This window comes from Diprion similis, chromosome 8 (assembly GCF_021155765.1).
Source record: "Diprion similis isolate iyDipSimi1 chromosome 8, iyDipSimi1.1, whole genome shotgun sequence".
NCBI classification, from domain to species: domain Eukaryota; kingdom Metazoa; phylum Arthropoda; class Insecta; order Hymenoptera; family Diprionidae; genus Diprion; species Diprion similis.
Genome location: NC_060112.1, coordinates 11,929,289 through 11,994,181, shown reverse-complemented (window position 1 = coordinate 11,994,181; position 64,893 = coordinate 11,929,289). Strand labels below are relative to the sequence as shown.

At 39.7% G+C, this 64,893-nt stretch overlaps 2 protein-coding genes across 2 annotated transcripts; one reads left to right on the top strand and one right to left on the bottom strand.

Annotated features, from left to right (window-relative positions):
* The first annotated feature begins 24,596 nt into the window (after positions 1-24,596).
* LOC124408554 (insulin-like growth factor-binding protein complex acid labile subunit) lies at positions 24,597-29,074 on the top strand. The gene is made up of 6 exons (XM_046885560.1): positions 24,597-25,207; positions 25,504-25,807; positions 26,413-26,641; positions 26,747-27,342; positions 27,417-27,822; positions 28,034-29,074. The coding sequence occupies exons 1-6, from the start codon at positions 25,004-25,006 to the stop codon at positions 28,677-28,679; spliced, it is 2,385 nt and encodes a 794-aa protein (XP_046741516.1). The 5' UTR covers positions 24,597-25,003; the 3' UTR covers positions 28,680-29,074.
* A 2,031-nt stretch (positions 29,075-31,105) lies between these two features.
* LOC124408555 (protein windpipe) lies at positions 31,106-53,479 on the bottom strand. Its single transcript, XM_046885561.1, has 3 exons — positions 53,226-53,479; positions 41,492-41,538; positions 31,106-33,370 (listed from the first exon to the last, which is right to left on the bottom strand). Coding segments are annotated over exons 2-3 (2,067 nt in total). The 5' UTR covers positions 41,494-41,538; positions 53,226-53,479; the 3' UTR covers positions 31,106-31,305.
* Positions 53,480-64,893: the final 11,414 nt, after the last annotated feature.

Here is a 64,893-nt window from a genome sequence, read left to right as displayed (position 1 = left end):
ATCACGGATGCGTTCGTCCTAAATGTTACCTCATTCCATCTTGTATAGATCTCTATAATAAATTGTGTACAATTAGTGGTAAAAATTCAGCGTAATGTTGAACGGGAATATCAGCATCTTCGGAACTCTATGATATGAATATCGGGAAGATCATTCGTAAGTAGTTGAATTGAAGTTTAAGGTGGCGGTTGGTTCTCTTGATCAACACGCCGAGTCTAATAGCATGCAAACTATCGGCGGCCGGGTGTTTCGCTTGTCCTCTGATATCTCCTCCATTCGGTTAAGATAACACCTCCGGACGCTGTCAGCACGTGTAGAACCTAACTCAAGCCGTACAATAGGCAATTGAATTGCGTATCGTCTAGGCAGAACTTGGTTCCAACCTGTTCACAGAAAGCGCTTTGAAATCAACAGGCAATTAGCGTACGCAAGTTGTTTGTAAAAAATTTTCACGGCGCGCAAGGAGGCGGCATTTTAACCCCAACTAATGCAAAAGGAAAAAAAAAAAAAGAAAACGAAAACGAAAAAAATATTTGTAAACAATCGTACCGGTGCTTTTGTTCAAATTTATCGGGATGAAAGGTTTGTTTACTTGTATTTTTGGATTTAGGGTCGCGAGAGGAAAGGATCAGTATACTTCCTTCGCTATTCATTTATCAGGATTCGGCTCGTACGTGGAAGTCTCTTAGCGTGGTGAAAATTAGGGATTGTTGCTAATCGGATAAGAAGAGTTCGCCGATACCGTGCGGGAGTAGAATATGACGTCTCCCCGTTGAGGTTGAAATTTGTGTAAAGCTCCTGGACGGTGTTCGAATCGATGAAACAGGGTTTGAACGGAGTTCAGGCTTCTGTATTTTCTAGTCGTCGAAATATGGGTAATTCGGCTTACCCTGAATAAGCTGCCGCGGTCTGTACAATCATCCCCGGGAAATAACAAGGAGGGAGACACGAGGATAATAACGATAATGACGATGTAGCCGAAGTAGCGAAAAGTTGAGAAAGTTTTTTGAAAAGCCGGTTCAGATGCGGAGAGCCGTTCCCCGCTGATCGAGAGATCACAGAGGCAAGAACGAATCCTTCGATATAAAGGATAGCGCTGGTTTGCCGTATATAGGTATAATGCTCGTTTCAGAATTCCGAGTAAGCAGGAATAACACAAAGATGAGAGGATATGATTGTCCTTTATGGTACACACGCAGAGAGGGATGGAGTCGAAGAGGGGCGAGAGTGGTCCTGGATTTAATGAGGATAGGCGGATTTGTCCAATTAAAACGTCTTACAAGGATCCAGGGCTTCCTTTCATACACAAAACATTGAGTCTAACTTACCTTAATACTGTGCTGAACCTCTTATCTTCTTCTAGGATATCGCGCGATGAAGCAAATTCAGCGTATAGACGCCACGCCAGGTGCGAATTGCGAGACAGAGGAACCACTAGACGAGTCTTTGTCCTGATTTTTCGAAGGCCCATATTCATTCGAGAAAGTAAAAAATTGAGAGTCGAAAAAGAAATTACAAATCAGAGAAACAATAGCTCTAAATGCTTTTTGAAATAACGAGGAATTAACCAAGAGAAGTAAAGTTATTGGAAATCATTGCAACGGATCACTTGAAATCACGCGAAGAAATTGCGCGACGAGCTTTGGCCAATTATGGAAATCGTTGGAAATCTTCCTCTAGATATCAAATGGTTTTAATTTTTTAACATTCTATTGATATGTATCATACGTTTTCCTGGTTTACCTAGTGATTTTTATTAACTTCCAAACAATTGCAGTGACATGCTTACAAAACTCAACAAACGTTGGAAATCAGGGATAGCACGAGGGATCAATGAAAATCACTGAAATCAATGATCCTTACCTGCCGAAACCAAAATGAGTAAGAAGTGGGGATGCATACAGGGTTTCATCGAGGGAGTTTTTAGGCCTGTGCATATTAGGGCTTAATTATTCAATTTGGTACCAGTGGAGAATTTCTCTGCGTAAGGAAATCCACCCCATAGTGAACGTCGCCAAGGGTAGAAAGCAGGCTTATCGCAAGAGGCGAGGAGCGGCTGCAAGGGGTTTCAGTTTGAGACTGGGAAAAGAGAGGGATAGGGAAAGAAAGCCTTATAAAAATATAAAAGTCAGCAGCCCAAGGATCATCTCTTTATCTGATCTCAATTTGTCATCCAACGTTTGGTTTAATTTAACAACCTCTGCACCTCACGGAATATCATCGTGAATTATTTCCATTCTAAGTACGCCGATGTATAATGCCAACTTAATCCCAACCTCATAGCTCGCCAGTAATTACTCGTATATATTTCGATTCTTGTTAAAGAGGCTTATTTCACGAATATCAATGACGTCATTCATTGTCGGATACAGACCTTAAATATTCCCGAAGAGCTAGGAGCTTGGTGGAATCTGTCTGTTACTTGGAATTCATTTTCATCAATGGCAAGAGCTATTTTTTATATTTTTTATATTCTTTCCGGAAGACTATGCACAAATTTAGATTTACCGTAATACACGTGTTAAAACAGTGTGTAATGAATTTTGAATCTAAAAAACCGCTTTTATCCTCCCGACAAACTATTATTTCTAGATTTTGGTGGAAATAGAGAATGTCGGAAGGCGAGTGGCCAAGAAATAGTTGTGACATCGGCGAGAGGGCAGAGAGACAGAGGAGTTTACTGCCAGATAGAGCTACACGTGGTTCCAAAGGAGCATTGTGGAGCTCCGGTATTCAGAGGGTGTTCTTATCTCCCTATCCGGTGGCTGTCAGCAAAGTTGGTGAATACAGAAAGCTGCGCTACGCTATCTGCCAGCTAGGATATACCGAACTATTCTATTCCATACGGACACCGGACGCTCCTAGACAGACAATGTACTTACGTCCCTTATACCAACCGAATGTTCCAAGAGTCGCCAGCTGAACGTGCGTTGCAAGCCCCTAAGAATCTGTCGCAAGTGTAGAGCCATCTCTAATATCTATTATTATCAACGTCATGCTTTTCGACGGTGGAGACTTCGGTCTCGAATACAGTTTCACTGCAGGAATTTATTGAATTCGAATATGAAGATATGCAAAATGAGCAGCTTTATAAGGTGATACTAGATGGAATTTTTCGGAATCCAAAATCACACGATTTTATTGTCTGAAAATAAGTCGAAATTTTCAGGTTGAACAGTTGAGAGACTGGAACCAAGTCTCAATCGACCAGTAAACGTCGCACAGCGTAATACAAGATGTAAACAAGGATGACACCTTGTAGGTGAACCTTCTCAGTTCGGTGCCGGATCAGTGAACTACCATATCTCTGTCGCGATTATTTTTGTTTTGCTCAAGCTTGTACCGGTAATGGTAAGACTCGGTAGATCAGTCTTAAGCCAACCGCGAAACGGTTCGGTCGTCGAAAGTAAGTTTGTGTCGTGTGTGTGTGTGAAGTACTAACTCCTCGAGGATTCGTGACGTAACAAGAAACGGTGATGCTTTTGCAGTGTGTTACAATATTTAACAATAATCACGATTTTTATTCATGCAAGCTCTGATAATTTAATCCAAGTAGTATTTTTTTCAAATTTAATACTTGAATAGAAATTTCGTTGTTAATCCACTTCGCACGTGTTAAGATGGTTATAAGATTTGATTTTGGTAATGGCAAGTTACTCTTGGTCGTTGAGTTGAAAACTTGTGAGCCGGGATATGGAGGAAAAAAGAGAGAAATGCCCGGCTGAAAAGTTGGCGAATTTGAAGTCGAGGTAAGAAAAACGGTCGGCGGGAGCTTAAGGCCTCGCAAATTAGCCACGGGATTGGCTTCATAATCTTTGTAGATCGGGGGACGGCGGCTCCGGTTGTCGACTACGGAGGCGGCGAATAAGGGAGGGAAGAACGCTGGCTGCCGATCGTATAAATGAACTCCGCCTCGTCTTATTCTTTAATCCTACCCCGAGATACGCTATACTAAAAATTACGACTCGAGGCTAAAGTCTCCAAAGGCCACGGGCGATTGAAATTAATGAGCCATAAGAGAAGATTTCCTTCGGCCGTTGCGGGGATGAACTTACCAAACGACGAGGAGACTAGAAGTCGCCCCAATAACTGCAGTAATTAATTTATCGCCGTTTACTTTTACGCTTCTGGCTGAGTGCGCGGATATTCTATTCCTCCGGGACTTAAGTCACGCTGGATTTCATTTTTGCCACCGCATCGCGGCACCTGTGAATACTTGATGACGAATTCCAGGACTTCAACGTGTTTTTCAAAGGTATGAAAACTTGCTTTTATATTAATTGTGACAGATGTATGCTGAGTCTTATCCAGGATTGTATGGAAACATATTTTTCAATGGTTTCGAATGAAATCACCGATTTCTGTCAAATTCTCATTCGAGGGCGAAATAAAAGACGAAAAACTATTCATTTCCTGAGCGAAATCTTTACTAGCTTCACATGAAATATTGCAACCAAGAAAATACATTTTTCAGTAAATCAAATCTACTGTCTAATTTTAAAATACAAAACCAAAAACGTGTATTTATTGGAAATAGTGTGGAAGAGTTTAGTATTGTCATCCTGTTTTTATCGATTGCGAAAAATCATGTTCAATTATATTTCCTAACAAGTCTAACAAGTAGGTATGAAATTTGACATTTTTCAAATCCCATAATTAGTGTTGATTACTCAAAAATCGACATTTTCTAGTAATTTATCACATTATTCAAATACTAGAATTATAAACGGAGCTTGGGTATCGACGCTTCGTTTTCAATCGATTCAAAGTTGCTAAAAGTATAGCCGATTTGTTCAATTTCATTCTACAACGGCTCATTTTACTCAACAGCTTATTTTAAACAATTTCAATATAATTTTCCATCCACTGTCAAAAATATTAAGTTTCTTCCACTTCACAGAACAGTGACCAGACATACCTTATTGTTGTTGTTAGAATAATGAATTTTTTTTAGTAATTACAACCAAATTACAATCAAAACAAACTAAAATTTCAGTCAAATTTTCTGCCAAAGTACGGATACGGTAGTTATAAAAAATTTGACATTTCCGAGGTTTTCTCCGTGCAACGCGCAAGTCGACGACGAGTGTTAAAGGATCAAATACGAAGGGAAAAGAATTTGGAAAAGATTCGAGCTCCGACAAATAAAGGTTAATTGATCTATAGCAGGTCGTGCGGCGATGTTATAAGAGTCATCGCTAAGCGGGTAAGCGCCTACTTAATCGCGTGGGTTTCACATTGGCCAAGATCTATCGAGGAAACTAAGCAGGGAAGATTAGGACACTTAGCTTTGGGGTAGTGCCCGGAAGAAGTGGCAAAAGGGCGAGAGGCGTGAGGCCCTCGGGCAGTACCGGCAACCGTAAATAAAAGAAATCCTTGTAATGGCTTCCGCTAAGGACAACAACTTAGCCCCCCTCCCTTTCCCTCGGCCCAAGGATCGTCCGCTGGGTTGCGTTATTAAGCTTCCGAACCGTAACCTGTATCTATACCCAGTTAATTCCTTAACCCTTATAGACTGGGAGAAAATTTAGGGACCCCAGAGTTCCCTAAGACGCCGAGCGTCGCGGCGCTACCGCGGTAAGAAGGGCTGGCGGGAGGAAGGAACGAAGGGTACAGCAGGTGCTCTCAGGATCTCAGCATCTTACGCCCGAACGATACATAATTTATGGTGTAACCGGGGCTTAAGATAGCATTAAGATCGCCTATTCTCTCCGCTAGTTATTACGTCCTAACGAAAATACTTCCAAAGATTTATATACGTATAACGTATATAGTAGTTCGGACGGCTTAATTTATATGCAAGTTCCGATCGTCTTAAGGCGATTTTCACCCTAATCCGATCCAAAAATCGAGACGAGTAACCTCCGGGCTATTTGTTGTACGGGTATTTTTAATATAAAACTTAAAATTAGTCAGATTAATTGCTTTGGTCAAGCCGCGAGTTTGTTGATTTGTGACAATACAAGCTGTGGAATTTTCCAAATTTTCTTCACTTTTAAATATATATCTGAAATCGTTTCGGGTGAAAATCGATTTTATATAGATTTTGCTGAAGATCAGGTTATCTAAATAACGGAAAATTGAGGTTAATCTGATTTTGAAGATTCTTTTTCAAAAAGTACCGCGAGAGAAAAGTTTTCCATGAAAATTCATACTCAGATTTATTCCTACAGCAGTGAGGCAGAAATAAACTTTTCACCAACAAATATATATAATGACGAAAAAATTCAAAAAGGCAGACCACTGCGGATTATATCTAACCCATAAGCCACACGAAATTCCATCAAGTGATTTGATTGAGATCCTTGTGGATGGAGGAGGCATCAAATTGCGGTTAGGAATCGTGCGATCTGGCCACTGTCAAGCTAAGCTCGTTCCGATATACCTCAAATACCTCATATCTTATATCTATACGTAACACATATACCCACGTACATGTGTAGAAAAGAAATATCTGAGGAAAAGCGGACGTGGTATTGATTAGGGGGCTCTCCAGGGGGGATCAACGAAAATACTATACGTCTTAAGCCCTTCAGGGGACGATATATACGCTACCTATGGCTTTTAGCTTTCTTACGGTTCGTCAAACAGAATCCTTTTTGTCTCGGGACGCAGCCGTAGTTACGTATGTGACGATAGACTTGGACAAGCGCCTAGCCAGAGAGATACCGAGAACGACAGCTGCTGTAAGAATGACCAAAAATAATCGATTATTTTTCAAACTCGCCAAATCCATCGACGAGATTATTTTTCCACACAATCAGTTTTTCTTTTTTAATTCCCATTAACGATGCAATTTAATATCAATTTATGTGATTGAAATGTCAATTGTTATCATTGTCTTACTTACTAAGTACCTATACGATATAATAAGTGAAAGATAAATGAATATTTTCACTTGAAATTGAAAAATATTTTTAATGAAACTATAAATTGTAAAAAAAAAAAAAAAATTTCCGCTATTGAGACTACATACTCAACGTTTTCCATGCAGTTTTCTAGTTGTTCGAAGTTGAATACGCCTGTGAGAATTGGGTATCGATATTTTGCAAACCTTTTTTTTTCAACCAACTACAATTTCCAGTGATTTGAAATTCAAAAAAGTGTATTTTGAAAATGGCTGCAGTTACAATAAGTATTTTGATAATAGAAGTGCATTTTTGCAATTCGGTGAATGCAAAGATGAAAAACGTAGTAAAGGTCAGTAAAAAAGTGACCTACACTAGACAAGGCGAGCCTCGTAATATTTATTGCGTATATGCAAACCAATGTACATGTATTACATTGCATACATAACGAAGGCGACCAAGTTTTTATCTAATACTTCCTATATCACATCATTCGTAACTCACGTGGCATTTTGGCCCCGTAAGATATTGCGAACATAATTCTTACCGAGGTTTCTGAACGCAGGCTCTCTTTGGAACGTCGCGCATGTTTATTCAACGCTGTGGGATTTAAGCGAGAAGAGTAGGCCGCATCTCATTTAACTCTGGAGGATGAGTGTCTGAAAGATTTTTAGGCAATGCGTCTAAGATTAAGACGTGGACACTTCCTTATAAACGCCTCCTCGCTTTACTACTAGGCGTCGAAACTTACAGTGCATTCTCTCCTCCTCGTGAAGATAAATTTTCAACTTCTGACTATGTCGCCAAACTCCGGCAGTATGGAAGGATTTTTGTCTTTGCTAGGCTTCAACGCTAAAGTCTCTTCTCAGCGTGCACATAAAGAACATATTTTTTACACTCGATCCTCTACAAATTTTCTTTCCTTTTATTTATGGGGTGACAAGACGTATCAAATTTTTGCCCGAGACTTTTTTGAACGGATATAAAAATCGGGGGAAACACTTTGACGTGTTACAAAAGTTATCCCAAAATAAAACAACATTTTCTCTTTAATCTATCTGTCAATGACCAATTGATGATCAGAACATTCTTATTTCAGAATCAATTGATCGTAGTAAACTACAAGTTTATTGAGCTTATCAAGCCTATCATTCAATAAACATCACAAAACTTGCAGTTTTCCGGGAAGAAACAAACGGCTTTAGACTGACCATGAGCCAGCCCTTGAACTCCCCGTTCTCACATTGTAGGTTCCAAGTTCATAGAGAAAAAGAAGAATAATTTCCAATTCGAATTATGAACTACGAATGTAGATTCATGATTAACGATTTAAAAGATTTTTTTTTTATTTTAAACCAATATGATGGATCCACCATTACAAATTTCGGAAATCTTACCTTGGATTTGTTATCGGTGACTTAGAAACCCTCCGCTTACCAATTTTTTTTTTTTTTTTTTCCAATTTATTGAATATGCCAAATTTAAATGCAGCAAACGTGACCTTAGATTCGTAATTAGCAAGGCAAAAATTTTACGGTATAAATTTTTATTCACATCCATTCATCCATTCTCAATACGTAATCATTTTTATTTGATTTTTCGGAATTTTGTTATTCCGATGATAGAAAAAACAGTGAACCAATCATAGCCAAAATATAATCAGTTCTAAGTTTATAAAAAGCCGCGTTGATTGAGACCAAAATCATTGAAATTCGGTACTTAACTCGCTCTCAAGGATCGTCAGAAAAAAAAATTGATCACATACGTGAATACATACACACAAACACGCAGACATCCATCTGATGATGACCGGAAGTGATTCTCCAAAGTTCAAAACGTAGAAATCTAGTAAAACCTCATCATTTCATTTTCTGGGTGGTTCCAATACTTCCTGTTTCCTCTGAAAACAGAGAAACGAGATATTAAAAGAAAAAAGGAACATTTTCGAAATGTGTAAATTTCGTTAGTGTTTTTCCCTCTTAATTCAAATTCAGGTTTTTTTTTTCACCCATTAAATAAGGCTGCGTGACTTTCGGTGAATCCGAAAACCGAATCGCGGACATTTAACTTAACCCGGAAGACGCTGCCTTTGGTCGTATTCTGTGGAAACTGTTTGACAGAGAGAAAGAGCGAGAGAGACGAAGAGTATAGTATATTAATACGGAGCGTCTTGGCTGGGTGGTTTGCGATAAAGCAAAGAGCCCGGGCTAAATACTTACATAAATCTGTATTGCCTTGCGCCGGTATCGGGCAGCTTATACCAACACCCACGCGACTCGTTCTCACCTACGTGCAGGAGTCGCGATGCTTCTGCACCCCTTCGACGCTGCCCAACACCGGCCGACTTCTTTTGGCTTTCAGGGGGGCGAAAAAGCCGCCAGGATCTGAGAGGATTCCGGCTCTATAAAGTCGAGCCTAGATTGTACGAGAGAAATTTTAATTTCCTTTTCTCGAGATCCCACTTTGACATCAGAAACTGAACATCGTTCAAAGTCAATCCTTTATGTTAAGGTTAACCGGTTCTGAAACACGTTTGAATGCTTTTTTTCGTTCGATTAAAATTTTACAGGAATGCAATCGATTTGTTACTAAGTATCTACATCTAAAAATCTAAAACTTGCCATTCAAGAAATAAATTATCTCGAAAAGGTATTTTTTGGGTTCAGTATTGTTGGTTTGATGCACGAACGAAATATTTTTATCATCATTGACTGATTGATTATACCAGAAGGATTTCACCCTCATGATCGTCGAGATTCTATAATTATTGTGATAACTTTTTTCGACCGCTGAGAATTTATTGTACTTATAAAAATAATTGCTTCCTGCCTGCTTGACATTGACTGTATACAGTAAGTTTTTTGCAGGCTGTATTGCTGGTTAAAAAGCTCGTTATTAAAGTTTATTATATCTAATTTTCAATCTGATGATTATAAACCATCGTATTGTGCAATATTTTCGTATTTCCGATTAACATTTTCATGCCTAGAACCGTCTTCTACAATTTTTTTTCAATTTCTCTCGGAATAATACTCGTGTTTTTTTTTCCGGTGGAGTAAAAATTATTCCAAGGGAGGCCTGTGGATATATTCGCAAAGGGTTTCACGACGTTTACCTTTCATTGCTTATACTCGCTGGAAGAAATCTGCGTTAGAAAATATACGGTGGGAAGGAGTCGCTGGGCTGATATGTAATATACAGAAGACCATAAATATCGAAACACAGCTCGTCGACATTTCTGTAGGGAAGTTGGAGGGTGGCAGCTGGGTAGGGTGAAACTCAATTGATAACAGATAAAAGCCTGCATCTTTCTGCCCCGATTTATAAACACGAGAACCTCAACCCAAGTTACCAACATTTATTCGATCACGTTAAATTCAAACATTCAGCGTTTCTATACAATATCCTTAAAGAGAACAGATATTTTTTATCTCAAGTCAATCAAGATAACTATTTTTTAAATTTCGTATACTTTTGCTTGAACTCAAAATGCAAAAAAGTTTATTTGGTGTCTTCAAATGCATTCACAATCATTTTCTACCCCTCTTATTGATTATTATATTTAGAAAAATTATTTGTAACTCTTATTTTTCAAGGAAGTGAATATCTACTTCACCGATTTGTCTAACCTGACTCACCCTGATCTCCTTAACCTTAGAACGACACGCTTTATTTTTTTTCTTCAGTTACAATTCGCAAGGTTTTTACGAGCTCTCTGTTTTCTAGCCTTCGTAACTCGGCTTAAAATTATCAGAGTTTCATTTCTATTTTTTCTAAATTTATAAAATTAACGAAGAACAATTAGATTGCGTTAATTAATTTTGTCACAAAGAAATTATGTGCCTAATGCAGAATACTAATTAGAAGCGAGAAAAATCTTGCGTGAGGTGAAAATTGATCGTCAGAACTTGAAAAATGATGTGGATCATGATCGATACCTACACACTTTGAAAAATTTCGTTTCTCATACATGTAATAGAATATTATAATATACCGACTATTATTAAAATAACAGTATAAATATTGTTAAATTCTCAAAAAGCTTACAGCCATACAAAACTAATTTTCATTGTCCATCCCGAGAAGTATATTTTATTTTCTAAAAACTGAAAATTTTCTTAGGACTTCGTCTTATTGTTAGCCGATGAAAAGCTTTGCGATTTCGGAGGCGTCAAGGCCGCGGTTCCTTCGGCCTTCGAAGAGGTTGTTTCGCTGGCGGGACGTCTTCGCCGGCGCCTGGAGGCGGCGCTGCAGGGATAGAGGTTTGCTCTCGGAGCGGGAGCAATAAATCTAGCAAGTATATCTGAGCTCATGAATGTTATTAAGATACAACCCCCCCGCGAAGCAGGGGTGGCGGGCAGAGCGAACGAGCGAGCGAAGCGAACGAGCCGCGGAGGGAGAAGCAGAAACGGTTATGAAGAAATACCGCCGCCGGTAATCCCGCCATAGATCACCTGCGACCGCCGGGCGCTGCGTATCCGCGCCTTCTTACACCCGGTGTCTTAATACTGGAGGCTTAACCCGTACCCGTCCGCCTAGATGTAGATATCTTGCACATTTACTTCTCGCGCCCTGAAGACTCCCAACTTTTTAACTTACGAGAAAAGCGGGCAAGGGAAGCTGCTGCGAACGCCTTAAAAATTAAACGTCGAGCTTTTTCGATATCGTGACGTTTTGGGGTCTGGAAAATCATCGCGATTATTTTTGGAAGAACGTCTCCTTGTGTTTGTCCAATCATTTTCGTCCGACGATATCTCGAGAACGAATCAGCGGATTTGGGTGATTTTCTTGTCTTTGAAGTGGCCGAATCGGTACAGCAGGTTTCGAGTTGTTTGAATAACAAGATAACAGACGTTCAAGATGCATTCGTTTTTATTATGCAATCGCGCCAAATTGCGAAACTGACAAATCGTAACTTGATTGAACTACCAAAGATTGTATTATAGTATGTTATTTCAGGATTATCAGGATTAGACATCACGGACTATCGCAAAAGTAGCTTAATCATCAAAATTCTTTCATAGACGTTATAGAATTTCGAGAATTCTAAGAATGAACAGATTTTTACGGGAGTCTTACAAATTTCATAGGATTTCGCTGGACTAATTAATACGGGATTTAACGGTAATTAGAAGATTTTTGAAGGACTTCTTAGTGAGATTTAATGGAATTTTAATGGGATTCCAATGGACTTCGCAAGATTGTATGCAGAAATCGTTGAAATCGATGTAGCAAATGTGTGATAATTGCTAGAAAATTATTATTCTCAATTCTTCTCTACGCTGAGAAAAAAATGTTTTGCTCCAAAACTATAATATTTATATTTCATATCTATGTTTGCACTTTACCATAAAGCCGTTAGCACCTTCAGAAAATATTTCTTTCAACATTGTCGTAAGTCATTTTTCAACCATAGAATTCATAGTTTTCCAAATCAATTGAATTACGAACATAATAATTCTAAACAGAAAAAAAAAAACAAACAAAAAATCCGTTACTGCATAAAAACTGTAGTAAACATGTTTTGCCAACCACTCAAGATAAATTGAATAAGCTTCGCACAACGATCAAATGCAATGTTTGCACTCAATGTTGGTTTCAAGAATTTTATATTCATCAGAGTTCATTATAACTTCTTTGCAAATTAGGATGAATCTGAGGGAAGAGGATTATAAGTAATACCATGAAAGCAGAAGGAAGAAAAAGAAGGGTTTGATGCTTACGCACGTCGTCTTATCGCCGTAAAAGCGAAAAGGCGCAACCCAAAGTCTAGAAGCTCGGAGGGTAAAGTTGGGGGAAAGGAGAAGCCGAGGTGAACGAGGGGGAATATCTTTGGGCAATGCATGCTCCTCCTCAAACAGGTCACAGTGGCGGGCAAATACTTCGGGAAGTCCCGACGCCCCAGCGGGATCTGAGTAACTCTGTTAGCCCCGTAAATGTATCGGTGCCGCGGTGCCAAGATTCGGGAGGCTGAGGAAGAGAGCAAACGAAGAGAGTCCGGCCGACCGTTCCAGATTGGCGTTATCAACCTAAGACTCGTTTCATCATCGAACTATGCCACTCAATTAATTAATTGGGGTTCCCGGTATCAAATGGACCTCAACCGACATCAAAGCTTCCAGTCTTAACTCACCCCACCAAGAACCATGCATCTATGAAAGTGTCCTGCCAATTAATAAGGGATCCATGCCCACCTGTGTTTGCCTCGAACCTGACGTCTTATCCTAATAATAAGTCAATAATAATGTCACATTTCTGCTAGTATATGTATATATATATATATCCACGTATACGCATCTTCTCTTTCGTATTTACAGGCACACAAGCCTCCTGTACCTTCGCATTTTCCCTTGGGACGATCCTGTCCTATTCTGCAGGGGCAGAAACGCCAGGATTATGGGACGCGTGTCGGTTGCTGCTGAGTCGGAGAAAAGGATTTGCATACTCCTCCGACTCAATAAGCTTGCTGAAGAATAATTAAAGAATAACTGGCATTCGACGATTGGTCTGTTATTAATATATTGGCATGCTCTCTGAATATTCTAACTCACCGTAATAATGCTTGCAAGAATCTTCTTTCGCGAAGAGTTTACATGCTCCCGATCAGTTAAAAACGAACTTTACGAAGTCCAGATCATCGTGGATGTCATGGATTGGTTCCGTTAGTCTGTCGATCATGTATTGTTTCGGAAAACGATTCGTGTAACTGAAACTGAGACCGGATTTACCCTGCATTAGTCAAAACTACGTGGCGGGAGATTCATCGCGAAGTTTTTCGCACTGACGATTAAGAAGCAAAAGGAAAGAAGTTGGAGCCTTGTGAAAGCTAGTGGAATACAGGAGGTGTACTATATATCACGGCACAAAGGTTGGGCAGTTGTTATTTAGAGGGAGTGGCTTTTTCAGGAGTCGAGCTGCTGCTACGGTTCGAGATAGCATAGAGAGACGCATGTATTCGTAAGCTTGAAGGGTGGTTTATGTATTATGGGTAAGATATCCGATGATTTAGCTCCCAGACCTCGGGGAGTCGAGTCTTATCTCGCGGCGGTGCGGTAACCGAGGTGTAATCTTTTATTAATTCTGTGACTTACGAAATTTATCGTAGCTTTTGTTTACCGGGAATACCGTCTTAAATCTCCTCAACTACCCAGCGTCTTTGCATTATCTGACCAGACGCCTCCGCGATCTGCCTACTGCTGCCACGTCGACCACCACCACCACGACTTTGGATTCTACTCCTCCGCAAAGACCTTTTCAACCGCGACAAAATTCATTCACTGACGAAGACGGCCAGCTTAGGTAAGTCATTTGTATTTTATACTTGCTATAATCTATTGCGCAGCAAATGCGGACGTCCCATTCCACGCAGTTCTACCTCAGCCATCTGTTTTCCGGTTAATTTGATCCTTTACCGACGAGTAGGACCCGCAATCTTAATCTAAAGTTAGGAAAAGAGAAAAAACCGCGCGAAAAAGCTACTGCAATATTGATCTGATCAATGGTGGTTAACAAGAATGGAACAATATCCTTACTATAGTGATAAATGCGAATATGAGCAGATTCGAACAACACAAGCTGAGATATCATCAATTTGAGAAAAGGTTCTGTAATTAGAACGTTGAAAATCTTTGAACTTTGTATTTTTTATTAAAAAAACTTGCGTTATAGTATAGTTATAACTTCCTGAATTTTTTCTCCTTCTCTGACTTTCGGTCCCCTTAAGTCATCACAGTAGTTTTCACGGGTCAAGAGTATACTATTCACGTCGTTTCTATTCGTCAGTAAACCCCGTTTCCATTGAGCTAAAAATTTCAAGTAAGATAAATTAATCTGTGAAAAAATCGCCGGCAGATCGAAGGTTTGAATTTCCGGTCCAGATGTTCGCCGTTTTTCGTAGGTCCTAAAGGATGCAGCACGTATAATGCTATAGGTGTATGCATGGGTCTGGAATTTCCAGGCATGCGAGGCGACCGGCGCGAATTCTATAACGACCAAGAATGGCTCTATATTATTATTAGAGTCCCTTAAGTCTAAGAGCCTTAAATCTGCGATAAGTTATGGGCCCCTCCCCCGAACTCCATGCCTTATACCATTTCCCTATAATATCTTAGTCTACGCGGAGGCGCCTCTCCGGCCTTTATCTCGCATACATTACTACACGCCCACGCGCGAGACGAGGGGGCTGGGGGGAGGGGGTGTAAGAAGGGGGAGCAGGGGGTAATTGAAAATAACTGGCACCCTTAAACCAAACCCCTAACCAAGATAAACCACCCCAGGATCATCTCGCGTGCCGGTGTCTTCTTATTTTTCGTCCCGCGTATACAAAATATTTTTCCTCCAATTTTTCCTCCCTCCCAAGTCGCAGGGTGACGTTGACGCTAATCTCAAACGTGGTGTATAATGTACGCCATGCTCTGATTTCGGCTGGTTGTCTTAATTAATGGAAAGACAAACGAAAAGTTTTCCCCACACTCTTTCTCTCTCTCTCTCTCTCTCTCTCTCTCTTTCTTCTTCTAATCTTCTAAATAAGCAGATTTTAAGAGCGTATAGATATAAGAACTTCTACAGATACCCGTATTACGGAATACGCCTATGTTTGTTCAGGATTTTACCTTTCTCGTATACGTATATATAAATTTCAAAAGATCGTACGAATACTTTTTGAAAATAAATATTTTATGTTTGTTTTTTGATGACGTTGAATATTGTAAAACTAATAATAGATTCTAATAGATACACATAATTAGTGTTGTTGAAAAGATAAAAATTACCTACTAAATAGACATTGTATATTTTTTTCGTTTTATATTCACTTCGATGTTCTGAAATGTCCTAAATTTAAATACAAGATTAAATAAGAAATTTACAAAATTTAACGCTATTCTTCATAGTCATTGAAAATTCTCAAGTTTCTGATGTTTTATTGAATAATAATTATTAATTAATCCCTAGTACTTGAAATCATCCGTATCGATTGTCGATTTAAGTTCAAGTTGCCAGTCGAAATTCTCAACATTATAATTTTATTCTTGAAAAATTCTATGTGTGAATGCATCTGCAGCATATCGGACGCGTATTCCGAACGTCTTTTGCAAATGTATGCGAGTGTGTAGCTATATAGCATGGTTCGAGACGGTATAGCGAAGCTGTCGAGGGGCCCGGAAGTGCGATCTAACCAGCTATAAATCTGGCCGGAAATCCCAGAGGACCGCTTTATTATAGATTTCTACGTTACCGGCGACGCGCAGCTCTTGCAGGGTTAAGGAAGTGAAGAGTTGAAACCGCGCTAACAAATCGGTTGATTTTCAAATTTCGAATAAATTTTGTCGAAGAAAATCTTCAACGTGTATCAAAACTTTATAAATTTCTATACCTACCTATACACACTTAGTTACAAAATTTATTTTACACTTAATGAAATTTTTTTTCTATAACATTTCCATGACGGAGACATGTGTAGATGCATAAACAGGCTCCTCCGCCTCTTACCGTCAAACAAATCGGCGGCTCTGAAGCGGAACGCGGGCACCATCCTCTCGATTACTCGATTACTCGGCTACTCGATTAGTCTCGGTAGGTACTCGTTTGCAGGGACACGTCGACCACAATTTAACGTCGTTATAACGAACCTCCGTCGAGCAGCATTGATGCGGCGTTCTCGTTTACGCGCCAGCTCGACTATAGGTACGTTGGTAATGTTCGTTATACCTTCCACTTCCGGTTTTACGTCAGGCCAGAAATTTTCGCCCAACTCTCTACAGGTTCACTAATTATTATGCCGCGGTGGATGGAGAAGCTATTCTAACGCAGTTCACGTTGCCATTTTTTATTTTGTTTTTATTTCTTGACTTCATCTTTTTTCTGTTTGCAAATTTCGTGAAATGATTATCGCGTCATTGCGCTGCAGAATTATTTTTTTCTGCAGAACACTCAACGATGCAGCGGTATTAATACATCATGGTGATCGGAGGTAATCAATGGCGTTTCAGATATTGCAAAAAAAAAAAAATTTATATATTGCCTATATCTGAAGATGAGTAAAACCAAAAGAATTCGATCAATTAATATTCAACGAAACATCAATTTCACGCTATTTCAGAAGCTCATAGTTTACTGATAAATGTATACGCACCGAAAAACATTCGTATAATCAAAATTTCAGTTTTTTTCTTCTAAATATTCTTTACGCCTATATGGTTGTAAAATACAGAATTAATTCATTTCTAGCAGCGATTAACGACTAAAAATTGTTATTCCTGACGTTAAAAGTGTACCTGCATGACCTAATAAAAAGCTGTCAAAAATTCGCTCAAACGTGAAATAATGTGCACGAAATTCTTGCTTTTCCCTCACGATTACCAGCGGAGAGAAACCTGAAAATTTCACCACCGCAGACTACACGTTCTGTTTTTTTTCTCTTTCTTCCTTTTTTTTTTCTCTCTTGCGGAGACAGGGCGGCCCAGATCAAAATCGGCTGACAATAAGAGAGAAAGGAGAACTCGTGAAGCTTGCGGAGTGAATCTGTTAAGAGACGCGAATGACGTCCGCGCGTCGCTGACAGACGTAAAGATTACATTTGAAGAAGTTGTAAGTAGCGAGGAGAGAACCGCGGCTGCTTATCAAGGCAATAAAAAGCATCGACTAGGATTGGCATTTCGCCGCTTGGAAATACGCCATCCTTAGGCTCCTTATACGCTCTTTAGGATCGTAGGTACAGCTGTACCAGATAGGACTGAAATATACACTCATCCGTTAGGCATTACGAGGTAATGCCTCGATACAACCTGTAAACGGGTCGCGTCTTGGTCGTCCGCAGAGTCAAATCGTGAAATATTGCCCTGATACGACTTAAATGCGAATCTAACATTCACTTGCACAGTTCCCCTTACTTGCCGCGATCAAATGGAAAAGCTCAGTGAAAAAGAGAATAACTCTTGCAGTTAAAAAATGTAATTCACTTTTCTTGGGACGAGAGAAGTTTCTAGTTGTGATTACTGTAGTCCTTGTGAGTATAATCTAGTTCCATTTTTTTTACAGCAATTGAAAAATTATTGTTCTTCGTACGAAATGAAAATCAGTTTTGTAACTGTAACTAGAATATTTAGTTTCTTTGATTACGGTCACTGTGAATATGTATTTTTTTTCTATCATAAATTAATGTTAGAGCCTTGTTGTCGTTGAAAAAAATGTTTAGGATTGGTAACCATGGTTAAATTTATTAGTAATTTGCGCTACATGTTTTTATAATTTGAACAATATTTTAATCGTTTTGTTGTAACGATATAACCCATCTTATTTTAATTTTGGAGTAACTATAAGAAATGAAATTATTCTCAGTATGTGCAGCGTACGAAAGTTTCTTATCTGACTAGATCAGTTAATTCTTCTCTAATAATTCGTTAATAAAATTTTTTAAAAGGCCAATTTCGATGTGAAGATGAGTATAAATGGAGAAAAAAGTACACACGTGCATTAAAGAACTTTATCGAATTTTGAGTAAATAATTTTTCAATTAAGAAATAAATGATTTTATTACTGATTAATCCCAAAGCTAAATTGTTGTAATACGTTTTGTTGCTAATTTTTTTCTGAATGACGAATGAATGACGTTTCTTTCCCCAAATTTGCTACATTAGTCAAATCTTTTCTTCGTGCGTATATTTCTCTAGTATTCAAAAAGTTTTCTTTCTCAAGACCAGATTTCACGAATACTCGAATCATATTCTCGCTTCGTCTGTTCAGAGAGCCGAGAAAGGGCATAAGGTCGTAAACAAAGAAGCCCAATTTCTTTAGAATTCATCACCACCCCTGGAGATGAAATTGTACGAAGATCAAGCTCGAACGAATAAACTGAATACGTGGTGCGAGTATTATTTGATTTATTTGTTATTTTTTTTCCTGTGGCTTAATTCTGCTACTGTAACACCTGAAGCTGGAATGCGAGGAGACTTAGCGTAGAATTTGAATGCGGATTTGTCCCGTCTGAGAGCGGGAGAACCGGGTGACGATTAGACAATGCGCGCGATGCTGAGACGCGGGCGTCGCGACGCCAGCCGCGGGGGATGACGGGGGAGGTCGAGGGACCCACCAGATGTGCGAAACCTGATCTTGTTAAGGGAGCACTGAACCACAAACAACCGACATCCATTCAAATTTCAACCAGATATCTCCGCGCGATTGCTTAGCCTTGTTTCGCACCGTTACAATATCGATCTCGGGATCTATGATCTATCCCCTCTATCGATAGCTCCAGTAACTCGTCGCGATTGATCACTCAGGATAAAACCTGCTCTGAAAGGAATGTTTGGTTAAAATTACTATTTTTCAACTAGAACCTTCAGTGGGATTTCTTGACTGTAATTCAATAGTCACGTCTTATCAACCAAAATAAAAAATAGTCAACTTGACTACGCAGAATGGTCGAGTGAATCATTTTCAGAGTTAAAATTCCTACGATATTTGAATCCTCTTATGTCCGATATTCTTTCCCTTAGCGTTAGATTTTGTAAAAGCTTGAAATTTTTATATTTCACGAATAAAAACGTTAAAATTCTTGTAGTCATTTGGTACAATTAGGAATAAAATTGAATTTCGATTTTGTATGAGGTGAAAAAGACAGAGGATTTTTATCGTTATACTTTTTACCGCCGCAGTTTTCTTTTATTTTCAATTTCAGTTTCAAATCCATGCGTTGTTCAGAATATGCAATAAATAACAGGAAGAGAGAAAAGAGAAAGGGAGAAATGCGCTTATTCAACGCGTGCCAAATACGAGCTAAGCGAAGCGGCGTACATCCGTAGCCATGATTTATAAACATGCCAGACCAATTACGAGTGCACGTTTGAAAAGATGTCACTCGGTTAAGGGGAGCGAAAATGACAAAAGCTCCGCGGAGCAGCTCCGTAGAGATAAGCCACCCTTTAAATGATACTTTTTAATGCAGGGGTTGGGAATCGAAGAAAAAAACCTACCGCATCAAGAGAGGGAAAGAGAGAGAAAGGGAAGAAAGGAGGAAAAGAACTGTGGAGTGTCGATGGGACCAGGGCGCAAGATTTTGCTATCAAGCATTAATATCTGCCAAGTAAAAGTATTCTCTGTGTAATGTATGTCTTTACTTGTATTCACTTAGTTTGAACATGCAGTAGATAAATACATGAGCATGTTAGCCATGAATAAGAACGAAGCTCCTTGGCACAGAATTAAAAAATTATCGACCATCCTCAATGAACAAATTAATTAAAACCTGTATACCTATTTTCTAATCGATCTAATAGTTTTTGATATTTTCTCTAATATTTAATTTTCTATTTTGTTCTAACGTGATTCAATTTCGTTGATTTCGTCGAATTGTAAGTATCATAAAAGTATTGGGATCTAGGATTGAAAAAGCAGGCCTGAGCGTTAAATTAACAATAGATCTTGTTGGTTTCAAATTGCATTCTTGTTATTTTTCATATGATATCGAAGTATCAACTTACGGTGGAAATTTTTTCATAACTTAGTGATCCTACGTTGATAATCTCTCTTTTATATTGAATTGATCCGTTATTACAAGAGAATTGTTTCTATGCGTCAGATTTTTCTTCATTCTTCGTAACTTTCCAGAGCTTTGGTAACCGGTACGAATCGCTAAACCTGTTGATAAATTCGTTCCGGTAGTCGATGATTGTTCCTGGATCCCTAAAACAAAGAAAAAAAAGAAGAAGGGTTGAAAATCCTGAACTCATTCGAGCCAACTCTGTGGAAATCCCTCGTAATAAGCTCGATGCTTTATTTTTAAATGACACGTTCGCGTTTCCTCATTAAACTATACCAACACGCCGTGTAATTTGGAGGTGGGTTGAAACTCAGGGTGCAAGATGCACAGTTAGGTAAGATTTAATTGCTCAATTAATTGCGGGCCGCATAATCTCCGAGGTAGAAATGTACGCGGTATAATATTATCTACAGCGTTTGCGTGCTTGAGCGCGACTCGCGAGCGGCGGAGTTTTCGCATCCATCTCGCCGAGGTTTCGCGATTGGCGCTAGATATAGAAAGCTAGGGAAACAGAGAGAGAGGGGAAGAGAAACTCCACGAGAAAAATTTAATTTCTTATTATTGTTAATAGGAAATTTTACCGAAATGAGTATCGTTCTACAATGTCGATACTATACACTTTCTCGTTGTAGCAATACTGAAAATCTGTTTTTTTAGGGAACCAGAATTTGTTACAGTTAAATAAGACCGTGAACGACAACTCGACATGAATTTATTTTGACACCAGAATCAAACTACCGCAAGATGGAAGAAAATAATTCGTCCGATTAGCAAATATCATTATTAATATAAAGACAGCAAAGAATTTTTTTTGCTACAGTTAGATTTTGAAAATTTAACCAGCGAGCTTGCTACATTAGGAAGCCCACTTGGCGGTGTTGTAGCAGGAAAAATTCTTGCTTCGACAGCTAATTTAAACCTAAAAATTGATAAACCCATTTCAATTTTCTTTACCGTGAACTGGACTTTTCGATAACAGTAAAAAATGAAAATTATTTATAAAGTTATAAAGATTGCACAGTAACGATAACTCTAAATTGTTCTCAACGCGCTACAGAAGCTTTTCAGTAATCCTTTACGCGGGGAAATTTTCCCCCTACAAACGAGATCGAAAAATAAAACTACAGAAATCCAGCATTTATGTATCGAAGGAAGAGGGCTTAAATTCACACATCGGGGATGCGAGCGAGGCAAAAATAAAGCAGCATAGCAAAGGGTGGCAAAGGGGTGCAGACGCGTCAAGAGTAGCGACGTCCCGGAGAAATCTTTAAAACGAAAGAAGACAGATAACCGAAGGTAAGGTACCCCGGGTGCCGGGGGCGGCCATCTCGGTAGCTGAACTGAATTCACCGCCCCCGCATCCAGCCGCCTCCTCCACCTTGTCGTCTGCGAACTGGCGGGTGGGGGTAAGAGGGGGTGGAGGTCGGTGCTCGGGGGTGGCACTCGACTCGAACCTGATCAATACTTGAAACACCGCGAGGTATCGTCCCGTCATTTCCGGTGTAACGGGGTCGGGCGGAAATGAAGGCGTTAAAAATATACAGCACACGCGTATACATGGCGATACTCGATCCGGAGCCACCGAAACTTGTTCGTACCTACACCGAACGACTCCAGACAGACCGACGAAAAGCGGCTCGCCCCTTATAACCGCGACACTCCGCCGAAGATAGCGTCGCGGTCTTCTTGTAGTACATTATGTACGTCTATCCAGCGCGAGAGAGAGAAAGAGAAATTGAGAGAGAGTGGGAGGGGGAGGGGGAGGGGGAGGGGGAGGCTGAACGGTACTCGGGTACGTCTTTATCACGCAGCTCGATGTACGAGTTGATCGACTTTTAATTACGCCCATCTCTTTCCGCCCCAGCGCGGCGGGATGAGGCCGCACCTTGCCTCGTCTTGTGGGATGAAATAACCGAGAGGTAGCGAATGACGTTCGCTGCGCAGATGAAAACACCGAAACCTTTGGGCGCTGGGAGGCATTTGGACACTCGTCACTGAGCGTGGCTCTTGACCCCGTCGTAATCGCTCTGTCAACGACCCGCAATTGGCGCTGGACCACGGCTCGCTGACCTTCAATCTCTACGGTCGAGTTGATAAAATCGTGAGATTGTCTATTCACGACACACGTGCCGCGGTGCGTTTTCATATATGCAGCACTTCACGTTGGTTTCAATTTGTGGAATCAACTGCACTTCGAATCGTTGAGTAATTGCGAAAGTACAGGGCTAACTGACAGGGAAAGCTCGATTTCGGCTCACCCGGGAGTCGAAAGGGAATAATCAACGTTTTTAGGCTTGCCTTTTTAAGCTATGGCTGCACTTGGTCGAAATTTCTGAATATAGACATTCGAGGTTATTTGATATTGTGTGGAGTCTTTTGATCTGGTTTGAAATAATTTTAGAATTTGATAATACATTCTGCAGCAGAATATTGTTGTTAGTGAGCAAGTAATTTGTCATCTTTTTTCGGGAATATGAACTTCCTCTCGAACCACCAACCTTCGGTCAAAACACAATAACTTCGGAAATTGTCTTGCTTCTGACAAGGTTCAGAGAACACTACAAACCGTTTAACAATCAACACGTGTTTTGTAAGGACCGCTTATTTCTAAAATACTACATTATGCCTTAGAATTGTTTCAGGAAAGACGATTCTCTTGATACCGAAGCGGCTCCGTTGGGTACAAAAAGGGTCTTCACACTCCGGAACCGCTGCATCCGTTGGAGAGGCGTGACGTCGCGTGTGACTGGAGAATATTGGATTTACGAGATCACGGAAGGGGTTGGTTGGTATCAACAGGTAGAGACGGTTCCCTCCCTGGGTTTCGCCCTCCCGGTTCGTGGATAAGCTGCGGGCTAAGCGCCGGCGCCAGCTAAGCCACTAGCACCAACAGAGGGTGTGACCCGAGTGCACGATTGGTCCGAAATGGGGGAGGGAAAAAAAATCAACGGCGAGAGCAAAGCTCCCTCGTTTTTCCAGGTTCGTGGAAAACTCAGAAGCAGGCACTGGCGAACTGCTATTGAGGTACGTTTTGCGACCAGTCAGGACCACTGAAGGGTTGGTATTAGTCATTCGTAAACGAATCAGTGAATCTGTAACGCGTGAACGTTTTTAACAGTACTTGAAAGATTATTAGCAATATTTGCCAAAAAATGAACAAGATCTTCCGGATGGATCTAATTAGTACTTAATGATACCGAGGTTTTACAAATCCTTCGTTTTGCGATAAAGCCACGATTAAATCAAGGCTACGACTCTACTTGAAATGCTTGAAGTGATAACGTACCGTATTACTCACGGAGATCACATAACTTCAAATGATTTGGCGATACTTCGCAAGATTCCGAATAAATTCACCTGGTCTCAAACAAATTGGGTATTACATACTTTCGAGTGTGATTGAAAAAATGTTTACCAAACGTGCACGAGACTTGAAAAAAGATGATCGGTATACCATTTAACTTGCCGTATCGTACTTTAAACATTGTCATCTGTCAGTTATTTGCACATTGAATGCACGGACTGCTCAACTTGTGAACTTGCGAAACGAAGCAAGTGACTTCAGCGGAGAGTCGTTATGACAAAATAAGGCACACACGGTATGGAGCAAAAGGAGGAGCTATCGGGGGTCAATTGGGATCTGCAGTGGGCTGGGAGGAGGACTGGGGGAGAAATGGGGGGAAATATCCGCGTGGGTCAGCCAAGAGAAGCTTATATAAGCTAGAGAGGTCGCTCAATATCGGCTTTGGGATACTTGAGATATTTATCTAACGTCTTATATTTTTCAACGAAGAGGTGGAAGATGGTGGTTATAGGTTCCGTGGTACGTCTCACACTGTCTTCGGCACTGCGTCGCTGTGACCGCGTACCTGTCGTGTGTACACATCTACACGTGTGCATACAGAACCCGCGTGCTCATAATTACACATCACATGTTCACGAGAGTCGGGTCATTGCCTTCCTAAATTCTCAATGGCGTATTGAACTGCCTAGATAAGTCGTGTAAATTGTCCTTCTCGGCGGAGCTTTAACCTGGGCGTTTTCATCCCTGTCCATAATCCGGCCTTGACTAAATTGGAAAGTGCCTTCGAAATCCATCGGTTGATACGTTTCCCGGGTTCTTGGCGTGTGAGTAAAGAACCCGAAGTCGCGAATGCGACACCTTGTGCCGAATTCAAATTCCGATCAACGGCAGAACGGTAATTATGAAAAACAACCTGACACATATTTCAGTCGAACTACACACCGCTCGGCTATCTTGGTGAGATATCTGAGCGAGTGAGCCATCGTGCGCGCCACTTATCAAGCACTGCGATAAGTCGCAGAGGCACATGTAACGTAACCGCTCCCTTGATATTTGAGCAGATCAGACTAAGCGTCGTGGTGGTGTTGTCAGAGTTTTCGTTTCTGCGTTAAATATATGAACCAGTTGAAACATTTTGGGGCATGTTGAAACAACCACTCTGAAAAAATGTCCCTCGCTTTTCAACGATGACGTTATCACCAAGGTGCACCGGATTGTTATCGGACGATTACTGAATATCAAGTGTCAAAGAGCACTAGGTGCTGCTATGTGCATCATTTTTCGGACTGACCAACGGTGTAATTCAGTTTCAAAATGGTGAGATATCAACGTTTCACAAATGGATCGAAGAGCCCGAGTGTTACTTGGTGTGTGTTCATATTTTTCCTCGCCTCGTTTCGACTCGTGGTTCACGCTGGCTGCCCTGAAAGGTGTCTCTGCTTCTTGGACCAGAACCCTAGTCGCGTAGCATGCGAAAAAAGAGGCTTGCGAGAGTTTCCTGATAGAATCAGTGATTTGGTGAGTGTGAATCACTTATGAATCATTGTTCCAAACAGGGATTCAGGTTTCTTCAGGTTTAACGAATCCGAAGTACTTTTTTAACGATCTTGGAATGGTGAATTAACAACACTTTGCCACGTCTTAAACGACAATTCATATCATTTAAGGCGATGTATGTATATTATCAAGCCTCTCTCAATCAGCGTCAAATCGTTAATCGATGATTACGGTAGAACTCGATCCTTGCGGTTGCTCGGACTTGGAAATGAAGAATATTATCGCGCATTCAGATATATTTGTTTACATGTATACAGGTACAACATTTGGACTTATCCGGAAACATTTTGCAAGAGATACCGGATACTTTGACGCTTCTCAGCCAACTAGAGTATCTAAATTTGGCCAGAAATCGGTTGACCGATTTGCCGGATAAACTTTACGGGTTGGATAAGCTGCAGAAACTTGATCTGTCTGGTAATGCTTTTACCTCCATATCTGGGCTGACATCGATAAGCCATCTGACGAGCCTGAAGATCTTGTTCTTCGGAGGAAATCCAATATCTAGTCTGGACGGGTTAATGAGCCAGTCGTTGCATGTCTTGGACTGCAGTTACTGCGGTGAGTTAAGAATTCACGAGAAATTCCCGATGCTTCAACTCTGACTCTGAAGTAGCTACGGGCACGTAGTACAACTTGCAAGTCGTGATACCTACATGTGTAGCGCTTATTTTCCACCTGATTCATTCACGCGTGATAAGATTCGTTAGACTTAAGTTTACGTATGACTGTTTAATCAGAGCAGCACCACTACTGATAAGCGATACCAGCTTTTCGAACGCCATCATATCCACCTTTTTATTATTCTTTTATGCTTATTACGCTGCCTTGCTTTGATAAAGTTACACACCAGCCATGGACAATACTCTATTGATTCAACCTTTAGCTCTGTTATCTGGGTCAGCCACGCCCACGTTGGAATTTTCAATCGAACTGCAGCCCTTTAATACGGGAATTTCTTTTTCGCGGGAGGAATGAAACACACTCCGACTTTAGAATTCACTTGAAGCCTGATTCATCACCGGTTTGTGTCAATGATTGCGAAAGCTTTTATCCTCTCAAAAACAGTATAACTGTATATTCATCCGCGATTATGAACGACAAATGAATGCAACAGTTTGTGATATTTTAGATATGAAATTTCTCAAGTTTCGTTATTTTTTCAGGAATTAAAGCGTTTGCTAATACGACTGTGAGTAAAATGACACAACTGAGAAGTCTGAGTCTCATGGGAAATCCTTTGAGAACGGTGGATAAACCCGTGAGCGAATCACTGAAATGGTTGGACATGTCGGACTGTCAAATAAACTACCTGTATCCAGATTCCCTCTTGAGTTTACCGAATCTGGAGGAACTGCGACTGTCGAATAACCCGATGCTAGTCTTCAGCACAAGGTATCCACTCAAAGTAAAAAAAAAAACAAAAAAAAAAACAGATGTTCATTCAATTTCTAAGAACATTTTATTCTTTCAACTAATCTGTCTACTTAAATTCAACAGATTCAACACTCTGACGCATAATAAATTGAAAAGATTAGAAGCTACAAGGTGCAATTTGGATCGACCTGGGCTTCACGGTTTCCCTCAACTAACCGTCGCGAAGTTGGGCGAAAACTTGATCAGGTTTCTACCGGATCAAATATTTGCAAAAAACACCGAATTACGACAAATATGGCTAGCAGCAAATGTTTTCGATCAAATTAACAAGAACGCGTTTGCTGGGCTAGTGAAATTGGAAATTCTGGACTTGTCTTTAAATTCACTGCACAATGTCCACTGGGCAGCGTTCAGAGAGAATATAAATTTGCGTTTGTTGAACCTGTCTCACAATAGTTTACTTCAGTTTCCAAACTTCACGAGTTCAACGACCATCTTGGATCTGTCTGACAATTTATTGGACGATTTTACCAGCGACGTATTGCTCACCATGCCAAAACTCAAGATTCTCTACTTGAGCAACAATCGGGTAGACAAAATTCCTGATCACCTTGAATCGCAGTCCCTCACTACTCTGTACCTTCGGCAAAACAGGGTCATCCAATTAACTAATCAAACTTTTCATCTGCTACCGGCTCTGGAAGGTATCGATCTGTCAGGTGAGTCAACTTTCATCCAAGGTTCAAACCAAGCACCGCCAGGTCATATTTCACCAAAAAATATTCATTTTTAGGAAACCTACTGACGGTTGCACCGACACCCTCGGTGTTCGAAGGTAATCCATCCTTGCAGAAGATCCTAATATCTGAAAATCCGTGGCGATGCGATTGCGAGCAAATCCATGGTAGTTACGAATTTCTGATCGAAATGAAAGCTAACCCGCAGAAACTGGTTTGTAAAAATCTCGACAACATGTCCTACTCCACATGGGAAGAAGCCTGCGACGAAAGGAATGTCGGTTTTGAGCCAAAGGACAAAACGTGGGGCATGATTCTAATCAGTCTATTGACCATGGTTATAGTATTCGGCAGTGTCGTGTCTCTGCGGCACGCGATGAAAATGAAGAGACAGGCTCACTTGGAACGCCAAGAGCTGGAAAGAGCCGAAGCCAGGGAAAGACTAAGGCTTCTACAACGACGGTAAGTGTTTTATCAGCCGTCAGCACATCCTCGTCGGTAAAAAGCTAAGGTGCCTGCGCATAAGTCACGACCCTTCTCTCATTATCAATCTAATCCGAGAACCGCTCTTTCGCTCTCTCGCTCCCCCCCCCCCCCCCCCCCCCCCGGCGCTTCATCAACCCATCTCCGATGACCTCTCAATTAAATTCGTCCCTGCACGAAATTTTCCCAGAAACCGAATCGAGGAAGAGAATTTAATGGAGCAGTCGTCGGAGCCGAGGATCAACCCTCTGGAACTGATCTGTCCACCGAGCTACGAGGAAGCCGTTCACATGCCAAGACTGGCACACTCGATGGACGCCTTGGACTCTATATCGATGGAAAGCGTCCCGACGCACATACTCGGATCGGTGGATAACCTGCGGTCGAAAAAGCGGCGGTCAAGGAGACCAAGGAAGAGAGCGGTCAGTGACGAGAACTTGGCGAGGAGGGAAGAGCGGCGTGAAAGCAGGCGACGGCGGATCAGCCTCGAGAGGAATCGGTCCACCAACGACCTCGGGGACTCGGCCCAGTCCCCACTCGATTCCACTAACGAGCTCGCGTCATCGAGGAACTTGCAGCAACGGCGTCCTCGTCCCAGGAGCAACTCGGACGACGACGCCGGCTCCAGGACTCGGCCACGACCTCTGACCCCAGCCGCCCGACACAAGAAGCGACGGAGCAACGCCAGGAACGGACATTCGTCCGACGATGAGGACTCGGACGTCCACGACGGAGTCCTGCCGACTAAGTTAGCGACGAACGGTATCGTCATCCAGACCCTGACCAGGGAACCGAGGAGCGGTTACAGACCGACTGATCAGGAGAGCGACTTCTAGAACGACCGATGGAGACGGTCCCCTTTCGGAATTGGAAGCTCCGTCGGTAACTTGGTAAAACAGAGAACTATTCGAGGCTCGTCGATAACGCTGGAAACTATCGGACTTGCGTGCTGACAAAACGCGGTCACTTTGATCATCTGCGGTCTCATGTGCTTTTCGTCACGTATCTTTGACGCAATGGTCTTTCGGAGCGCAGACTAAACTCCTCGAGTAATGTGTCGGGTCGCAGTGATCCTCTCGACAGTTCTTACGTTGTGCAAAATTTTAGGATGCACTGCCGTGAAAGTGCTCTGATGATATGCAGGCGATGTGGAGTTGATGGGTACCGACATTTTCGTGTGACCATGTATCGGACCTGCAGTCACTTAATCGGAGTAATGTTGTTACAGGTTTGTTGTACCTACCGATACCACCTGAGCCACTGACAGTGAATTATTGTCATCGTAACACGAGGATAAAATATGATCATACTTCATCATGTTAGTTAAGATTGTTTTTACTTATTAAAGACTGATTGTGAACAACGTCTGATGAAACTGAATTTTTTTATTTTTCAAAACTGGTTCCTGGAGTTGAACTGCACTCGTGACGGCAATCAGACGTCGTGTTTCTCAGTGACAAGTAAACTCGAAAATACATTTCCCTCAAATGTTATCGGCTGGTAGATCAGGATAATGAATCAGACGTTATCGACTTCAACGGTAAGTGGAGTCTGAATTGAGTGAAAAGAACATATCTATATCAGCATGTGGTTCAGGTGTTCAAAGTTCAGCGATAAGTAAAATAAGGTGAGTAACGTAAAACAAACAAAAAGTCGGAATGAAGGTATAGCGCATAAGGAGGGGCGGGGAAAACACTGAGGAAGATACATGGCCATGACACTAAAATAACAATGCAAATTGTACGTTATACACATATGTGTGCTCATTCCATTTTCAGTCTGGTTGAGTGAGTTGCAGCTGTATTGCAGCATGGAATATTTAACTAAAACGCGTGAACGTTTTCGTTATTACTACTCTAAAGTGACACAATTCCGGCATTCCATACCCGATTCCGGCATGATTCTAGATTTAAAAATTTTCTCACGTCTTTCGTAGCGTTTTGTTTGTTTATCTGAACTATTTGACTGGTCTGGGGATCTATCGTTTGACGGTTTGTCAATGTATTGGCTGTCAGTCACGACGGGTGTGGATTTATACATGTTACAGGAGAGTAAGTAACGAGTAAAACTCACTACATAACTACACATAATATATTTATTATGTCGAATAGTAAGACATCTCGCCGGATGCATATAAGAACAGTGTACTCGTATGGGATAAACATTTACAATTATTTGGCTTAGAAGACGCGTACATTTTTATACATATATTTACGGGTATAACCATGTCTACGTATTTATGCATATATATACTAAATATTTTTATATTTATATTTTATTATAATATTTAACAATATATTAAAATATTGTATGTACCAATGAACTAATTATTATGCGTGATGTGATGTATTTTAATTATGTTACATTATATATTTGTTTTTGAATCTTAACACGTGGTAAGGCAACTAGATATTTAAATGCTAAGTGAGCCGCGTTTCAATATTTTAGTTACGAAATAAATAACAAACCTGCAATGTCCATAAACGTTTCACCAGGTACGTTGGTATAAACTTATGACCCTGAACAATATATTTATGACAACTCACCAAATATTCGCTTATATTGTATAGTTACGACTAATTACGTTAAATCGTTTACATATCATACAATATAGTGTAACATATAATCTAGTGATCTAGATTCTAGGTATATTAATTAACAGTAGTCTATCACGACGTATATTCTTCAATCCGGAAATTACTTTTCGATAATAGACGGCGCTTCAATAGATCCCTAACTATGTATATGTATATATACTTGGTAAACTGAACATCGTTTTCAAACTTCATGCGCTCAGTCGAATTCGAGCCCCGACAATACTTACGCTTGTTCTAAGAGGCTATAAAGGATTTTTACTGCAGGCAGACATTATCATTGCAGCGTGCAGTCGATTTGTCTTACAGTTATGTTTTCCATTTTCACTTAAAAATTTTGCTCTTCTATTAGCGCCACAAACTTTTCCATATTATCCTCATGGCATTCCCTATTCAAGTTTCTATTCACACTTACACATCGCATGTATTCTTTCGTGTCCTTTATTCGTAAGGGAGGCTCAAACATCTATATGAAACTGCAGAGGCAAGGAAATGCAGAGAACTGCAATGCACACGTCAACTGTCGATAGTTATGAATATTAAAACGGTATACAAGTAAACGGTAAAACTATACAACTTGATATACCTATGAATCGTTCACCTCGTCTTATACGGTACTCTCGCAAGTTTCACATGACCAAGGGATGCGTAAAAAATGACGCACAGGGTCGAGGACATGACGTGAAAAATAGTGGATCACGGAGTGGCCGAAAACTCGATCTATAGGAACACGACGCGTGGTAACACCGGTCTATAAATAATCGTGTTTAAGAATGATAAGAGAAGAAGCAAGAGGAAGAATGGTTGGTTTTCGAAGGTACTCGATATACACGAATTCGTACATTGAATATTGAAGGTCAATTCTACCCTACGGCGTTTTGACTATGTTAACACCTGGTTTCGTCCGTGTTATCAGGACCGGCGTCTTGGGAACGCTGTCAGGATTCTCCTGAAGAGTGATCTTCACTCTCTGGGTGTTTGGGCTAAGCGGCGGACTCTGCTTCCCGTCATCGACGAGAATCGATGGGCTATTCGGCGGCGTCACCGTCCTCGGGGCGAAAGAGGACAGCGGCTTGTGGGTTTTGACCTCCTGGATGCCGTTCGTATCGTCCTGAGGTGGCACCGACTTCCTGGGCGGCTTGACCGGGTCCGAGTCCACCGGTGACGGGGCGTACTTGACGCCTTCGTCGACGGTCGGCGTGTTGGACTCTGGCCACCGCTTTACTTCCGAGGGTTCAGCGTCTCGACCCTGACCTGACCCGACCAGTGGAACGCTCTCCGTGGTACCATTCGAGGCGATCTTCGGTTGGTTGCCATTTGTGCCTTCGAGAAGGGCCTTCTGCATGTCCTTGAACTCGGTACCTCGCTCCGGATCACTGCTCGGCTTCTTCTTGCAAAAGCTGCTCTTGTACGCCGCGAAGCCAACCAGCGCGGCCAGCACTCCGAGCAAGGCTGCCAGCACCACGTAGGACCCCATGCTCTTCTTCGTCGGACTGGTCGACGCCGAGTCCTTTTCCGTCGGCGTGTTCTCGTCTTCGATCGTCTCTTGGACCTTTTCGGACTTAGTTCCGACATTGGAAGTGGAGACGTTGGTGGACGTCGCGACTGTCTCCTGGACCTCCACCTTCTTCGTGGAAACTTCCACTTCGTCCGTGTTACCGAGGATGTCTCCCTTATCCATTACCGACGAGATTCCCGTCGTAGTGTTAACAATCGACTCTTTGGATAGAGAACTCTCAGTGGGTACAGTGATGAATTGCTCGTCGGTAACACTCTCATCCGTCTTCTTTGCAGGATTTAAATCGTCGTCAGTATCTCCATTCCACAAGTTCCATATTACGCTGGTCCAATTGGGCTCCGTGGTGGTCTTTTCAGTCGACGTACTTGGAGACCCCGCAAACTCTATGGTTTCGTGTAAGACGCGCGTATTCACGGGGCTCCACAGGTCATCGGTGCCGGATCCCTCGTCTTCCGTCAGCCCAGAGCCTTCGACGATCAGATCGTCCGATTTTTCTTCGTCAGTAAAGCCGAAGTCGTCGTCGTCGTCGTCACCGAAGTCGTCGTCATCGTTGCTCACTTGGGTCGCGTTCTCTAACGGAACTTCCACGCCGCTGAAATCGCTGCGTCCTCTCGTAATTATGATCAAGTCATCCAGGTCCCCTTCCACCCTATCGCTCGTGGACGTTGGAGCGGGATTAGATGGTACATCTTCCACCGGAGGCAGCTCCGTCAGGTCTTCATACTCTTCCGATAGCTCGTCATCAACGTCTCCAGACCCGTCTGCTTGGTCAGCCTGCATCTCTTTGTCCTGTTCTTCGAACATGCAAATCACTTCTGTTTCGAGTTCGAGGATTGATTCGCCCTTCAGATGAGAAGGAGTTACGCAGAAGACCCGCTTTGAGATCTTCACTTCGTTCGCCAAGAGCTCGTCCCGCACTCGAAGAGTCGCGCAGTTGCAGACGATGGGATTTCCCGAGATTTCCAAGTTCTTCAATGACTTGAGTTTCGTCAAGGCTGGCGGTAGTTCGTGGATCTTGTTCCTCCTGAGATCGAGGTTCTTTAACTTTGTCAGCCCATTCAACGCGGACTCTTTCAATTCAGCGATCGAATTGTCGGACATTTTGAGATCCTGCAAGCTCGTCACCCTCAGGAAGGTATCGGTCTCGATGAACTCCACATCCCCGCCCGATAAGTCCAGGCTCTTCAGGGTGGAAGGCAGTCTCTTGAAGGGTATAGGCGTCAGAGTCTTCCCCCTGACAGGAGCCTTCAGCGTCGTCAGATTGTTCACATTGATGTACTTTACGTTATCAAGCTTTTCACACACTATCGTGTTTCCATTTTTCGGGTCACATGTGGCACCTGCATTACCCAGTAAGCCGAAGCCCAGTTGTGCTGTCAGCAACAGAGCCACCCACATCTTTGATTTCGTCAACCTGCAACATGAATAAAGAAGAACGAATTATAACATGCTGTCAGAAGATAAAGAAAAGAGGAATGCAACATCCGTAAGCAACATGGAAGATAGTGGAAATTCATCTGATTCGGTTCAACCTATTCCGTTGATGATTTTCAGGCACGCTGAACTGACGAAAACTGTTTGAAACAGCCTTCGTTGGTCGAATGACAATGATTAAGATCGCACTGGAAACGGTGACCACAATAGTACGATTGTATGATCAATTTTGAAATTCATGCTCTCGTTTCTCGTCGAATCCAACACTCAAGAGTTCAACAAAGCACACCAAATATCTCAATTGTACATCTCACCAGCGGGTTGACGCCATTACGAGTACCAAGTCCGTCGTTCAGACCATACCAATCCTTACCTTTCCCATGTCCGCGCGTACTTTCTACCCCATCTGATACCCGAAATTTCTACTAAGTTTAGGCGCGATCGCGAGGGTACGTGATTGAGTGGTTTGTCGTTAATCGCAAAGATGGCGCTGATCGTTGGAAGAATAAATAACTGACCGGGAATCGACGCTCGGTTAGTCAGTCTGATTCGAGTCTCCGGCCATTCCAGTCGCGCTCGGAACTCTCTTGTTCTCTTCCTCTCCTCTCCAATTTAAACACTAGGTTTTCGTTAGCCGATCGAACCTCCGTAGATTCACGCCTTCGGCTTCTGAATCTCACGACAGCTCTCCACTTGCGAGACACAACCATTGATCACGGAAGCCTTCCATGTTGGAAAGTTTTCAGACGCTACGTCCGTTCTGATGAAAAAAAGACAAAAAAACTCGGTACGGACTAAACGGGAAAAGACGAGTAAAATTCTGCCTCAATAACAAAGAAATGATTTATCTGAATTTCCGTGATTTCCAAAATTGATTGTCCTTCGTAGATGCTGACGAATTTGGTTTTCATTGAAAAATAACAAAGCTAGACAAAATACTGAGCCTTTCGATAATTCTCTGAAACTCTTTTTGGAAATCAATGAAAGTAATTAGATTCAATTTCATTCACGATGATCACTCTGCATAGTTGCTTGAAGACACGTTTATAGGACTGAAGTTCAAAGGTAACTGGGCCAAAACAGTTGAAAAATGTGTATAGTAAATTGAGTTTAGAATTTTAGAGAAAAATTAAATCACTTGGTTTTCTAAAATTCAGTCATCCAACAATAAGCCAATCGCGATTTCACGCAGTTTATCATTTCGATCGGTCAAGTTTCTCAATCAACCGACTGAGATAACTGCGGTGAGGAATTACGAATGCTGATAATTAAGTAATTACCGAACCACAAATCCGATAATACCGAGATATCCTGCTAGACCTTGCCGTTGATTGTCAACCGATTTGATTGTCTCTAAGTGAAGAATTGTCTTGAGGTTCATTCTCGTCCTCAAGGTCCGTGTTATAATGCCCTACTGACAATAAGAAACAATCCTGATGAGGATGGAAAAGACGTGATGCAACTACGAACATCCGAGAAAGGCTCGAAAGAGTCGTCGAAACGTTGAACCGTGAAGTCTACAATCAAAGCAAGTCAGTTCCAGCACACTACATCGGCTATTTTGCATACTATTTATCGCAGGCTTCGGTACGTGTTGCGTGTCGTCATCGCTCGCTCCAACGATCACGCACCGGGTACGACGAGCGATACAAAGCTAGTGAAATCTCTGGAGTATCGTTTGTCGCTGGTCCGTGTCGTCGCTGCCTTTTCTTCGTTTAACGGTCCCAGAATCCCTACGAAAGGAGTGCTACCGAGTCAGTAACAATCGCCGGGCTTCTATCTGTAAAGCTACACTTGTCGATGATCAAAAACCTCCTCCTACGCCTTTGAGAAGGTCATGAATGATTTTCAAATAGAGGGGATTTCGTTTTCGATTGAAGATACTGACTATCTCTCAATATGATTATGCTAATACGTTACCTAGTACGATTTACTGTGACGTTGGTAACCGATGACCAGTCACAGATCCGTAGATGACGTGACGAAAATACCAACTATGTAAAATCGTCCGAGATATTCGACCTTGCAAATTTAGTATTCATACTTTGATTTCGTTTCATGACGATGCATTTTTAGCGATACTGTATTGACTTGACAGTATTGACTGTTCTAATTTGAAATAATTACCATTTGAACGTGTGATCGCTCCCAAGGTTCCTAGTTCACTGTTTTATTTATTTTCGGGAATCGCTGAAGACGAATATTGTCCCATGCAAATCAACTTTCGGATGCAGATAAGATCTCAGACAGTTGATACTGCTTATACCAGACGCATTCAGTGTCGCGGGTAATCTCCATAATACGTTCGCCACGAAGGTCAAAACCACGCTTTGCTAACGATAATTATCACTGTACACTTCATATCCCAGTAAATGGTAACTGCTGAACCAGTTCGAGATTTTTAAAATAGATACTAGGGTCATAGAAATTGAACAGCTTGACAATATTGACATTACTCACGGAAATTTTGATTCGATCAATGGTCATTCAGTAACTGAATGACTCGTTGATAATTCCGTTACGTCATGAGTGAAACTAAACTTACAGAAATTCATAAACGATGGGCATACGTGTAAACTATCTTGTGGATATTTATAAAAATATTAGATCAACGAATGAGCGATCGCTACTAAACCGGTATATTTCCATGCTAAAGTGGGTATTACCCCGACACTCTGGTTGAGTCACTCAATCGAAGATGTTATTCGATTCCGAGTTACGCCACGAAAGGCGGGTCTTTCGCATCTGTAAACGAAAATTTGATTTCGATTACAGCATGACTCATGCCGATCGAATTCAGTTCACACTCGAACGCGTCGTAGGTATGTAAATCAGAATCACGCTAACATGAGATGCAGGTACGATGTGTATGTGCGAGTGTTCGTATTTCGTCGGTGAGTGAAAGACTTAACGGATGCCATATACCAGGACATGTCTGGCTCTCGAAACCTTGACGATGACGATCGAACCTTGTGTGCCAATTCGACAACACGTAGGGTCTGTGAGGTCATCGGAACAGGTAGAGGTACGTATGAACCATTGTACCATATTTCGTGACTCGGGAGTTTAAGCAGTGCGGAAAACAAACCGGTTCATTGAAAGACAGTTTTCCTTCCCTAAACACGATCTTGAACTCTCTCTCTCTCTCTCTCTCTCTCTCTCTCACTCTCTTTGAATTCAAAGGCTCCAGGCGTGGCTTGGCTTTGCTCAAATATCGCATCGGGTTAGCCACGATGTCAGTTGGCTGTCGTACACTTTGTCCAAGTAAAGGCAACGAGGCTCGATGGATCGAAGTCAAACCGTGCTGCTCGAGGCGAATCATTGGCTCGAGCGAATCGCGCGATCCTGCCGTGTCACGCATCAATAGCTTCCAATTCAGGCCCGCGGTTTTTAATAAATCCAAGCCAATGCCTCCGACTTGCTTGTAATAGTCAGACACACCAGTTTTTTACACTCTAGAAGAATCGAGAATGCACGCGTGTAAAGTCGTTTTTTCGGACGATTATATTGCGTGTACGAAAATTTGTGCATATGGCTAAAGTGCATGAAAATCTATGAAAATTTCTACGTGTCTTTCAGCGGCGTCAAAATATGCCGACATTTTTTATACAGCTACATTTCTCTGTCTGACTAATATTCTGGATAACCAGTAAAGCGACTCGCTTGAGCTGCTTTCTACAAAAACACGGTCAGCCAAAATATGTGCATGGGTTCAGGCGCGTGTATTACTGTATATTCATATGTGTAACTTCACTCGTTTGTGGTTTAGTTTATTTTTCACTATAGGAAGCTTATCAAGCCCATATACAAAAGCCTTTGTGGCCATGCCATGACTTTGACGAATCAACTTTTCACCTTTCCGTATTTTTTTTTCTACTTCTGCCATTCTGTATCACCGGTTTTGTTTAACTCCGTTCTTTTTTCGTTATGTATTAACATTTTTCTTGGTAAATTATAAAAAATTGCTTGTCGTTAGGATCAGTAAGTGAAAAGGAGGGAGGGAGACCATGCGTGTAATGAGAGTGTAGAATAAACCTCATAGAAACACCGAGTGGAACAAACTAGGACAAAAATCGTTAGAAACCGCAGTTATACCGTAAAGCAAATCTAAAAATATGTGCGTATCGTAATCAGCCGTGTATGTGTAGCCTTGGGCGTATCAGGCCACTTCACGTGTGTATGCGTGGTAGATATGTATATATATATATATATATATATATATATGTATAAGTATCACTAGTAAGATAATTCTTACAACAGTGAAATGAATTTTCTTAGATGACGAAGCAAAAATTACGAAATGACAATAGTAATTCTTATACTCGTATCGGTGTGAAAAGAGAGGAGATGAACAATCCGAAAGACGGAGAAGAAAAAAAAAGCGAAAATGAAAACGCTTCGAGACGTCGAAAAAACTTATTATGGGGGGGGGGGGGGGGGGGGGGAGGGAAGAGGGGTCAAAACTAACGAATTTACTCTGGTATCACGAGTCTAGAAGCATCGCATTTATGTCTACATTGATAAGATAAGCGAAAGAGGTTGAAAGGCCGAGGCTACCATCACCGAGCTGTACTATATCAGGGCGGTAATTGGAGTCATTAGATAATTGTAATGGGGAAGTTAACCTGAACCGTTTTTTGAGTTCTGCTTCTATTCATACGCTACAGATCTAGCAGAATAACCGAAAGGCATCACCGATGAAACGATGCGTAGTTTTTTTTGGGGATTTCGACCGCAGAACATGAGTAAGGTTAACACATTGCGAAGGAAGTCATTAAATACGTTCATTTTTTACCATAACCGAAAAATATAGTTGTAGGTAAAAAATTGATAATTGGTTTTCCAGTTCTTGTTAAAAAATCTTGTACGTGTTACCACGTATTTTGATTATGGTCGTTTTTAATATGCTTTTTTTTAATACAACTGCATTAATTATATAATGGTTCAATGATAAACTCATCTTAAGATATTACTTAATTGAAAAAAAGTGTTCAATTAATAAATATCAACAGATATAACATTGCAAGTAGTAGACAATTTAGCATTGGCATACATTAACCACATCGAATAGTTAATTCTGCAGGGTTTTCGCATCATTCGAAAAATATTTAATTTTTTGTAGAATAACGGTACTCATTTTAGTGGAATTTTTTAGTGACTAATACGAACGAAAATTTTCTCAGTTTCCACTTTTCGTTCTGTTTGAATTCTTATCATATTCTGTTCCCGAGAAATGAAACGTCGAAAACTGTAAAAGCATGTCCTAATATGTAACCACTGCACTACTTTGAAGTACCAAAGTATGAAGCATTCTTAACATTTTTTTATCCAGCCTTTACCTCAGTGGGAATAAAATATTTGAGGTTTCAAAAGCAAGCTTTGAAGGTATAATAGAGATCTCAAACAACATATCTTGAGCTCTATCCAAACACCGTGACACGTTCTGTTTCCGAGTTTCACGGTCTGTAAAAAATAGACACACTCCATAAATCCGGTTTTACATGATCTTCAAAAAATCAATTCAAATCCCGTATCTGCACCTCTGCAAGAAATATGCGTGGAAGTTTTTTTTCGGATTGTCGTGCAAAAAGTTGTTTTCATCGATCTGTTTTTATATATATCTGATGATCGGAATTTTTCTGACGATATTTAAGTGTGGATATTCTTCAGTGTGAATAACTCGTTCGTTTTTGCCAAGATAAATTTGTATATCATTTGAATAAGCTAGTTGTAAAAAAAAAACAAGATAAGTTTTTTCTTATGGTTGACACGTCATTTTTTCCTGGCTTACATGTGATAATGCTTATTTGTCTGCGAAGCCGTCGTGTGTAATGGATTGAGAAACGTGTTTACAGAGGAAACAAAGTTGAAAACTTTGTATTTATAAAATCGAAAAAATTTGGTGGTAAGTGATTGTTTTCGTCGCGATTCCGCAAACTCGGTGGTTAGGCTTTAGGATAACAGGAAATCAATCGAATGTAATACAATCGTGTTGACTTATTACGGCTTTCCGCTGATTTTCATGTTTCATTTTTATTTCCACGGTGAAGAATTTGCCCCGCCATCACGTCAGAAGATTTATAGTCCACCTTTTATGACTTCATTAATTTTAGTATGCTCGTTTTTAGTCATTAAAATCAACTTCAGAGGGAAGAAAAAAATTAGAGAAGCAGAGATAGAGATAGAAATAGATAAGATGTACTCGTGGGTAAATTACAAACGTGGATTTATAAAACAAGATATAAAAGTGCCAAGAAGATGCTGTACGAAAAAAAGACTTCCGTGACGAAAAAAATTTCGCTGTGCGAATTGGATCATCTAGGATAAAATTCTCTACCGACTCACAGCAAATTTTCATCTATATCCGAAATTTCTCCTACCCAAATGGCAGCAAATCTGCATTATTCACTTTGTCATTCATGCGGAGGAAGAAAGAATCGAGCGTGTATAGTATTTAGTGTCTAAAATTGAACGCAATTAAAGACGAAAATTATTGAATCGACCCAGTTGACAACTACGAGCTCGTAATATGTTCCAACTGCTTGATCGCATGCAAGAATTATTCTTATAAGCCAGATTAACTTCAATTGCCTAGCTTTGAAAGCGATTATTATTACCAAGATTATTATTGATGGTACAATCAATGATGATTACCATAATAATACGATAATAAAGTTAACAGCATAAACAAAAATACTAATGAGAATTACAATTGTTGTTTGAAAAGTTCAAATGGATGATCGACGAATGTTAGAAAAAAGAAGAAAAAAAAATTGTAAGTTACGCGATGCGCGCAAGAAACACTCGACTAGAAAACTGCAAATTATTTTTTCATTCGATGAAATTTCGCGAATTAGTGAAAAATTCTACGGAAAAAAACACAATTTCTCATCTGACATTAAAATTTCTACACCATAAAATTTTGCAAATTAGTGCAACTAAGAATTGTAACTTGCACGATAAAATTTGAAAACATTTTCTCTCCCAGTTTAGCCAGCATGCAGAGAGGTTCGAAATTTCACATATTAACCAGTTTCAATTGTATTTAGGTACGCGAAATAATTAGCAAAGTCCACAAGGCGTTAATAATATTTGTCACTTCTGATCAATTTACTGAAGTACTGACGTGAATATAGGCAGATGCTAGACGGTTTCAAATATCCTGGCTCTCTGACATGTGAAAAGCCTGAGCGCCCGTTCGGTTGCGGTCTGATGACACAGTTAAGCTCTGTGTAAGCAGGACTAATAAGAACAACTCGACGTCGCGTCGGGTCACTGGCAGATAATGGTACCTATAACCTGCAGGGATAAGCTCGAAATGATTCCATGGACGCGCCTGTTACGTAGCGTAGAGAAACAATCTTAGATGATGAAAGAGGAAAACTTGCTTTTTTTTCAATTTCCTATATTTTTTCAATCGAAATAATCTATGGATGGAATAATTATGAGAGATTTTACTAGAGACGAGATGCGAAAAGTATACTTATTGTTAGCATGAGAGAGAGAGAGAGAGAGAGAAGCAACTTAGAAGATTATAATAATATTAATCACAGCTTGTTAGATGAAATAAATAAAGAACATAACTTTACAAAGTAATCAATTCTCTTCTCGATATTTTGGAAATTATGACAAAATACAAAGTGAAAAATCTGTATCGTTATGATTTTTACTGTGTCTGAATGACTTGAATTTTTTACCCATCTAAAAATGGTCTAGAGAACAATTTAAAATATCACGTAGCGTGAGAAAATCGCATTACGCGTGGCAACACATGATTGAAATTAAATCTTGTTGAATGGCTATTAACAACTCGACGATTCGCAGTGCTTAAACCGATGGCTACGATTTACTGGGTTTCAAATTCTCGGCGACTTTATATATGTATATATTATATATATATGGGTTTGAGAAAAAGCCGTTTATCCCTCTTATTATACACATACATGAGCGCACTATATATCGTTTCGTTAACGTTGGCTACACAACATTCTCTGGCACACAATCGCGACGTGACTACCAAAACTGGCATTATCCTTCCTGAGTCGCACTCTTGCACACATTCGAACACAAGCATTGCCCTGACGATAAATTTAATACTCACATTGCATTTACTCAGACGTTTCCTTAGCAGCACAGCGACCGGAGCATCTGCAAAATATCAAACCGTTACACGGTGATGTAGCGAATGTTGAAATTATTATGCCTAGAGGAATTGTTATTACGTCCGTTCAGAAATGTTTCGACGAACAATATAGAGGAAAAAAATTGGAATTAATCGTATGAGAAAGAGAGAATCGAGACCGTGCGAGGGACACGAATTTTCTTTCTTTGATCATTTCTTCAAGGTTTTTAACGGTAATTTTACCCTCGTCATCGATAATTTCGTACCTAAAAATTGATTTATTAGAGTTTTGACATGCAAAATTCCTCGTATCAATCCAAGGAATAAGAGACTCTAGAAATTCGGACTTTTGGGTAAAGCAAGAACAACTGTTTTTAATAAACTTCAAAATTAACTGTATATAGAGAAAAATGCTTTCATTTCATGCCGGATGCAACGAATTATTTTTTAAGTGCCTACCATCGGTATATCATAAATTTTCTCTTTCTTCGTCATCGTCTGGATTGTATCTATACGATACTACATAAGCGGACTTGAATATGGTTCGAAAAATTGTTGGAATTATTATTGAACACGTCATCCGCGTAGATATCACGCAATACTAAAGGTAAAAGAGAACGTTAAACTCCTCGGATGCGGTTAGAAGAGGAGGGAGTGGAGGGACTCCGGAGAGACGCGTGCGGCTCTGTTTGGTCAGAATGACTTTTTGCCGGTTTAGTTAACGGTAAATCGTTGGCCGCGTGGTCCAATTCGCCATGTGTCTTGGACGTCGTAATAACTCGGTGGCTAAGATCATCTCTGGACCACCGAGGCTGCTTCTTCTCGCCTTCCGGATATCTCGATTTTTCCTCAACGCGAAACAGCAACTTCCACCGGACGTTGTTAAACGATCACCGTTTTTCGTGGCGTGAGAATGAACGCAAATTTTCAAAAAGAGGAAAGAACTCAACAATTCGAAAAACGGTTTTATAACTCGAGTCTTCAGAATCGATTCGATTTTAATGTGAATTTTTAACGCATTTTTCTTGCTGATCAAATCTGAAAAATACTCGTAAAATCTTTACACCTTACAGTACAGTTATAACGCGCAAATTTAAATGTTGATTAACATTTGTTGTACTGTATTTATAGAAACCGACTATTTTTATAAAAATTTTCAAATCATCTCAGTGGTTAATGGAATGAGTGAACATTAGAATCGGATCCAAAACACCGGATAGTCTAGTAATTTTTTAAGTTTTAAGTTTTCAAGTTTTTCATATACTCTTAAAAAAAAATAAACGATGCAATTTGGTATGAAAGATTATGAACGAATAATAAATGTTTCATTACAGCAACCGTTAGTGATATGCAAATCTTTTACAGGCAGTTTATATTAAAAAAATTTACTCGGAATTGAAAATACTCAATATTCATGAAAAATGGTCAAACGATGAGCTCTTCACACTGAAAATACCGTGGAATTATCTAATCCCTCTCAATATATTAATAATTTGGGCTTATAAATTGCAATCTGTGATTATCTTACATGATTTTGTCTTTTCAAAAAAAACACTGCACGCATCATCAAACAGAAGAATAAGAAATAAATTATTAAAAACCGCACAAAGAAGGTCTCGATGACGCGAATAAATAAGAAGGTAGGAAAAAGGAATAAAAACGAGGAATCAACATTTTTGGAGTCGAAAAAGTCAGGAACGAAGCAACGTTAAATATTCAAGAGTTAACGGTCGGCAAAAATTGACACCTGATCCAATATGACGTATAAGTTAATTACACAATAGCATCCGGGCGAGACAAAAAGACGAGAAAAATGGGCGGGAAACCAAATAATGCAGAAGAAATGATGTAATAACGGGTCCTTCTAGATTTTCAGATCGCAGCTGAATAACTCATTTTTATTTTATACACCAGAACTGTGTTTTTTGGCTATGATAAAAGGGAAAATAATTAGAGACTCAGTTGTAACCGTAACCAGAAATTTTTCTGGGTGTAAAAACTTTAGCGGTTACTTTGCCGCACGTGAATCGTAATTCGAGATCCCCATGCAAATGGTACAAATCATTGTTCCTTGGACCCGCGGCCAAGGTCGGATCCATTAGGTACTGTAGAAAGCCTTAAAATTTTCCAAACTCACATAAACGAGAAATTTATTCATACCTTGGAACAAACCGGCTCTTGTATTTGTCTTATATTTCATGCTGATTTGAAAAATAAACTTTGTAAGCCGGTGTCTCTTGTATTTTTAGAACCTCTGAACTTCGTTTACTTTCTTCGCCGAATTTTGAGTAAAAGTATAAGCCTCGTCACCTCGCAAATGGGACAGTGCGAAAAAGTGAAACGCTAGTGTCGAAAGTAGGATTGAAAATCGATTCGAAGTAAAACGAATAATTGCGGGATAAAAGTTAGCGATCTTGTGTTTCTTCGAAAGATGGATTTCGCATAATTATTATCGTTTTCTGACTACCGCGAATCATCCGCCTTTCGATTCGCATGAAGTCGATTGAAAACTTCAAGGAACGCAACATCGGAGAGTGAAAGTGTCGAGCAGTGGGCGGTCTGTGATTCATTTTCTCGGTCAGCAGCAGGCAGAGTTTATAAATTACATAACAGGACTCTTGGAGGCTCGGTGCAATGTTCGTAAACGGGAAAAGCAGGTGCTTGAAGAACTGAAACGAAGGATGAGGGAATTAAACGTGTCTCCGCGAAAAAAAAGTATTTCGATATCAGATTTTGACAAAAATTATATCAATTTTTAGATTAAACGCATTAATTTGCGGTGAGAAATTATTTCAAATTTTTCAATACGCGGTATGACTGCAAAAAAAAATTCCCGTATAAAAAAGAAGCTAAATTTTACGCAGTTACTACATCCGACCTTTATTTTATTTATCCTGAAATCAATCCAGGCCATACCCGAACGAATCGCATCAAGTTTCCCAAAAATCGTTTTGTTTTCAACGCAAAACATGTAATTACACAGAGCTGCGTAATAAACGGAAATCAACAGGTATATGGAGTGTCTACACGGCTGACGGTGTGTGTGTAAAATTTGCATTTACTTGCGAGCATATAATTCGAAAGGTAAACTTTGATCGGAAGGTATTATTAGGCTTTGCTTTAATTGATGCCAAGGCGATGACCTGTTGACGTTTATATATGAATGTCGCCGTTGTTTCAGGGGCGTTTTTTTATTGCAGAGTGCTCGATGTGTAAGTTCAGATTGTGCGTATACGCAAAGTTGGACGTGTGGCTTGTACACCTTGTAAAGTTAAGCGGTCCGATGGATTACGGAGATTTTATCTATCGCGACGCGAGAACTGACACACAATATAAATCCTGAAGAAGCAGCGCGCTGTACAAAAACACGTCTCAGATTAATGAGCGTACAGTAATTCTCAAAGATTACAATGCAGGTAAAATAAAGAACCAAGACACGAAACTTACAGGCAGTCGGGACATTTATTACAATGTGCTTTGCATACGTTGGATTTCTTTTCGTTTTTTCATTATCGACTTCTACATAATTACAGACAAGGGCATAGGGTTTCACAGTAGAAAAAAAAAAATATATATTTCAGCTGTAATTGCTGTGCAGTCTTTAACTAGTTTCATTAATTACCATATTTTCTTGCTAGTGAGCTGCGAAACTTTAAATTTTTGATCGTTTCATAGAACACACAAGATACCACGAAAGCATCAATAATTTCTAAGAATATAAATCAATTGTGGAATTAACAAAAATTCGTAATTTACTTGATAACTGTAATATCATCATCGACGTTGCTGATAACCATGAAACTTGAAGAATCGGTTTGTAAGATAGCCTTCATAAACCTTCATTTATTTCACTTGACTGCTGTTATCCGTCTGAAAGTGTCAGAGATTTTCAAGAACCTCGACGCGACAGAACTGAGCCCATCTTTTCCTTCGTTTCCCTTTTTTTTGGAGGTGAACAAATTTTGGTGCATCAGTTTCTACCATCTATTCAACGAAAAAATTAATAACGCAAGTGCAATAAATTTCTTGAAACTGCAACGAAACTTATTATACATATACATGACGCGTATGATAGGTATAAAAAAGAAAATATGAGGCGTCAGGTCAGAGGGCATCTGCCCAGAGCCTGGGGGCATCAGCAATGCTAATGGAAGAGCGTATGTGCTTGTCTTTGCGTGCACCAAACTTAAGTAAAGTATAATATAACAGTTCGGATGTCGCATGTAATGAAAAACGCAGAAATGTTGTATGTACATTAGGGTGGTCGTTGAATGGTTTTTTTAGAATTTCAATTTTGGATGGTCGTAGATCGGCTTCAAGTATAAAAAACAAAGAAGTCTCTAATTTTTTCAAATTTTTATTTAGAACCCTGAGTCTCGAATTGTCGCCACAGTTATAAAAGACTATAATAATAGTGATCTGCGTAATAAAAAAAAATAACACATATTAAATTTTCTGGTTATAGCTACCAAAACTCAATTTATATATTCTTTGATTAGGAATCGTAAAAAATGAACACATTCAAGGACCAGAAATTACTCGCTACAGATAAAATATGAGCCAACTGATTAAGCTATTACGTCACTGATGCACCGATGAACGCGTGTCAATTTATTATATAAATCAATTATTACTCTGCACACCACCAATGATACGAAGCGAATGTTTTTTGTTTCGGATTTTTACGAAACGAGGAAAAAACCCAAAATGATAATAAATTATCAGACAATTCAAAAGTAGAAGGAAACAGAAAAATGGTCTTCAATTTAACGATCCAACTCGATCGTTACATTCCGTTATATCGACAATCAATTTATTTAATTACACTGAAGAATTAAATCGAAAAGATAATTTTTTTTTCGGTGGCTATCCGTATATGTACATGATTGTGTCACTCCTTGATTAATTCTTCGATACATTGGTGGAACGAAATTTAATTCGATATCGTTCTAGATCGTTTTCTGAGGCTTTTACAAACTGTATGTATCAATCGATTTCCACTGTAAGTGACGATTTTCGAAATGAAAGCTATACTGCATGCACGATAATAATCTCCGCCAAAAGCTGAACCGATCTTCATCTTACAATTGGAGATAATATTTCGCGAAAGAAATATTTTGTGAACTTTAAAATTATACAGAATCGTTGCGATTTCACAAGATATCTGTGTCCTTTGCTTATCACGATATAGTATCGTGATCGGTGAAATTTCACGGAACTGTCAATATTTGAAAGTCATTCGGCAAAACCAAATCCGCGAATCCGTTGACTCAAGCAGACTAAGTAGGTTATAAATATTCGGCAGCGCTTGTCTATCGCGATATTCAATCAGCTGTGCGATTATTATTTTAATTTAACGAAATTGCATCATGTAGTGACAAAATACAAAATATTTATTCAAGCTTCGTTTATAAATAATTTCATGAGTCATTAGTTCCATTTAAATCAACATCGAGCCTATGCACCACGTATACCATGAATTCAAGCGAATCATTCAATTTCGTCCACAAAATTTTCAGGCAATAAAACAAACTTGATTGAACTTGAGTTTCTCGTGCCATGACTCACGCCGGCACACAAAAAAATGGTCTGTACCAAAGTCTAGAGCTATGAATTCGTACGTATTTTGACATGCTGAATCCGAATCTGGGTTTGAAAATGATTTTCCACACACCATTTTTTTCTTCAAAATAAAAAAATCACCCTTAACAACGAAAAATTCACTATAAAGGGTGGTTTTTTGATGTCGAAAAAAATGGTGTGTGGAAAATCATTTTCAAACCCAGATTGGGATTCAGCACGTCAAAATACACGAGGATTCATTGGTCTAGTCTTTGGTACAGATCATTTTTCTTATGTGCCGGTGTTATCGACCAGCAAGTATTACAACACTGTCTCTTACACCTTCTTACACGAGCCTATTGCTTGTCAGCTGTCTGGCTCTGCAGGTTTCCCGATAGGTGTAATTCCCAGCGTTGCTGTACACGTTATGCATTTGCATTATACACGTACGCCTATATTCTGTGTCAGTCGACGTTGAACTGACACAATGTGTGAAACAAGCTCGTAAACATACGATAATCCGCAGAGATTAAATTCTAAAACAAGGAAAATTGAATTGGCAGAACGGATTCAAAATCGAAAAACTCGCCACACCTATTTCACGTGTTTTTTTTCTTTGCAATTCCGTTTTGTTTTAGACCGAATTAACAACATCTTACTACTCGTTTCATCGTATCATCCTTAAGGTATCTGTAGTTATTCTTTTTTAATCCTAGACTGCAGCATTGAATATTTTGAAAACCGCTAAAATATTGTTGCTATCAAAACGATGAATATAAAAAAACCAACTATTCACGGAACTAATAATTGTTATTGTAGACATCGGATGCTTGAAAAAACGCAGCGAGTTGATAGAGATTGTTGCAAAAGTGAAAGCTGTACGTTTGTTTGTTGTTCTTTCTTGTCACATCTACCATGAAAAGATTTGAACAATATCTTTCTCGTCATTCTTACAATCGTCCAAAATCATACCCTACAAGGCTTGATAAATTTTGTCAATTTGTTGTTACGTGTATAATAAAAACATTCCGCGTGTATATAACACGAACTTCTAACGATCCATCAATAATGCGAAGACGTCGATGACCCCGACGGTATTGATAATTCGAATAAACATTGAAAGAGATAAATGACGTAGGTACTATACGAAAGTGGAATATCGTCTATAAAACGATAGAGCAGCACCGACACGTCCCCGTCTGCAACGTTACTTCATACAAAGTTAATTTCAAAGTTTGAACGGTCATTAAAAAACGGCCCAGTTTATAAAGCCTGCAGCCAGCGGCCGTGCTTTACACACATAACGCATGATATTAACGATTGCGTCAAGGCCTCGAGTACGAGAAAATATATAGCCGGCTATGGTAAAGATTTGCCAACGTTGAGCGAGGGTAACACCGTGTTTATCGTTTCTGATATTTGATGTTTGTCATACGACGTTATAAATTCATATTCCAGTTAGATAAAGCAATGGTTCGTGGTTTCCCCCCACCCGCCCCTGCTTCCCTCGCTTCTGCATACATGGCATCTGTTTCACATTCGTAAAACTGAGATATCTCTTCAATTTCCGCCCGCAATTCGAGACCTCTAATTCGCAGCTGGTCACCGATGGAAAATAACTTACGTGTAGGTAAAATTTATCGCCATTTGACCTTTCCTTAATTTAATTACAATTTTGAATCTTCTTCTATTTTTGTACGGTTTATGAGCTCGCTTCAATTTATCCTTTCACTGATTTCATAATCGACTCGTAATTCGCGTTATATAGCGTTTGCGCTAATTACTGACGTCCCGATTGACGAAATTCTCATCCTCTGAGAATGATCTTGACGTAAATCAACCTTTGAGTATGTCTGGTTGCATCGATATTATTATTCTTTCGATCGTGATTCAATCGGAACAATAATTGAATCTGATTATACAAAGACATTGTGGCGAAAATGGTGATAGAAAGACAGAGAGGCAGATATTTCGAATAATCTGCAACTGAGTAAGAAGTTCTGTCGTTCAGCTGTAGAGGATTAAAATGCTGAAACTAATTAAGAAAGAGCTAGAAGCGAAGAGACTAAACACTGATTATGCGGTACTGCAGGATGTAATAACGAAGCGAAACAGAATAATTAGTCAGAAATCCGTACAGTCGGTAAAATTTGGTGTTAAAACCCAGCTAACGTTGTGCATGATGAACGCATATCTAGTGCACTGAATCTTTGGTCGGTTAAAAAATTCGAATACTAACAAAGCTGAACGGTCGGGCTTGTGATTTTAAAATGAAAAATAAAACTGTCTGAAAAAATGGAACAGGACGGAACCGGAATCAAATTTTATGAGTAATAATGGGTATGTTAGAAGGTGAACGGGCTCAGTGAAAGGTGTGTCGAAACAGTTAAATGGAATATCGCAAGAGACAGTTGAAAGTAATTTATGTATTAAATACATAATATACAGCGTGATTATACAAACATGAGGTTAAAAATAGCATAACGAATATATTATTTGGGACGGCGAATCATCATCCGGCATCCCTCAAAATTGGCAAATCGATCAGAAAGATCGATCCGGCTTTCAGATTGCATGGCGTCAGACTGTCGATTCTGAAAAATGCTTTCACCTGTTCAAAATTGTTATAATTTATACCTGAGCACATTAAAAATGAACTGTTGTAGTAAGAATCCTGATAAACTGGAACAAGTTTTTGAAATTGTTTTGGAAAATAAGAATTCAAAATTCAAGGGATGGTCGAATATCGCGAAATCTAGTTCTTCGAGGTTTAGAATTGACGACTCAATTTACGATTTCCGAATCGCTGATTCATTTTCATTTAACTAGTAACTTGTTTACAGTTCAAATAAGCTTTATTAAAATCCAACAAATTTTCTTGTAACATTTTTTTGCAAACACAGAGTGAATATCGCCTAAGCAATATTCGAATAATCAAGTCTCTTCGAAGCTCCAAAATATTCACTTATTTTGTTGAAAAGTTTTTCGATTTAGGTTGAGTATTCATTCCCATTTGATTAAATTTTACTTGAATCGAGTGAATATTCTCGGGATTCACGAAGAGCCCTAATCATTCGATCAGTTCCTGTACGACATTTACTTGTTGTTGGTAAAAAAAAAAAAAAAAAAAATCTCCTGTAACCGCGAATGCATTTCGATAACTTGTGCTTTACTTTTCAAGAATGATGTACGACTTCGCAAAGATTAAACATCATAACTACACAGCTTGGGAGCTGCGTATTATCGCTTTTCGATTAACGGCTTATTGCGCAATGTGTCGGCAGCTCTCGGGGCTACAAAGTCAGCTACAATCCGGGCACCAATACTTAGCCGCAGGTGTCTAATCACGCCAAACCCGAGAGGAATCGTAAACCCGTGGTTAAACACACCGCGAACGGAAAGCAGACGTCTTTTCATCGATGCTTAATGCTACATCTCAAACCTTGAACCGTATATAGATCAGAAATGCACCGTACGGAGAAAAAAATCTCTTACTACAGTTGTGGTTACTAATTACTACAAGCAGTTCTTAACGGTTTTCACTTTTAAGCTCAATCGAAAAACGCTCAATTTCCGATAAAAATAAAAACCAATTTTGTGGCGGTAAACGAAGAATGAAGAACCTCATTTTCTTCCAATTATAGTAACATGTAAGCCGTTATTTTAACGCTTTCCGTTGTAGTAGAATTTTTTATCGACCTTATTGGCACACGAGTGATCGATACTCAGCTCTAATATCTCAGATCTATATTCTACGTTTCGGCTGGTTGCGATGAGCTAAAATTTTTTTTATATTATACAAAACCTCGAACAAAAACTGCAGAAAGACTGCAATATTTTTTTTTTAACACTGCCCGTATTAATGAGCAATTTCTCATTACAAACTAAACCTCTTGTAGAATATTGAAAAAAAATTCCAAATTTTCTAATCAGTTTCGGCGTTCTATATATTTTTTTTAAAATAAATACCGATCCAATCTATAATCTTTCTTCGATGTATTCTTCAAGAAAATAATTCGGCCTACGCGGTGTTGGAATCTTTCTATTCAATCAGCCGTCGCTGAACCTTGCGCATCTATGATCTAGACCCTATTCTTGCAGCTCTCCCCCTTTACGATAGAGTCGGTCTCGTAACAGCTGCGTACCCCAGTCGAATAACATTTCTAATTATAAAAACGGCATTGTTATCATGCACTGCGTTGGAAATGTAATCGCGTCCGGTTCACGTCACACTTTTCTAACTAATGACCTGGAATTTTGATACCAGCGAGTATTTCCGTGATTTTTCTTCAGACTTGAACCGAAAATTAAACGCATTATATTTATGCTACACAATGCTGGGAGGAAAATATTAAACGGGCTAATTAATTTCATCAGTAAATTCATCTGCAATTGGACAGGACAAAAATTCGGACTACCTAACCGTTATTCTCATCGGTAAACAAGCTTTCCTTGCTCAATAACGAGCTTCGGTTGTAATAAATCTTTGAAGAACAGTACTTTTGGGCTCTCGAACGGATATCGTGAAGGATAAGAGGCTTCGTGGAAAATCGGAAGAGGATTTATTTGTCTAGGCATCTCTGCGAGTTCGTGCGGAGCCTGCAGTACGATTCAGCTTCCGGTGTCGGACGGCCGGATGACTCGAGCTCTTCGACTAGGATAGAGTCGGAATTATGAACAAGCGAGGAGCAACAGGTGAGGCTTGGAACTGAATAATTAAGGTGCCCGTGTAAAGTCCGGGGCCGAAAGTGATAGTGTGTGTCAGTCTAGGTGCCTAAACGCGTTGGAATTTTATTATCCTTCCTCGTGTGTTCACCGTTTTTAATTCAACGCCGCATTCACCGACGAACGAGGCACGTATGCGCGCTGATCTTATCCCGATACAACGACTGCAGGCATCCGATGAAACTCGGTGCCCGGACCTGAACACATCGTTAATTCCTTCTTTTTGAGACACAATTTTAACAGTAAAATGATGATTACTGTCGAGCTAAATTTCAATATCTCATGCCTGAGTGAAATTTTCCGTTTCCCGTAAAGCTGATTAACAATTGTCAAAATATCTCGAGATTAAATAACTCGTGAAATCGACGGTTGTTGGAAGTTTATGAGTGGGACCGCTGATCCTCTTACTTCTTATACCGTTATATCATTTTTTATTACACTTATTTCGTTGAATTCGAGGCTTCTCATCGAATTCTTCGGTTCAACTGTTCGAGGCGAATTTCGAGTCCCATTGAGGATTGCACCTTCGAATTAAATATCTGAATAAAAGGCGTTATCGCACAACAAGGTAGACGGGTTTGTTTATCTTGAAAATGATGAAATCCCCTCGTCAATCGTTGCGGCGTTAAAGTCTGAGAGACTACACTGCGTCCAACTTTGAACATATTCAACCGTGGGCTTAACACCGTTTGAAAGAAGTCTTTTGACTGCTCGATCACTAAATCGGTATGAAGGAAAAAAACCCAGCAAACCTTGATTCTTCGCTTCCTCTTCGTGATCACAGTGATTCGAATAACGAACTGCAGTATAACGTTAGTATTTCAGCGAACGATTACCGAGTTTCCGAAATAAACGCTCGAAAGAAAAAAGAGTGAAAAAAAAAAAAAAAAAAAAAAGAACAAAGCCACGACGATAAAGGTAGATTATTTCGAGCCAGTGTCAGGAGAGGTGAAAGAGTTTAAAATGAAACAAAAAAAAAAAAAAAAACGAGTAATTTTGTCACCAGCGCGTGCGCCTCCGTATATTCCGTCGAGTTTACACTGATTTAGTTTACACCGAGCGTCGTCGCAACGTACTATATACATCACACACTTGACCAATTCAAAAATACATTTTCATGTCACCAATAATAAGATTCACTCGCGAGTATATACAAGGCATGTGGTCACAACGTAAGGTAGAAACAGTCGTTCACAAACGGTGAAAAGAAAAAGTGCTGCATGAGAAAACCACGAAGACCCAAGGGAAGAAAGGTAAAGCAAAAAAAAAAAAAAAAAAAAAAAGAAAGAAAAATGAAAAAAACGCAGTGCAAGAAGCGACACCTCGCCGATTATCGAGAAAAATCGTACACTGTCCACACACACACACACACACACACACACACACACACACACATACACAGTAAAAGACACACCGCGATCCTTACCTTCTGCTGGACGCACTGTCTCAGAGTACGGAAAAAAATCCAAAACTAGAAGAAGGGGTTGCCACCCCTTAGCTCGATGACTCTCTCGCTGCTACACCGGATGTGGCACACTGCAGGATATTCTGCTACAATATCGAATCGAAGGAACGATACTACCACAGACCGAGGTCGAACCAGCACTGTGGCACGACGAGCAGTCGCGGCCTCCTCTCGACACTCGCTCCAAGCCCCCACTAGTTGCTACCAGTACCTACCGAAGAGCGGAGTCGCCGTCGTCCTCTCGGCTCTGGACTACACCATGTCAAAACCACGCCTTATCTCTGATTACGACAATCGCCTCTTCGCCGCCCGCTGATATCCGGGAAAGTCGACCCCCGATTCACCTGCTTGACTCCATGTCACGCTTTTTTATCCCTGGGTTCATTCTCTGTTCTGCGGTACTCGTTTTCGTTCTTCTGTCGTCGTCTTGTTTCGTTCGAGGTTTGTTTGTTGTTCTACTTTTTGTACCATATATTTTTTCATTTTTTGCTTCTTCTTTCACTCCACGACGGTGTCGGGATCACGATTGAACCTCGTGCTAAATCATCCTTTACGACGATGTCAATTTGCAGAGATTTGACAAGGAATTTACGAAAGCGTTTGCAGCTCGATACAACGAGGTGAGAATCTAACGTGTCATTTTCGTTACAGCTAATTTTTTTTCTATCACTAATAAATTTGATCGATGGATCGAAAAACTGCGAGAAATTCTACGCTCAGGAATCGGCTAATCTCGACTGGCGTACACCGTTCGAAGTCATCTGTGTACACACCGGACTTATTTTTTTTTTTTTTCTTACGATGGAATTAACACGTTTTTAAAAATGTTCTTACACTTCTTATTGACGTTGATTCTCTGGAAAGTGTTAAATGGTGGAATTTATCGAAGGTATGAAAATTTAGAAATGGTCAAAGTGGTGACGGACTTTTAACACAGTGTGATATGTCTAGAGATAAGAAAACGCAGTTTAGATACATTTTCGAAATTTGAAATATCCGACTCGTGACCAATGCATTCAGATACAACTCGACGCGAGTACCTGAGTGAAAAAAATCTTTTTTTTGGAACTAATGACTCCGTTCTTTGAAACAATAAAAATTGGTTCACACTATATGTTTCAGCTAGATAGATACATATGCTACAAACGAAACAATAAACCTAGTCTGAGTAATTCTTTTCGCAGAAGCGATATGCAAACCAGTATCGCAAGTCAGCATAACTTGCGGAATGAAATATTTGTCCTAAAAAAATTACCATATTGCTGAAGGAAAGAATAAAGGTGTTTGGTAGCTTTTTTCCCGGCAAAATCTAGTTTCGCTATGTTTTAACAGAATTGCTTTTAAGCAGGTACGTTTAATGTAAAAAACAAAATATTCTTGTCGGTATTGAGAAACTTGAAAACCAAAGAATTCACGTTCCATTCCCAGAGATCGCAACTCCAGGTTTTCGGCCAAGCTGCGAAACTGAAACCTGTTTCAGAAATCGCGACAAATTGCAAACCGGGATTACCCTCCGCCATCTGAGTGTAATACGGTCAACAGTAGAAACAACGATTCGTGATCGGTACTCGTATGCATATGCGGAATAAGATTCATTCGAAAACGGCTGTAAGCGTGCAGGATGACGAAAAGCAAAACCTTCGAGGCAACTCAATTGCGAATAAATAGGCTTTAATGGAGGTATATACGGTACAGAATAGTCCGTAGAGTGTATTTAAACTGGTGGCCTACAGTCGGGCGGCTAATACGCGTCTGGTTCTTTAGTTGGTTAATTCGTGGGACATTCGCTCAGGCATTGTGTCTATTGCACGTATGGTTCCTATGCTGGGCAGGTTGCTTAGTCACTTTTGGCACTCGCACTAGACAGATATTCGCCCCTGGATACACGCGTGTTCTACGTCTAGCGTGAACGATTGTTTCTTGACCTACTAAATATTTTGTCCACCTGATACGACGATGCCAGGTCTAGTATAGCATGTGAACGACGCCGTTAACTCCATCTTGTCTTGTCTGTATACAAGCCTAGGTACCACACACGAGCACACTGGAGGAGTTTAATAGTCGGGAAAAAGGGTGTACAGGTGTACAGGTGTATGTGTATGTGTGTGTGTGTATGTGTGTGTGTGTATGTGTGTGTGTGTGTAGAACGTATCTACCTGCAGTTAACGAGGAGGCATCCTACCAAGTCACATCCTCCACATTTATTGCCTCGCGCCAGTCCGACACCCGGTGATTACCGACGTTGACCCAAAATTATAACCAGCGGGTTCGTGTCTACTCATTTCTGAGGTGTGTCGTCACTCGATACCCAAGTATGCATTTTATTCCGTTTTCTTCGTCTCATTTCTCGAGGCTGAATCGTTTTGCTGCATTGTTACTCAAAATGTAAGTTCGGAATGCAAGAATTTTTTTTTCAACCATTTAACTCTCTTTTCGATGTTGAGTTCATAAGACTGTTTTTATTTTTTTAGTCAACTCCAGAAAGGCGCAGTTATACTGTTAAGTCTTACGGTAATATTCTACGGAACAAGCACATCTCTCAGATTTTGAGAAGAGGATCTCCGATGGTTTCGATCTTTTCCGGAAGAGTTAGCTCTCATCGAGGAGAAAAGTTTCGTAGCTTTTCTTGTTTGCTGGTTCTCACACATAGTGAAAGAAAGACAAGCTTCGAAAATAAATTCGAGACAAGATCTCAGAATCATAAGACTGACGCGAAAGCTGCAGATTTCTGCTTATCATTTTTATCGCGTGTTTCTTTGAACGGTTCGTCGCTTCTTCAAACATTCTGCTGCTCTCTTATCCATTCTGACTACTCCAGCTTAGTGCGATTACTCAGAATTACATAGTTTCTTGTTCATTGTAACCATGCATTCATAGCGTTTATTTAGTTGTAGTATTTGAGGAAATCCTTTGATCAAATGTATGAATTAGTGATTGATAAGGTGCGCGAAAAAGGTTTCGTTGTCAATTCCCACTGTTTGCAAGGTTTGATTCTTGCATAAAACACTGGGATACACGTATTGGGTAAGTTTTTTTTTCTGCCCTGAATCACCACGCAGTGAAAGTTCTTCTGGGTCAGTCGAAGATGACTTAAAACTCTTACAGACAGTTACGTCATGAACCGCATAACTTTGACAAGCTAGCAAGCTGGGTGAGCTGTAATGAAAATGCAGTCCATTATAAATCGTAATCTAAAAACCGGGATGTAAAAACCTCGTATATGTACTAGTTAGGCATCTTCTAATTACATCGTAATTTCGCAGTGCAGTTAATCAACCCCGTCAACGGCCGAAGGACGGCTTCTGAATGATTATCGTCAAATCGACCTCTTTACGTGGACACATTTCGGTGCCATCGAGTCGATCGTTGAACCGATCTTTACGAGCCGTTCAATACACATATCGAATCGACTCTGGCATGCACCGCCAAAAGTGTGCACGTTGTTATTTACGCGAGAGCAAATTTTAACGACACTTTATTTTTCTTGTCCATTGCGTCTCGCATATATCATTGGGAAATTTGCACTCGATCGATAAAATTTTATCGCATCACGCGTGATAAGGTGAAAGTGGACTCTTACATTCCTCGAAAGGAAATGTTATACCTAGAAAGACGGAGAATTTTAACTGATTGGTTGTTCAGTGGCAAATTGACCGTTTTAAATGTTGTACGAGCCCGATAGTGCAGCAAAGTGACCGTGAAAGTAGCGTGAACAAGTTTCGACACGCAATTTTCTCAATTTAAGTTAATAGTTGTGTACAGGAAGTCGTTACAAGAACTTTATCTCAGTTCCTCATAGGAGTTAAAAACATACAGAAAGCATACTCTTGTCGAAGCTTATAGATTTTATTCGATATCTCACTGATTCCCGAATACAAATGGATAATTATCTGAATGTTAAAAAACAACTTCTATTTTTAAATTAAGGTAAAGTTTTTAGTTTTCAACCTTGTTTTTGTGATTTTATGATTTAAAAAAAGAATGCAACAGAATTCAAAAAAAGTTCTCGACGTATGGGAGAAGATAACGAGGAGTGTAAAATCGAATGTCAAAGTGAAATTTCGTTGTGAACGTCGCCTGATTGTGACTTAGAATAGAAGCACATGCATATTGGAGCGGTTAGGCCGCATGGTAGGTAACTCTATAACATAAGCGTGCCAGTTGGTGGCAAATCTGCGGATGCTTGCAATTGGAATCATATGTACATATGTACGAAGTTTAACTTATACGTGAACCATCAATCGTCAGCCATGAAGTAGTTAACTTAATATATAGACGGTCTGAAAACGCGCATATGTGGACTGATTGGCGACCTCCACATATCCCCGTAGGTCAGTGCTGTTTGTGCTATATTTACCTCGCCATGCAATTATGCCATCCTCGTTGTGTGACGTGTATGGACATTCGATTAAAAAGATGCGTGGATAGAATAGAGAGAATGAAATTGGCGAGAGGAGTCTTGGGGTGAGTACATACAGAGGTTAAGTGATATCAGAGAAATACGTAGAGTCGGTGAGATTTAAAAAACCTACCTCACAAGTTACTTGTAAGTAAGTAAGTTCACTGTAAATTCTTATACAAAAAAAGTTCAAAATAATCCGATTTGATTGCGCTCAGTTTTATCATCATAAATTTTTTTTAATTTACTGAGAATCGTAAATAAATTTTTCTTTACTGCTTACGTCAATCATGATATCAATTTGCGTCACTAAGAAAACCCACTCTTGTAACATGAAGTCTCCAGTTGATGTTTGAGAAGTGTTTCTCACGATCTTTTCATTATTAATTCAATCTGACGAGACAGTTGTAATTTAATATGAACTTTTAAATTAGGAGAATAAGATTCCCGGTTGACATATTGTTGTGTTATAGATCGTGATCTTTGGCTTGAATATAAGTGTCTGAAAAGAAATAATAATTGAAGTGCTACAACAAGTGTTTCTACACAAATTCAAAAAACTGAGCGTGATCTTCTACATAACGTAGAACGCTCATCTTTTTACCCAATCTTTCTATTGACCTAAACAAACTTTTGAGTTGATCCCACGGTTGAAAATCGCAAACTATTTTTTTCTGAAAAATCCTAATACTCGTACGTACCCGTAGATAGATATGTAATAAATATAAATGTTAATGATAATCATAATGATTGCAGGTATGTAGGGGAGGGTGGGGCAAAGTGGGCCCCTTAAGAAAATAAAATGTTTAGTTTTCGTATGAACAATTATGTTAAATTATTATTTAGTTTACTTGAGAAAAAGTGTATTTGTGCAAAAGTTCTTTTGCTTTTGTTTTCCAATTATGTATGTAGGTATAGGTATCGTATTGTGCGTATAAATTCACGCGTGGTCTTTATAGCTTTTTCAACTTATGAAAGAAGACTCTCAACGACGATTGGCAACGCGTCAGGGGCTATTAACGACCAATTAGATACACTGACGAGAATTTATTCAGAATTCCGATGTTTTGCTGCGGTAAATTGCGTAATTATCCAAAGACCCTACTTTCAGAATTCAACCGGCGTTAAATACTGACAAAAGTGTCTCTACGTCACGTAGATTTCACACAATTGTCACGAACGCTTCTTTAACTTGTCTAACTTAAGATTCACGATTCGCTTACGAAGATTGAATATTCATGGTCAAGTTTAGCATGTCGAGTATCTCACGAACAACGTCATAAGCGCCTAAAAAGTTTTATGGTGCAGAGACTGGAGGTCGTATAAGAATAATAATATTCCTTTTTTTAACCATTTGATCAACAATTTCAACATTTTATTGTATGCAGTTTCATGTTTGTAGCTATAAAATTATTGTATGATCACCTTTTAACTTGTTACAGTATGGCAAAAGGCGCTGTGGCTTCAATCCTATAGAGACTTGATTACGCTTTCCTGTCTATTATGCCATGGGGTTTTCAGAATGGAATGCCCGATATACCTGGACTCGTGGACTCGACAGTATGATCTTTAATATTGCGCTATAAACACGCGATCTCGTACTTCAGAGTTAACGATTCCTTGTCCTTTGGTCTCGATGAGGCAATACGGAGGTGATAAACAATTTTATTTCTTACTAGAATGTATATATTACATATACTGGTTTCATTTCATTCGAGGAACAAATTGATTAATGAATACGGTACTTTGCTTCAACAAAATTACGCACAATCAGAATTCAGTACTCTTTTTCCGTAATAATCAGAAATGTGCATTAGTAGTCACTATATAAACTATAATTTTTATATCTGCATTCCCTCATTTCAATGTATATTGAGTTTAAGAAAATCTTCACCTGCAACAAAGTAAAATCCCACATTTTTTCCGTCAAGTCGGATGTTGTTTATCACTTAATGAATATCTGCAATAAAATTTATTGAAATAATATGCGCGCGTATTATGACGTTTACGTGATTGAACTCGAAATTTTTTCTCGCTGAAACGCTCGGTATCATATTCATTCGTGTGAGAAGAGACCCATAGGTATGAACAAATACCAGGTAAACGTAAACGCTACACATAATGTATGCCTAGTCATCGAATTCACAGGGAAACAATTACCGGGTGGTCAGTTAACACCTGAGTATAATGAGTTGTTTTGGACGCGGTTTTCTTTCGCTCTCCGTCTTCCTATATCTACAGATGGTTCGTTTTGCTACCGTCACGTTAATCGTTTATGGTATCTTGTAAGGAATTCCACCGTAAAGCATACGGTGATACAGTGTATGAGTATGCGAATAATTTAACCATAATAATAAATATATTTATAATGATAATATTAATGATAATAATAGTTATAATAACCGGGACGTGTATCCGCAAACCAGAATAATAACTATATTTTTGTCGTAACGCTCGAAGGCTAACGCAAAAAAATAGAAAAAATTACAATTTTTATTATACCTAGTCTCGAACATATTGCATAATGATCGAGAGGCTTCAAAGTAATGACTTGCTGGTTTGATTCATCGACTTATCCACGCGGACAGATAAAGTTACACTTCTACAGTGATTAATATATTATAAAGCAGTGATTCCAGATTTATCTTTATGTTTAGAAAAAATGTGCTTCGTATTTTCGAGTCGAAATTCCTCAAGTTCTAATCAGCGTTTAATTACTGTTCAAGTTTTGAGTGCCCGAAGTCTCGTGAAATCTCAAGAAGTCAGGTTTTGGAATATTGTGAAGTAAAGGTTGATAAAATTCTGTGACAGTTTTGTGAAATCCTTTGGATTATTAGAAGCCCAGCGAAGTTTGATGAAATTCAGTGAAACTTAGCGTGAAGTGGTTGAAATTTTGAAGTCCGGTGGTTCAAAATTCTTCGGAATGGTTGAGCAGGCTGCCTGGCAAAAGTCGATTCATCTATATAATTTCATTAATCTTACATAACTAATAGAGAACCATTTTTTTCGAAATCACTAAAAGAGATTTTCTTTTTTTTTAGTAGTTAATTTAATGTTGCCATTTGTTCAATAAAAGTCGGTGCATAATGTTGTAAAATTGCATATTCAAAGATGCCAAAACTACAAAAGAAAGTGTTCTGATGAATTATTCGAGAATAGTGGTTTGATTAGAATGAGCCATCGTAGAATGAAATCCAGTGAATTTACTAGATTTCAAACAATTTTGAAGCAATTTGAAATGAAGAATCCCAATATTTGTGATTTAAATATTTATAAAAAAAAATCTTCGTACCATACGAGTATGACAATTGTATGAACACTCAATGTTCGATTATCGCATAAGTAGATTAATAAAAAGTATCAAATATCGGCCAACCAACCTCCTTAAGGCCCTCCATAGCGGCCCACTCATCTTGGTGCTAGATTCCATATTGTTTAGTGTCAATTGGCACAGAGGAAGTTCTTTTCCTTTCTCAACTGTCTACGATCCAATTCAATTAACACCGGACAGCTTCAGGTTCATCAGTAAACAGTCTTCACCATTCGGTACATAACGGAATTCTCACAGGTAGGTTAAATCAGCACCCAAAGTTGCTCCCTTCGTTGCCATAATCATGACGCATCATTGAATCGGAATATTGGTGAGCTCATTCCCCTACCGAAAGAGCCTTCTAAGGGAATGGGAATGGGAATGGGAATGGGAATGGGAATGGGAATCGGAATGGAAACCGAGCGAATGCACTTCACCCTACCCACGTTCAATTCCACAGCTTGTAAGTGGGCTCGCAGTACACTTGCAAGTGGTTACATATTTATTGTCACAGACACGGTTGCATGCCGTTCGAAACGCACGTACACCGCTGGCCCATTCCGAATTACGACCGGGATGTACCATGGAGCATAAATTCGAGTCCTTAACTCTGGAACGAGGGTCAAGCGACCTTGAGTTTCTGATCCTCTCCAGATTCTCCGACCAGATAATCTTAAGGATTCTTCACGTAACTCAGGAGTCATCCAATTGCGATGCCGTAACACGGTGTGTAGGGATCTGCAGTTTATATTGCAGGGTTGTCAAAATTATACCCTTTCAAAAACAATTTTTTCAATCAACGCAAAATTCAATTATTAGCACAGGAAAGTCGAAATTTTCGAAGAAGAAGAACAATCGAAGAAAATGATGAAACTGTTAATTGTAATTTTAAATTATACTTGCCTTTTGAGAAAGAGAAGGGAAATACCTCGCTTGATGAATTGCGTGCCGAGTTAAGCACCCACTTCACTTGAGCCAAAATTAGCTGCGATGTACAGTCGTTGCATAAGTCTGTCATACATTATCTAGCAATCAGCCGGACTGCTCTTGACCTTTTGGAGTCCCCAACGTACAGGGTGTTCCATTATATATTATGCATCGCAGGCCATATACTCCGGGTCAGAGTAAAAACTCACGATGAAATTTTTCAGGCGCTCAAATATTTAATCCGGACGTAATTTCGTCGAGGCAGTTTCATCGAATTCGTGGGACAAGCTGAAGGTAGAAACGTTATCACTTGTGAACATTATCGTAATGCGAATACAAAAAAGAATCAACAATCTTGAACTTGATTGACTCTCGAACTAAAAGACGAGCTACTGCTTATCAGTGTGTACCTAAGAAAAGAAATAAAAAATAAAAAAAAAGAAACGTATGAATTATCAGCCAGCTTTCGTAGAATCTCAGCGGTGATAATTCGCAGTGATTCTTATTCTTCGATTACGTTACAGGTGTTTGAATTTAATCCAAGATGTGTCAAAATTGTTAGCCGCAATTGTGAAAAATTTTCCCAGATTAAGTCTAGACTAAGTTATACGCTTTCGAAGCATTTGTGTAAAATAATGTGTTTTTCTAGATGGAATTCTGACGAAGGTTGAGTGTCGGTTTAGGCTCCGTTCAGAGAATTTTTACCTGACGTGGCGATACTTTATCTGCAGACGATACCTTTTATACCGAGGACCCTATTTTTCATGCTGTCAAAATTATACAGTGAGTAATATATTGTATGATTTTGCTAAACCAATCGTGGCGTATGATCATTTCGCGCGTGATCTCTGCACTTCGAAGTTTCATATCTCAAGACGAATTGTCAACGAAGCCGCGATAAAGTTAATTGAAAAATTACCTCGCCTCACAATCTAGAGACGAAATTAAATTGTGTCCGTAGTCAAGTGTAATTATTTTTAAACCATCTTCGCACAAACGAGAATTTTACAACTTTGGTTTATTGAGTCACCAAATTCTTAGATCCACGTCGTATCAGTGATTGCGTCGTAATCAGGATACTCTCGCGCCAAAATCAACAAAAACAAGTCACTCGAAATATGAAACAATAAACATATCTATTAGTTTTTCTAAACAAATATTTTTCGAACGATACGGAGGACAAAAATTAGGATCTAGGTATACAGTGTTTCGCAGAATTCGTTTAAATACATTTCTCCACCTAATTCAGCACAGGCAATATCGACAAAGTTCTTGAACGCTTTTGTTAACCGTTGTAATATTCTTCTAACGACAGAGATCCAAAACTAGCATTTTTCCGCTCCTAATCAAGTTCATTGAACCTGAAAAGAATTCTGAGGAACGTCGTGACCATAGGAACAACAACCATGTGATCCTTGGTGTTAAAAGAAACGCCGCTTTGTGGATTAATCGATGCATTACATTTCAGTAAGATTTCAAGTAGTCAAGATGAACCACTAATTGGATTCTTACAATTTATCAGCTCCTATCTTGTCGGTGTGGTGTTGCAAAACAGCTCTGATAACCTCAACGAAAATCCCAGGCATCAGCAGATAATTTGTTACTTCTGACTCCCCTCCTGAAACTCCTTTTATTCATCGATTAGAAATTCAGCGAAGCTTATCGCTCATACTTACAAACGGCAGTTGGCTAGTCAGAGTATCGGTGATCTTATCTCTACCCGTTCTTCGATTCGGACAAGGTTACGCTATTTAAGAGTGGCGAAAACAACCGGTTCATTCTTCATTTCGGAGAACAAGTTCAGCGAAGGTCGCACGTATAGCGAATCTCAGTAAAGCGCTTTCCGATTAACTGTAGGTGTAATCGACACCTGTACTTGGTGAATTTTTTTTTTTTTATAATAGTTACTAGAAGATTCCCGTTGAATGGGTATCGTTATTAAACGACCCATTCAAGTTTTTTTTTTGAATCACAAGAAAACATTCCACAATTCCCAAAAATCTTTCAATTATTGCTACATCAAATCTTTTTGTTCAGTCGACTTCAATTTTTCAATTGAACAAGAGCTTACAATCAAGTTATTGATTTCACTAACATCAAATTATGGCAATAGTCGCAAGAATATATAGTACGAATGACTTTAATCAAAAGGAATAGGAGTAACACAGACTAGATTTCCTAGTTACAATTTTCATTTTGTACCTGGAACAACATTTTTTGCTTACACTAAAAAACGAAAATAGTTAGATACAATAGTAATAATAGTTTAGAAGTGATTATTTATCCGACATGGATATGAGGAGGAAGAATAAATAAGTTGGAAAGCTGAAGGCTTATCTGCGGTTCTGATCGAGGCAGGAATTGTCTCGTGATAGCAAATTGGCGCGTCGAGACTCCCACGATTAGCGTCGAGCTGGGTTGGGCCTAGCTGGGTTGGGTTGGAACCGTTAATCGAGTTACTCCAACTTCCCGGACACAGCGAATTTCACGAGCAATCGTCATATGACAACGACATTGCGACCGTTTCAGTCGAGTCGATTCCCTGCAATTCCGTGCTGACGGACAGCTGCGCGTGCCCGTTATACATGAACTTCATCTACGTTATCCGGTGTAGTATTACGAGTGACATTAACATCAGAATCGCAGACACACGGAAGGTCACATAACCGCTTCAATGCCGCGAAAATATATATCTCTTACATTTACAAACGCTGAATAAACGGGAAAACTTTAGGCTATTCAAAAATTTTTTCACTTTAGCTAGTAGCTCGTTAATGGAGTTCACTCCGAATCTACTCAGTTATTGAAATGTAAGTTAAATGAAGGCGAATCCGTCAGTCAAGCTTCTTATAAATCGGTCCATCCGATCTCGAGTTATTGCCAGACAAAAAAAATTCACATTTTTAAGAGTGACTCAGAACAGGCTTAGCCTGATTTCACACTAAATTCAATGAGTCCTAGGTTAGGAAGTACTGCATTGATTCAGGCCAAAG

Coding starts and splice junctions, on each gene's coding strand:
- LOC124408554 (XM_046885560.1), top strand. CDS start 25,004: ATGGTGAGATATCAACGTTTCACAAATGGATCGAAGAGCCCGAGTGTT. Junction 25,208..25,503: donor CTGATAGAATCAGTGATTTG/GTGAGTGTGAAT, acceptor ACATGTATACAG/GTACAACATTTGGACTTATC. Junction 26,642..26,746: donor ATGCTAGTCTTCAGCACAAG/GTATCCACTCAA, acceptor TAAATTCAACAG/ATTCAACACTCTGACGCATA.